This window comes from Pecten maximus, chromosome 6, assembly GCF_902652985.1.
Source record: "Pecten maximus chromosome 6, xPecMax1.1, whole genome shotgun sequence".
Lineage (NCBI taxonomy): Eukaryota > Metazoa > Mollusca > Bivalvia > Pectinida > Pectinidae > Pecten > Pecten maximus.
Window position 1 is genome coordinate 37,355,470 of NC_047020.1, and position 72,089 is coordinate 37,427,558.

General features: G+C 36.5%; 3 protein-coding genes and 1 long non-coding RNA gene across 4 annotated transcripts in view; 3 read left to right on the top strand and 1 right to left on the bottom strand.

Annotated features, from left to right (window-relative positions):
- Positions 1-8,900: 8,900 nt before the first annotated feature.
- LOC117329692 (carbohydrate sulfotransferase 6-like) lies at positions 8,901-36,940 on the bottom strand. The gene is made up of 3 exons (XM_033887769.1): positions 36,540-36,940; positions 22,571-22,783; positions 8,901-10,793 (listed from the first exon to the last, which is right to left on the bottom strand). Exons 1-3 carry the CDS (start codon positions 36,665-36,667, stop codon positions 10,052-10,054), a joined length of 1,083 nt encoding a protein of 360 aa, XP_033743660.1. The 5' UTR covers positions 36,668-36,940; the 3' UTR covers positions 8,901-10,051.
- Positions 36,941-36,951: 11 nt separating this feature from the next.
- LOC117329693 lies at positions 36,952-42,428 on the top strand. The gene is made up of 3 exons (XR_004533252.1): positions 36,952-37,231; positions 38,105-38,192; positions 41,972-42,428. It is a non-coding gene; the product is annotated as an uncharacterized LOC117329693 (long non-coding RNA).
- Positions 42,429-62,605: 20,177 nt separating this feature from the next.
- Positions 62,606-63,805, top strand: LOC117330168. Its single transcript, XM_033888389.1, has 2 exons — positions 62,606-62,661; positions 62,719-63,805. Exons 1-2 carry the CDS (start codon positions 62,606-62,608, stop codon positions 63,803-63,805), a joined length of 1,143 nt encoding a protein of 380 aa, XP_033744280.1.
- Positions 63,806-69,416: 5,611 nt separating this feature from the next.
- Positions 69,417-72,089, top strand: part of LOC117330169 — a 3,502-nt gene continuing 829 nt past the window's right edge. Inside the window, exons 1-3 of the mRNA XM_033888390.1 lie at positions 69,417-69,675; positions 70,022-70,168; positions 70,937-72,089. The exon at positions 70,937-72,089 is cut by the window's right edge and continues 829 nt beyond it. Of these exons, the coding sequence (XP_033744281.1) occupies positions 69,417-69,675; positions 70,022-70,168; positions 70,937-72,089 (1,559 nt within the window). The remainder of the gene's footprint in view (positions 69,676-70,021; positions 70,169-70,936) is intronic.

The window sequence follows — 72,089 nt, forward strand, 5'->3', positions numbered from 1 at the left end:
AACGATTCATAAATAAGTAACATATATACTTAGTAGTATCAGAAAGTTTTTTATCATAAATTTCCGGAAATATATATCATTTGGTGGAGGCGAGACACAGCTACTTTCCTGGATGCTTAAAAAAGACCTGCTAAGGAACGTGCACCAGTTACTGGTCAACTTCCATGGAATTTCTGCCGACAGCAATGAAACTGTTTATATAGAGCATATGCAGGTCCTGCAAGCCCTTTATAAAGGAAGTTTCAGAGTTTCAGAACGTTCCACTTCGCCAGAAATATTCAATGTCTCTTCAAACAAAGCCGGAGAAAAACTGGTTGTTATTCTCTTTACATGGTATCTATTTATTTGTTTCCATCTGTTATCGTATATTATTATCTAACAATATCTAAAGCTTATAACAAAAATAAGATGTCATTGTGTTACATTGTACGGCAGCGTATTAGGGCCAATATAAAAAAAAAAAAAATCGTACGTACGGATTACTAATTCGTACGTACGATTTACTAATTCGTACGTAAGGATTTCTAATACGTACGTACGATTTACTTATTCGTACGTACGGATTACTAATTCGTACGTACGATTTACTAATTCGTACGTACGGATTTCTAATTCGTACGTACGATTTACTAATTCGTACGTACGGATTACTAATTCGCACGTACGATTTACTAATTCGTACGTACGGATTACTAATTCGTACGTACGATTTACTAGTTCGTACGGACGGATTACTAATTCGTACGTACGATTTACTAATTCGTACCGACGGATGACTAATTCGTACGTACGATTTACTAATTCGTACGTACGATTTTCTAATTCGTACGTACGGATTACTAATTCGTACGTACGATTTACTAATTCGTACGTACGGATTATTAATTCGTACGTTCGATTTACTAATTCGTACGTACGATTTACTAGTTCGTACGGACGGATTACTAATTCGTACGTACGATTTACTAATTCGTACGGACGGATTACTAATTCGTACGTACGATTTACTAATTCGTACGTACGGATTACTAATTCGTACGTACGATTTACTTATTCGTACGTACGGATTACTAATTCGTACGTACGATTTACTTATTCGTACGTACGGATTTCTAATTCGTACGTACGATTTACTAATTCGTACGTACGATTTACTAATTCGTACGTACGAATTAGCAGAGACATATATAGAGAGATTGGCAGCTCTCTATTTGCCCTTAAGTCTACGTGGTGGCCCCTGACCTTCCCACAATCCATTGCGGTCACTCTGTTCAGTCTTCTCCTAATGCCATAATGGAGAAAACTTGAAAACCAGACACATACTTATCGATAATTTCTATTTGAAATCATAACCAAGATCCAATGATGTGCTTTAATTTCATTAATAGCAAAGTGCAGAAGTGTCATCAATATGAAATATATTACTTTTGCTGTCAAAGTGTTCGTATTTTCAGTATGAAAGTCAAGCACACCACAGGGAAGATCGGCGGGAATCTCCAATTAACCTATGGGGTTTTCGAAAATACGGATTAATGACAACAGTGTACATAATCATCAAGACTATATCATATAAGTATTATAGTTTTTGGATTATGTAGTAACTTTTATAGTGGCCTAAATAAAACCATGTGTTTTTTTTGTTTATTGAAAATTGACGATGTTTTGGTTTGACGTAATGGCGGATTAACCAGAACATGTCGAATAAGTTCCAGTACATCAATACACACATGCGCAAAGCCCGATTTACCTGTGCTCGCGTGTGTTTGATAGGGGACAAGACGCTCTCGATAAGGGATATCCTTGATTGGTCACGAATAAATAGGGATGCTACTTATCTCTCTTGTATATGTCTCTGGAACTATTAAATCGTACGAACTAATTAGTAAATCGTACGAACGGATTAGTAATCCATACGTACGAATTAGTAAATCGTACGTACGAATTAGTAATCCGTACGTACGGATTAGTAAATCGTACGAACGAATTAGTAATCCGTACGTACGAATTAGTAAATCGTACGTACGAATTAGTAATCCGTACGTACGAATTGGTAAATCGTACGTACGAATTAGTAAATCGTAGTAGTCCCCAGAACAAGTTAGATGGATACCTATGAATATATGTACAGTTTCTCTCAAACAGTCTCAATTTTTTTTAACGATTCATAAATAAGTAACATATATACTTAGTAGTATCAGAAAGTTTTTTATCATAAATTTCCAGAAATATATATCATTTGGTGGAGGCGAGACACAGCTACTTTCCTGGATGCTTAAAAAAGACCTGCTAAGGAACGTGCACCAGTTACTGGTCAACTTCCATGGAATTTCTGCCGACAGCAATGAAACTGTTTATATAGAGCATATGCAGGTCCTGCAAGCCCTTTATAAAGGAAGTTTCAGAACGTTCCACTTCGCCAGAAATGTTCAATGTCTCTTCAAACAAAGCCGGAGAAAACTGGTTGTTATTCTCTTTACATCGTATTTATTTATTTGTTTCCATCTGTTATCGTATATTATTATCTAACAATATCTAAAGCTTATAACAAAAATAAGATGTCATTGTGTTACATTGTACGGCAGCGTATTAGGGCCAATATAAAAAAAAACTTAATTCGTACGTACGGATTTCTAATTCGTACGTACGATTTACTAATTCGTAGGTACGATTTACTAATTCGTATGTACGGATTACTAATTCGTACGTACGATTTACTAATTGGTACGTACAGATTACTAATTCGTACGTACGAATTAGCAGAGACTTATGTAGAGAGATTGGCAGCTCTCTATTTGCCCTTAAGTCTACGTGGTGGCCCCTGACCTTCCCACAATCCATTGCGGTCACTCTGTTCAGTCTTCTCCTGATGCCATAATGGAAAAAACTTGAAAACCAGACACATACTTATCGATAATTTCTATTTGAAATCATAACCAAGATCCAATGATGTGCTTTAATTTCATTAATAGCAAAGTGCAGAAGTGTCATCAATATGAAATATATCACATTTGCTGTCAAAGTGTTCGTATTTTCAGTATGAAAGTCAAGTACACCACAGGGAAGATCGGCGGGAACCTCCAATTAACCTATGGGGTTTTCGAAAATACGGATTAATGACAACAGTGTACATAATCATAAAGAAAATATCATATAAGTATTATAGTTTTTGGATTATGTAGTAACTTTTGTAGTGGCCTAAATAAAACCATGTGTTTTTTTTGTGTATTGAAAATTGACGATGTTTTGGTTTGACGTAATGGCGGATTAACCAGAACATGTCGAATAAGTTCCAGTACATCAATACACACATGCGCAAAGCCCGATTTACCTGTGCTCGCGTGTGTTTGATAGGGGACAAGACGCTCTCGATAAGGGATATCCTTGATTGGTCACGAATAAATAGGGATGTTAAATATCTCTCTTGTATATGTCTCTGGAACTATTAAATCGTACGAACTAATTAGTAAATCGTACGTACGAATTAGTAATCCATACGTACGAATTAGTAAATCGTACGTACGAATTAGTAATCCGTACGTACGGATTAGTAAATCGTACGAACGAATTAGTAATCCGTACGTACGAATTAGTAAATCGTACGAACGAATTAGTAATCCGTACGTACGAATTGGTAAATCGTACGTACGAATTAGTAAATCGTACGTACGAATTAGTAAATCGTACGTACGATTGAGTAAATCGTAGTAGTCCCCAGAACAAGTTAGATGGATACCTATGAATATATGTACAGTTTCTCTCAAACAGTCTCAATTTTTTTTAACGATTCATAAATAAGTAACATATATACTTAGTAGTATCAGAAAGTTTTTTATCATAAATTTCCAGAAATATATATCATTTGGTGGAGGCGAGACACAGCTACTTTCCTGGATGCTTAAAAAAGACCTGCTAAGGAACGTGCACCAGTTACTGGTCAACTTCCATGGAATTTCTGCCGACAGCAATGAAACTGTTTATATAGAGCATATGCAGGTCCTGCAAGCCCTTTATAAAGGAAGTTTCAGAACGTTCCACTTCGCCAGAAATATTCAATGTCTCTTCAAACAAAGCCGGAGAAAAACTGGTTGTTATTCTCTTTACATGGTATTTATCTATTTGTTTCCATCTGTTATCGTATATTATTATCTAACAATATCTAAAGCTTATAACAAAAATAAGATGTCATTGTGTTACATTGTACGGCAGCGTATTAGGGCCAATATAAAAAAAATTTAATTCGTACGTACGGATTACTAATTCGTACGTACGATTTACTAATTCGTACGTACGGATTACTAATTCGTACGTACGATTTACTAATTCGTACGTACGGATTTCTAATTCGTACGTACGATTTACTAATTCGTACGTACGATTTACTAATTCGTACGTACGGATTACTAATTCGTACGTACGATTTACTAATTCGTACGTACAGATTACTAATTCGTACGTACGAATTAGCAGAGACTTATGTAGAGAGATTGGCAGCTCTCTATTTGCCCTTAAGTCTACGTGGTGGCCCCTGACCTTCCCACAATCCATTGCGGTCACTCTGTTCAGTCTTCTCCTGATGCCATAATGGAGAAAACTTGAAAACCAGACACATACTTATCGATAATTTCTATTTGAAATCATAACCAAGATCCAATGATGTGCTTTAATTTCATTAGTAGCAAAGTGCAGAAGTGTCATCAATATGAAATATATCACATTTGCTGTCAAAGTGTTCGTATTTTCAGTATGAAAGTCAAGCACACCACAGGGAAGATCGGCGGGAACCTCCAATTAACCTATGGGGTTTTCGAAAATACGGATTAATGACAACAGTGTACATAATCATAAAGACTATATCATATAAGTATTATAGTTTTTGGATTATGTAGTAACTTTTGTAGTGGCCTAAATAAAACCATGTGTTTTTTTTGTGTATTGTAAATTGACGATGTTTTGGTTTGACGTAATGGCGGATTAACCAGAACATGTCGAATAAGTTCCAGTACATCAATACACACATGCGCAAAGCCCGATTTACCTGTGCTCGCGTGTGTTTGATAGGGGACAAGACGCTCTCGATAAGGGATATCCTTGATTGGTCACGAATAAATAGGGATGTTACTTATCTCTCTTGTATATGTCTCTGGAACTATTAAATCGTACGAACTAATTAGTAAATCGTACGTACGGATTAGTAATCCATACGTACGAATTGGTAAATCGTACGTACGAATTAGTTAATCGTACGTACGAATTAGTAATCCGTCCGTACGAATTAGTAAATCGTAGTAGTCCCCAGAACAAGTTAGATGGATACCTATGAATATATGTACAGTTTCTCTCAAACAGTCTCAATTTTTTTTAACGATTCATAAATAAGTAACATAATTATATACTTAGTAGTATAAGAAAGTTTTTTATCATAAATTTCCGGAAATATATTATCATTTGGTGGAGGCGAGACACAGCTACTTTCCTGGATGCTTAAAAAAGGCCTGCTAAGGAACGTGCACCAGTTACTGGTCAACTTCCATGGAATTTCTGCCGACAGCAATGAAACTGTTTATATAGAGCATATGCAGGTCCTGCAAGCCCTTTATAAAGGAAGTTTCAGAACGTTCCACTTCGCCAGAAATGTTCAATGTCTCTTAAAAAACAAAGCCGGAGAAAAACTGGTTGTTATTCTCTTTACATGGTATTAATCTATTTGTTTCCATCTGTTATCGTATATTATTATCTAACAATATCTAAAGCTTATAACAAAAATAAGATGTCATTGTGTTACATTGTACGGCAGCGTATTAGGGCCAATAAAAAAAAAAATTAATTCGTACGTACGGATTACTAATTCGTACGTACGATTTACTAATTCGTACGTAGGATTTACCAATTCGTACGTACGGATTACTAATTCGTACGTACGATTTACTAATTCGTACGTACGGATTACTATATCGTACGTACGATTTTCTAATTCGTACGTACGGATTACTAATTCGTACGTACGATTTACTAATTCGTACGTACGGATTACTAATTCGTACGTACGGTTTACTAATTCGTACGTACGGATTTCTAATTCGTACGTACGATTTTCTAATTCGTACGTACGATTTACCAATTCGTACGTACGGATTACTAATTCGTTCGTGCGATTTACTAATCCGTACGTACGGATTACTAAAGAAGAAGAGGACGTATTAAATCACTTCTGACAGCATTAGAGGATACTTAAACGTAAATATGACCTAGCGATTGTTGTTATAACAAAATTTAGATACTATCCTAGATATAATACATAGGAATAGCGTAACTACTTAATAAATAATTAGTAAAACAACAATTCAGATAGCGAGCTACAATCAGCTGATCTAACAGTAGGCTAACAATACACATATTTTCGTAACACTGCCCTCCTCCTAGACAACATTTGGTCACCAAATTAAAAATGATACAATAAGATAACGACGAAAATATCGACCTATAAAACGATATTGGATGTACATACGATAGGTATGCCCTATAAAAACTCGCCACTCACATCTCAGTTAATAGCATGTAATGTCTTCGAGACAGAAAAATACACGAATATTTAAAAACTGACATAAATCTTCTTACAGTAACAACATTGCCATGAATGTCACGCAGTGATGGACATATGGAAATTGAAGCATTTAACTTTGTTAGAAAATAACTTTGATCACTTCAATTTCAACTGTAATAATAATATCATTGATTATAATTAAATTCAATAATGTAATGAGCATTAATATTGATAAAATGTTAATACTGAATGTTTCAGTAGCCGAGAATAATATCACTTAACCAATAACAATAACATTCTAGTACCAAACAATAACATTTCAATACTACTATAGATACTATCCAAAATTTGCATATTGGAACATTAACAATAAATGATATTTAATATTTTCAACTGTTTAAGAGAAAATAACAATGGAACTCTCCGGGGAAAATACTCAGGATTGCTCCACAAGCATCGCTGTTACCCCTGGAAACTCGAGGACGAGTTCTTTCCTGGAGAGGGAGTATGTAACCCTGGTAAATACAACCCGCAATATACCGCTCGGCTAGAGAGATCTCTTTAGCTCGATCGGTTGAGCGTAAGACCTGTAAGCCAGAGGTCCCGGGTTCGATCCCTAGCGGAGGCAGTGATTTAATTAATCTCTGTTACACAAGAACAGATTTATTCATAATACATGTTCTGCACATTCCTGATAATAAGTTAATTAACAATAACACAACTTCAAGATATATATAGCTATTATGACAATCATAAGAATTGAAAACAATTAAATTTCTAATAACAGGTACTGTAAGTTAACAAAACAACAGAGTAGCTTACAATGTCGTTTAAACCTGTTATATGTATTATAATATCCCCCGGCTATCCCAGATGTTACAACTGATTAATACCTAAATCTAAAATTCCCAAAAATATATACATGTACAACATGTATCTACACATGTAACTGTTTAGCCTAGATCTAACACAAAATATCTAATTTCTCCCTGATTTTGACCCCCAAGTTGTACAACCTTTAGAAATCTGCCTCCATCTCTAATTCTACAAGATCCCTAATGTTATCAGGGAGGAGAACAGTTTTGATTTTTCCACCATATCTTAGAAAGTTTAAGATAGTCCTGAAGTGAGTTGAATCTCTATCAACAAAATAGTTTGAAATATTCGGTAAAAGCATATCTGTGAAAAATGAACCACTGACCACAGTAAGGGTTTCTCTACAGGTGTCAAACTTGGTTCCTCTGACCAAAGTGACACGGGACCTTCAGTAACAGTATATGGTCCATGCCATAAGTTTTGTAATTTCTGGCATTTACCTACATGTCTTGCAGGATTGTATAACCAGACTAAGTCACCTCTATTATGTGTAGATTGTTTACTTTTACTGTCATACTGTTTCTTCATTCTAGTGTGTGACAAATTGTCAATGTCGTCACACACACAGGGGCTCGTTGCCAAATTTTCAGAAATGCTAGATGCTAGACACATTACGTACAGTCGAGCATTTATTAAAACAAAATCGGCACTATCGACATGGTTACCTGTTGTGTATGCACCTATCGTCAAGGCGACTTTTATTTAGAATTTAAGAGCTGATATTGCTCTGAAAATAACGTAAATCCAGTCGATAGAAACATAAATGTTTCCGAGGAATCGAGTCTGTTCTGTGCAATAATCGTTCAAATATATAAATGTCGCGTCACTTCTAAATGTTAACCGTATATAATTGCGGCGAAAAACGGCTTTGATTTTAAACAATAAGCATTTATGCAATTGTGCACAATTTGATGATATTTACAAACGTATATGAAATATAATACCAAGCCAAATTTGTGCAAAAAACATTTAACGTGATTCCTATTAATAACGACATGAGGGACTATATTATTCCTTCTGGAAAGTTCGGCTATTCCGGTATTTGAACTTGATGACGTCAGTGATAGGGGAAGCGACAAATTTAAACGCGTCATAAGCTACATTAAATAAAAGAAAATATGAACGTAAATATAAGCATTGAACTGTTATCAAATGGTAGTATACAGTCGATATGAATACAATTTGGGTGGCAGATAAATGTTTCATGTCGCCGGGCGACATTCTATTTATCTGTCACCCAAATTTTATTCAAAAGAACATTAAGTAGAATCTATATACGTGTACCTGAACCGTGACATAATTCGAATTAAATGAAAATTGATAAGCGTTTATGTTACCACGGACATATATTTGAACGATTCGTAACACCGCTAAAATTTCGCGTGTGCTTTTTCCACATCTCCTGATTGTGCAGCGAACCGTGACAGCATCCGGCTCTGTTTGCGCTGACACATTGTTTACAAAAACAATATACAAGTTAGAAAACAATTTATGTGATATATTGTTATCCTCACCAAAAGAAGTACATGTAGCATTTGATAAAGGAAATCTAACATTGTGGGTCAACGATTTGAAGGAAAACTTGAAATTGTTTTATTAATTCAATTTTTATTAAATGTTATGTATCTTTAATAGTGTTCTTTATAATGAATGTCTTTTTCCTGTAACTATGATGTCGTCACCTTTACATTAACCATTGAATGTATGATAGAACAAAAAAAAAAAAAAAACAAAAAACAAAAAATCAGTCACAAAAATGCAAAATTTTTCACAATAAATCAGACTAAAAATATGCAATATCAACCCATCATATGCCCAGGAACCGATATGTTAGTAACTAACTACATTATAGCAGTAAACAAACAACAAAAAAAAACACACACACACACACAAAAAAAAGATTTTTTAACTATTTGATTTGTTTTAAATACCTTGCCTCCTGTTTTGGAAGTCAGTCATTACAGGATAAGAATGAAATTGACATCGAATTCCAAAGTCGCCTAGCTAAGAAGGTATTTCCAATTACATCGGGTGTATATATGCCACCGAAATCGCGTGACTTAATCCATCATACTTTTAAAGTATGAATAACTATATCCATTTCACAATTTCTTCGAATAGTGTTTAAGCTTTCATTAGTAGTAAAGACAGAATTATAGTCCGTTTCACACCTTGTCCGATAAAAGTCATCTTTATTGCTTACATTGGTAGGAAATACTTTTGACACAATAACAATCCGTTTCAAAATTTGTGCGAAAATTGTAACCGTTGAAGTAGTAGAATTGACATTAAATCTATGCATTTCCATCAACTATTTTATGCTTTTATCCAGAAAACAATTGTTGATTTATGCTTAATTGTTCAACTAAAGCACAAGTGTTTTTTTGATGTTGTAACATTTAATACTTAATACATAACGCGAACACGACCAATAACAAAATTTTTGCAAAATGTTTTGAGCTTACTTTTGACACAAATCATAGTGACAATGATATACAATTATACAAATATCTCTAAATACTAAATCATCTACATGTTAAAATATATTGGGTATAGAATAATCAACGCGAACACAACCAATAACCAATCAACTGTACATAGATATATTTTACAGCACTCCGTATATCTAATATATCATGGGATTTGTTCGTACTCTGTTTTAATTCTGAGTGGAAAGCTAGTATTCTTATTCCATGGATCCGTTAATTGTGGGTATCCGAACAGCCGATAAACATGAGTGCAGGCTTTGTTTGTTTCTCTCAGTACAACTTTGTTAATCACCTTTCTCCAATTGGTTGCGATTCTGGCGGAGTTTTTTGTCATCTTATCTAGCCGAAGTTGTTCAGCAGCATCAAATTCATACCCTGCGAAGTTATATATCGTCTTTAATGTTTCCAGTGGTTGTGTCACAATATCCTCATAAAACACAATCTGCAATCTCCCAGGGTAGGCTATTTGAGCTTTCTGTGACGCCAGGTAATCATCAGTCATTTTGTTACACAAGGATATGGCACCTCCTGGTACAGGGGTCCATCTAAGACGTTTTCTTGAGTTCATGATAGCTCTTGGATCTCTTAAAAGATATATTATTTTTAAGTTCGGTAACCTCTCTAAAAGTTTAACCGCCAGGCTGACACTGAGTCTAGGAATTTTGCTAACAACTGAACCATAAGTCGAGCATAACTTTAGATACTTCATTAAACATGCTTCAGTACTACTCCCAGATTTCTTATCACAATTTTTATCATTGACCTTTTCAGCAGCCCCTGAAAATCGGATTTGCCACCATCGTAATGTCTGATTGTAGCTGTCGGAATCACAGTCGAATACCGCCTTTACTATCGTAAGTATTTTCTCCTCTCCTTGTTTCCTTTCCCTGTTAAGACATAAATCAGCATCATCACATCAGAATACAGTCTTTATACTGTGGTGATATGTTTATTACGATATTTAAATAGTTTCGATGGATAGGTGCCGTTTTTATAGAGTTTGAAAACATTTGTTACAATTGTGTTCGATAGTTTACCATTTGCGAATGTTACAGCCGAACGTGGCATTTCGTATTTTGGACGTTATATGTTGCCAGTTGCTTCATAAATTACTCTTTTACTTACCATATTGAATGATAAACCGTTGTAAGAACATAACAAACGTGTCATTAATAAAAAAAGTCGTAGCATGACAATTTTACCATGAACGTGAAATGGCTTATCGTTTCAAATGAGATATGTCGATACCGAATGTTTCTTTCTGTTGTTAATCGTAAAAATCTTTGGTCGGCTCTTTTCTCTAGTAATTTGTATTTTCAGCTCGTTATCGACTAGCTAGGATGGAAATGACACGCCCGGATTTCCAACAGCAAAACATATATATTGTACATAACAGAGAAAAACAACGAACTGCTTATATCGTCATATATAATATAATTTCATATCAAATCATTTTGCCACCAAGATAGTTTAAGCAATCAAAGAATTTCGGTTAATTCGTGAATTGATAAGGTTGTTACTATTTGCACTTTCGATTGTCATTATTACTAGCACGCTGTTTTCATAGTAACCTAAGTGACAGCTTTTGACGAGGTCAATATGGTGTTTTACCAACCCGGTATAATGAAATATTGACCAAGGCGAAGCCATATTGATCGAGTCTACGGTTGTTATTTTTTGTATTGGTTTTAAAAACGTTTTTGTTAACGCCATATTGACTCGGTTAACATATCAAATTATTAACCACCACGTTGCCATATTTTAGCTAAGGCGAAATGAGGAAAATAGGACCATATTTGTTATTATACAATTATTGACTTTGGTTATGTTAATACAAGGAATTGCTAACCTTATTCGAAAGGTGATACATGCATATCCCTCGGCATGCTAACTGTTAACCAATAGGAAACGATTTCTATCAAACCACTTTTTGCTATAAAATTATGAAATTTACAGTCTTGAAGTAATTCAAATATAAAAAATCCCATACCTATTTGAAAATTAACACATCTGATAAAACAAAAATAACACAAATATTGTTGAGTTAAGCATGTACTGGTATTGAAGTGAAATAAAAAAAAAAAATGAAAAAAAAATCGTTAATACTCAAATGACTATACTGTTCATACAGAAGTAAATCGTTATTGTCAGTTGCACTGAAAGGGCATCAATATTTGGATTTTCAAAGCTAACGTCATCTTTTCCCGATAAGCAGTCCTGGAGTATTGTTTACCTATGTCACCTTGGCAGGTTTCATAGTATTCTATGTCTATGTGTACCATGCAATTTACCAATGCAAGGTCGGTGTCCGATATACAACCACTATATATATATACATTTTCATGAAGCTTATGATCAGTATCTGCCTATGATGCTACATTGTACATAAGTATTTATCTCTACTGACTGTTAATTATTGTCGCAAGATTGCATTAAGTTATTATACATATCGTTCCTATGGTTTATTTTTTCTTAGTATATGTATATGTATTGTCTAAAGTAAATAACACTATTCATAAGTTCAGTAAAACCCTATTATACTATTTCATTAATTTCCAATGAACAAAAATGATACGTTATACATTGCTTGTTTAAATGCTAATGGTCTGAGAGACAATAGAAAAAGAGACAAATTCCTACATTGGCTAAACAGTCAAAAATACCACATGATATGTCTACAAGAAACACACTGCACGAAGGATGACACAAAAAAATGGCACAACCAATGGAAAGATATAGCTAAGGGTGGCAGTACTTGGAATAATGGCTCCAGTGATTCAAGGGGGTAGCTATACTATGGAAAAATAATCTACGAATTGATATCTCAGTAAACAAATATGACAACACAGGTAGGTTACTAACATGCATAATAAAATCTGACAACACAAAATATAACCTGGTAAATATTCATTCTCCTAACAAAGGTTAATTAGCATGACACTAGAAACATCATTATGGGCGATTTCAATTGTGTAATGGATGGTATTAAAGATCGAATCCCGATACAAAAGAAATATAATACTGGATATACAGAACTTTGCTCATTTTTGACAAAATATGAAATTGAAGATATATGGCGAAAACGTAACTTTGACTCAAAACAATACTCGTTTGAACGTGGACTATCTAAATCGAGGATAGATTATGTATTTACACCAATAAGTATGAACTCTTCGGTAAACGAAATCAAAATAAGAAACTGCCCAAACAGCGACCACAATAGTTTAACATTAAGATTGAGATTAAAAGAAATAGAAAGGGGACCTGGTACATGGAAAATGAACAATAAAGTTATTGAGGATGACATATTCAAAAACACACTTCAAGCATGCTGGGCACAATGGATTATGGAAAAAGATCAATATAGTATCTGTGACTGGTGGGAATTAACCAAAATAAAAATAAAAAGTTTAGCAATGGAAATATGAAGGAAATTTAAATTAACAGATAATAAACTCAAATTGATGGAAAAGGAACTTGAAAAGCTCTCTGAACAGAATGACAATAGTACCATAACCAACGATAAAATAAATTCCCTAAAAAATGGAATTAAACAGGTGTATGATAATCGAACAAGTGCAACTAGGGTCAGATCTAGAACACAAATCTTTGAAGAAGATGAAAAATCTACAAAAAACGGTGTCCACAGAAGAAATAATACAAGCAATATTGATGTTAAAAAACAATAAATCTCCAGGAGAAGATGGAATCAGTGCAGAATTTTATAAAAAATATTGGTGGCTAATTAACAATGAAGTAATAGAACTTATAAATACAATTTTAAACAATAACAAACTTACTGACTCTCAAACTAGGGGTACAATCAAACTATTATTCAAAAAAGGGGAAAGGGAAGATATAAAAAAATTGGAGGCCGCTGACATTACTCAATACAGACTACAAAATAGCCAAAATATTAGCTAATAGACTCAAAACAAAACTTGATAAATTAATCCATACTGACCAGAAAGGATTTGTACCTGGAAGGAACATTATGGATGCCAACCGCCAAATTCAAGATATCATTGATTATTGTGAATCAGAAAACCAAGAAGGGAGTATTATCTTCCTTGACCAACAAAAAGCATTCGATAGAATTGAATGGGGGTGGATATTAAAAACTATGAAAGAATTCAACTTTGGTAAAGTTTTCTGCGATTGGATAGAAATGCTTCTAAAAGATTCAAAAACATACATACAAACAAATGGATTTACATCATCGTATTTCAATATTTCAAGATCTGCGCGTCAAGGTTGCTCAATAGCCCCGATGCTGTATGTAATTCAGGCAGAACCTCTAGCTTGTACTATAAGAGCAAATCAAAATATAAAAGGAATTAAATTGCCAGGTATCAATCAAATTGAGACTAAACTTAACATGTTTGCTGATGACACTCAATTATTCAATAGAACAGAACAGTCCATAATAAAAGCCTTCGAAATACTCTCTATTTATGAAAAAGCATCAGGATCAAAAATTAACTATGATAAGACAGAAGCAATATACCTTGGTGCATGGAAAAATAAAATACCTTCTTTCAAAAAAATGAAATGGTCAAAAACTGCAGTCAAAACTTTAGGCGTTTACCATGGAAGAATAATTGATGATGATAAAATATGGCGCGAAAAAAATAGTTAAAATAAAAAATAGCTTGCAAGTTTGGAAAACCAGAAACCTCACTATAACTGGGAAAACACTGATAATTAAATCGTTAATCCTTTCAGTAATTAGATTTTAAATTGAATCCAGATGAATACCATCAAAATATGCTAAAGAGATAAATACAATTATATGGGAATATATTTGGGATGGGAAAAATAACCAACTGGATAGAAGAGTATGTTGTAATGTTATTGTGAACGGTGGAATGGGAATGATTAATATAGAAACTGTTATAGAAAGTATATACATCAAAACAATATATAGAATTATCCATTCCAAACCACAAAGAGTTGGAACCAGATAGGTAGATTCTATCTACAACAGCTTGGCAATAAATATAATACTAAATACTTCATATGCAAATGCTCAGACATTAAAGAAATAAACTTGAATACATTTTCAAAGTTCTACAAAACTGCCATACTAGCCTTGGCAAAAATGCAAGCAAAGATGCCAGTACAGACCAAATCTGATGTGCTCGACCAAAATTTATGGGGCAACATACATCTACCGGTAAATAATAGGCCTCTTATGATACAATCCTTCGCACAGAGTGGTATTAACAAAATAAAGGATATATGGAACAAAGTCAACACAAAATTTATAGACTCCAACTCGTTACTAGCTATACTAACTAACAAACAAAACTGGATTGCTGAATACTCAAAAGTGAAAAAGGCAATAATAGGAACTTTCATCGAAAAACTAAAGCGAGATACATTATCACAGTCACGTAATACAGAACATATACTAGATGATAACTTGTGCTTTGGTAAGTATAAAAATGATGTGTTCCAACCAGTTAAAAAACTAAAGGAATATGCAATACAAAAAATCATGCAACCATATACTAAACCAAAAGCAGAAGAGAAATGGGAAAATTACTTACAACAAGAAATTTCTTGGGATCAAGTTTGGAAACAACTAAAGCAATTACCAATATCACTAAAAATGAAAGAATTTCAATGAAAGTGCTTGCACAGGATTATATATACAGAATATAAACTACAATTAATGAACCGTTCGGATGGAAAATGTCACCTATGCAACAATGAAATAGAAACACTTACCCACCTTTTTTATCACTGCACGTTCACTAAACAACTAATCCAACTCGTTAAGTGCAATATTATCGACAAAATTCACGATATCAGAATATTACTAAATGAAGAAAAGATGATAAGCGGTGAATTGAACGAAAAAAGAAAGTGAGATTCACAGAATAACAAACTTAATAATTATCTGTGTCAAATGGACAATATGGAAAGTACGAAATATAATAAAATACCAACACAAACAAATGTCTGCTAATTCTGCTTTTCATATTCTAAACAAGAAAATGCAGCAAAGCTGCTGGATAGATTCATTAAAAAACATCTTCAAAGACATGTAAATCATGTAGTTGTTTTATGTATCACTAATGACTAATCTCAAGAGATATTTACCATTCAAAATGTTAGTGTCCTACGTATACTCGGACGTCTTTAAAGCCACATACTCCCAAACAACCTAAAATTCTAGTTGCACACATGCATTAATGGCAATCCAAGATGCTCATTCACGCTCTCCTAACATTAAAAGGACTACTGGCCTGGACGCTTGACCGAGGGAGTCCTTGAGACATCAGTGTATAAAATAGCCTAATAATGCTTTCATTTAAACATATTAACAGAATATTCGCGTAATACACAGGTAACTGAACAAAATAAACAAACATAGTTAACATTTAAATCATTTATTCTATAATGTAGCAAAATTCATACAACACATTGATAAAATCTTGGATCGGTAAAGTTGACAATGCTAACCAGCAATCAAATAGGCGTTCAGAAAAATCGGAATTCGAGTCTATTCCGTTTTCTTCTCTCATTAAGTTCCAATGAATCATTTCCTTTCCTAAGCAAATACTTGGGTTTTGCCGATTCCAGACACTTTCGTGTCTTTTTTTGGCAGAATCTGTCTGCGTATTTGCAGTTCCACGCTTGCGGCGTTCCGCCATTTTGTATGGACTGTAAAACCCGCCGTTGCATTGTGGGGCTAATTTTCAGAGAAACTTGGTCCAGCAGCCACAGTTATTATTTTTGGGAATTCCTCGTATACTTTCATAAATACACATTTTCTTTCAGTTTCTGATTCACATCAATCTGTTAGGTATGCATCAAGTCCGAAAACTGTAAAAAGCTCAAAATGTAAACATTGATATATATGTTTCTTTGTGGGTATGTGGCTTTAAGTGTATGTCCATCCTGTAATTACAGTTACTTTTCCTTTTTTGTTGAATCTGCAAAATACAAGTATTAAAATTTTTAACTTTGCAAGCATATAAGTGTGTTATAGTTTAAAGAAAAAAATATTAATTTCAAATGATACAAAATTTCTCTTTGGATTCATTATCCTTTTTAAATGACTAATCAATATAGTGAAAGTAGTCAATCATCAAATTATCTCTCTTTAGAAGTATTTAAGTTCTAAACAGTGTATTACTTTCATTTACTAATTATCAAGGATTCTTGCATGGTGTGGTTCATGGAAAGCAATTCTCACAAGTAGATATAAATTATTCCTCCTTTCCTCACAAACTAATTTCATCAGCACAACCATTAAGCCATTGAATCAATCCATTTAATTAAAACTATCCAGTAATTTAGAGGTAATTCGAGAGCGAGCCGAGTGTTTTTGGCCAGGGGTCTGGAGGCTAAAATTTCGGAAAATGAAATGATTATAGCAAATTTTTCAATCTTTCGGGGATAAGATTTCTCGTCCGAAAGAGAAGTTATTTGCTCTAGAATATACCCAATTTAGATATATCCATTTTCCAATACACCAAAATGCAACAAAAACAGTCAATAACTTCTGGAACAACGAAACTGTCGTCTGTTGACTCCAGTAGTAATATTCTGTGATGCACATATGACAATTTTCAATGTAAAAAGAATTGTCAGTTTTAGAAATTTTAAGCAATAATTGTGTCTAACAAAGAATAACAAAGAGTCTGGATGAACATTTTTCTCTGCACTTTCTTGCTAGACTTCCAGTTATTATTTCAATTAATATTCTATATTCAAATTACCGCAACTGAGCCTTCCGAACAGTGTATGTAAACATAAATATGATCGGTTCAGTATCACTTCATTCAATAAACTTTATTAATGAACGTTTAAGGCAGCACAAATAGTCTTCTATCTTACCTGAATACTCCATTATATCATTATTTAAAGATGTAAGTTGCATATGAAGACCAAAATTAGCTAATATAAACACTTATAAACGAACTTACCTGTCAAATTGTTGCAAAACAAACTCTCTTCTCTCTATCGCCGAGCGTCTGCTTCCACTTGGCAACCATCACACCTTGTCGATTTCCGGCCTAATCTCGAACCAACTCCAACTGTCCGACAGATATTTCTACTAAAATACTATAGAACTTCAACTATGCATTTACTTTTATAACAAAATATCTATTGTATGAGAATTCGCTCGATTTTAGCACTTGAAATCAGTTTATTTAATTTGTTTATTCATCAAACCCGCGAGATCTCGAAACCGCGATTTTCGGTTTACAGTTACTTCCGTTTTAGCGGGGCAAAAACACATTAAAAGCCTCTCGGCAAAGACCGGCCTCCGGCCGATCTTTGCCGAGCGCGCTTCGCGCGCTGAGCCTTTTAAAACAAACAAGAGGCCCATGGGCCTTAACGGTCACCTGATTTTTGAAATATTTCAGTAAATTTGAATGAAAGAATGAATTTCAAAACAAATAAAACAAATGATAGTCAAAAATTTGATTTCCCTATATCTATAGTAAAGTTTATCCCCTCCCATGGGGCAAACGCGAGACTCCAGGGCTAGGAAATTCACAATTATGGTAAAGCACCTTAAGACCCTTTGATCTGTGAAGGGTATTTAATTCTACCTTATTTGGGTTGTAAGAAGAAGATTTTTGAAATTTCAGTTAATTTGACCCTTTTTGGCCCCGCCCACCAGCCCCTGGGGGTCAACCAGGGCCAACATGTACATACCATCAAACTGTCATCCTATGCTGATAATTTGAACAAAGTTAGAATAAATTCCAATAGAAATCCAACAAATAATAGTCAAAAATGTGATTTCCCTATATAAACTATAGTAAAGTTTACCCCCTACCCAGGGGCAAACGTGAGACCCCAGGATCATGAAATTCACAATTTTGGTAAAGCATCATTTGGTAAAGCTTCATCTATGAAGAGTATTTGATTCTAACCTATCTGAGAGTAGAGAAGAAGATTTTTGAAATTTTAGTCAATTTGACCCTTTTTGGCCCCGCCCACCAGCCCCTGGGGGTCAACCAGGGCCAACATGTACATACCATCAAACTGTCATCCTATGCTGATAATTTGAACAAAGTTAGAATAAATTCCAATAGAAATCCAACAAATAATAGTCAAAAATATGATTTCCCTATATAAACTATAGTAAAGTTTATCCCCTACCCAGGGGCAAACGTGAGACCCCAGGGTCATGAAATTCACAATTTTGGTAAAGCACCATAAGACCCCTTCATCTATGAAGAGTATTTGATTCTAACCTATCTGAGAGTAGAGAAGAAGATTTTTGAAATTTCAGTCAATTTGACCCTTTTTGGCCCCGCTCCTTCAGCCCCTGGGGGTCAACCAGGGCCAACATGTACATAACATCAAACTGTAATCCCATGCTGATAATTTGAACCAAGTTAGAATAACTTCCAATAGAAATCCAACAAATAATAGTCAAAAATGTGATTTCCCTATATAAACTATAGTAAAGTTTACCCCCTACCCAGGGGCAAACGTGAGACCCCAGGGTCATGAAATTCACAATTTTGGTAACTTACCTTAAGACCCTTCCATCTATGAAGAGTATTTGATTCTAACATATCTGAGAGTAGAGAAGAAGATTTTTGAAATTTTAGTCAATTTGACCCTTTTTGGCCTCGCCCACCAGCCCCTGGGGGTCAACCAGGGCCAACATGTACATACCATCAAACTGTTATCCTATGCTGATAATTTGAACCAAGTTAGAATAAATTCCAATAATCCAACAAATAATAGTCAAAAATGTGATTTCCCTATATAAACTATAGTAAAGTTTACCCCCTACCCAGGGGCAAACGTGAGACCCCAGGGTCATGAAATTCACAATTTTGGTAAAGTACCTTAAGAGCCTTCCATCTATGAAGAGTATTTGATTCTAATATATCTGAGAGTAGAGAAGAAGATTTTTGAAATTTCAGTCAATTTGACCCTTTTTGGCCCCGCCCACCAGCCCCTTGGGGTCAACCAGGGCCAACATGTACATACCATCAAACTGTCATCCCATGCTGATAATTTGAACCAAGTTAGAATGAATTCCAATAGAAATCCAACAAATAATAGTCAAAAATGTGATTTCCCTATATAAACTATAGTAAAGTTTACCCCCTCCCCAGGGGCAAACGTGAGACCCCAGGGTCATGAAATTCACAATTTTGGTAAAGCACCTTAAGACCCTTCCATCTATGAAAAGTATTTGATTCTGCCATATCTGAGAGTAGAGAAGAAGATTTTTGAAATTTTAGTCAATTTGACCCTTTTTGGCCCTGCCCCTCAGGCCCCTGGGGGGTGGGGACCATATAATTCATAATTTTGGTTCACCCTCAGCCATGGAAGCTTCCTGTAAAATTTCATTGAATTTAGTTCAGCAGATTTTAAGAAGAAGTTGAAAATGTAAATTGTTTACGACGCACGACGCACGACGCCGGACAAAAGGCGATTGCAATAGGTCAACTGAGACATAATCCACAGCGAATTACAGACCCATGGTAGAAACCTGAAACCTATTTTTAGATTACTCGCGAACAATATTTAACATACTTTATAGACCTCCAGGAAATATACAAGTCTAGATTTGATAAGTTAGAGCAAGTTTATATTACATAGTATCGGTACAATGACGATAATTAACTCAAAACTTACTTCATGTCCAATTTAATACACAGCCACATGTCGGTAAGCGCAACCGGAAGTTACTTTACAAATATATTGGGTACTACTAATTACTCCGGCGAGACTATCTACTCCGACAACACGATAAAAAAACCAAAACACACATACACACTCTCACCGATCAATCTAACGTAGCTAAACAAACAGTAATGCCATTAATGATAATAATAATAATAAAAGACTAACGTAATAACGCCATTTAAATATATATTTATTTATATACTGTGTATTTATATATTATTATGTATTAAAGAGGCTTGCCCGCAGAGAGATCAGAAAAATTGGCTGACAGAAATGACAGATTGTTGGAATTGTTGAGTTTTTCATTTTATTTTCCTTATAAAACGCTGAAAAGTGATATGAAAACCTCATTTTTAAATATTATTTATTTAATCTCAACCCGCAATAAGTCTAATTTGATTGACACATCAAAGAAACAAGCACGTGCACAGTGCCGCACAGTGATAACTTCAAAGGCAGCGGCGATTTACAAAGAAGATTTGCCGTTATATTCCATACATTTCCCTCTCAGGTTGAGTTTTAAAACGTCTTTTAAATACATATTCTGTAATTGTTTTCAAGAAATAATGTCGGAAAGCCTCTAATTTTGTCACATAGAAACGTGTACTGAAGTTTATTTAGTGATCGGAGATGTGCCGTTTACCGGTCCGTCTGCGGGTAAGCCTCTTTAAGTAATACGTTATGTAATGTTGTGAATACCTCCAAGTGGTAAGTGTGGATTCACAAGTGATTATAATTGGTGTGAAAATTAAAGCGGTGTCGAAAGTAAAGGAGATTGAAAGTTGTGATATATTTGGTGAATATACTCAACACGTATGTTTATTGTATACTTGTGTAGGTACATTTGTATGATGTATGTATGTATGCATGTATTGTGTATGTATGTGTGATATGGGTCAATCAAGTGCGATTACAGGTTGTGGGTCAGTAATGGTAAGTGTGGATTTCCACGCTAGACCATAACAAGACTGACTCACAGCTGGTGATCATGATTGAAGTATCGAAATATCATACGATGTATGTATGTATGTATGTATGTATGTATGTATGTATGTATGTATGTATGTATGTATATGCGAAATCAATGTGCGAGATGCAATCAAGTGAGTAACGTAATAATTAAATATGTATATATGGTGAGTGAAATTATTTAGGAAGTAATGAATCCAGTGTATGAATGTGTGTGATACATTGAAAGAAAATAAAGGAATGAAATATGTAAATGAATGTAAGGTGATGAATGAGAGCCCTCTTGTATGAGGATATATTTGTTAGGATACTGAATCCAGGGCCTCAACCCTGTCAGCAGTCCAAATTGTTAAATGTTCTGGGGCATTAAAATTTCTTGTACCTTAAAAAAAAAAAAAAAGCTTATGATCAGATGATCGACTAATCTCTTTTGTGATTGGTCATGAATCCTTAATCTTCGTGAAATTCCCTGTTTTTGTTTATATCTAAGATAACCAAATTGCGATATTCACCTCTCGTGCGGGAATTCACTAGTTTCAATATTATTTTGCATTTTGTAAATGCGGCAGTTGATCATCAGCTGGCAGATACAATATCTAACATAAAATACGTTCACGGTAAATCTACTTCATAGAAATATTCGTTAAAATAAAAAATAAATAAAGATTTTTTTTTTAAACAACAAGCCTGAATTAATGAAGCTTTTACATCTGTTTATTTGCTACGAAATACGAACGACTCCATTGTGCTTACTCTTGTTTTAAAAAGCAAAGTCTCGTGGGTTTCTGACAGTGCCAATTGTATTTAACATTCTGATTAGGAAATTATCGTAAGCGAATGTAAATTACGCTTGGTGCGCGTAAGGTACGTACGTAAACCAGGATATCAGTTAAACTCATAGAAACGTCGCTCTAGCTCTTCGCTGATTTCAATCATATTTTTTATGATTCATTGCCTTACTGTAGAAATCAATCCGGGAGTGTCATGACTGAAACAAAAAGGTACGTTTACTAACCTGCAACTTTCATGCTTCAAGCTGCACTCATACCCTGGTTTAAAGTAACCAAATGTGCTCAAGTTGTGAAGCGGTTCATACAAATAAAAGCTGTTTTTTCTGGATCCAAGGATACCTCCCGTAAAAGTTGTTCCGCCTCTTAAATAGCCGACTAATAATATGTCATATGACTTCTTCTTGGGACTTGACTGTTCACCAGGATCAGCAAGCATTCTGAAATGTATATTATCATGTTACAATAAGATGGAAGTGGGGCGATTGTCCAGTGGTCGTCAGATGGTATTCATTGTGACTATGAATGCAGTCATTTGAATCGTCGACATATGTTATCAATTGTATAATGTATATGTAGGTGTTATTTTCTAAAACTGATGACATTTAAATTGATTCATAGTGTTGATTTTGATTATAGTGGCGACTACTCATCATATTGCATTCATAGTGTTGATTTTGATAATAGTGGCGACTACTCATCATATTGCATTCATAGTGTTGATTTTGATTATAGTGGCGACTACTCATCATATTGCATTCATAGTGTTGATTTTGATAATAGTGGCGACTACTCATCATATTGCATTCATAGTGTTGATTTTGATAATAGTGGCGACTACTCATCATATTGCATTCATAGTGTTGATTTTGATTATAGTGGCGACTACTCATCATATTGCATTCATAGTGTTGATTTTGATAATAGTGACGACCACTCAACATATTGCATTCATAGTGTTGATTTCGATAATAGTTACGGCCGACCAACATATTGCTATTTAACGGATGCCATCTGCATCACTGGAATTACGTTCAAAGTGACATAAACAATCAAAGAGCTTCCTGGATATTAACATCACCCTTACCCTAAAACATGGTCCAAAGACGTCATAAATACCCCGGTTCAGATAATTCGGACTAATACCGAATTAATGGAGAGCGCAATATAAAGTTAAAAAGATATATGAACCAGGCAATAATATAATTCTTAAGCTTAAATATTTCAGGCATAAATAAAAAAAGCCTGAGTTGTAAGGTCAAAATATATAGACCCCCCCCCCCCCCCCCCCCCCCCCCGCAAAAAAAAATAGTAATGATAATAATAATGATTAGATATTTTTTGCATATTGAGGGCCATTCTAGTGGGCGCTGTGTTTGGCGTGCTTTGGTAGCAGAGTACAGTAACACGATTAATTAACCCTTTTTGGCCCAACCGATCAGCCAAGAGGGTTAGTCGGGGCCAACATGTGAATACCACCAAGCTGCCATCCCATGCTTAACAAAGTTATCAAAGAATTCAAATATAAATCAAACAAATGATAGTTAAAATTATGACTTATATATATAAACTACAGTAAAGTTTATCCCCTCCCCATAAGACCCCAGGGTAAAGCACCTTAAGACCCTTCCATATATGAAGAGTATTTAATTATACCTTATTTGGGTTTTGAGAAGAAGTTTCTTAAAATTTCAGTTAATTTGACCCGTTTTGGCCCCGCCCATGAGCCCCTGGGGGTCAGTTAGTGCCAATACGTGCATACCATCAAGCTGTCTTCCAATGCTGATAATGTTAACAAAGTTGGAATTAATTACAATAGAAATCAAACAAATGTTGGTCAAAAATGTGATTTCCCTATGTAAACTTCAGTAAAAACTACCCCCGCCCAAGGGGCAAACATTTGAACCCAGGGTCATTAATAGCACCTTAAAACCTTTCCATCTATGAAGAGTATTTGATTAAACCTTATTCAGGTCTTGAGAAGTTTCATAAAATTTCAGTTAGTTTGACATTTTTTGGCCCCGCCCATAAACCCCTGGGGTCAGTCAGTGCCATTATTCATGTTGTTTACAACAGGCATCTTAAACTGATAATTCTTACCAAGTTTGTATCATTTCCAACGGCAATTGGAATAAATAATGATCAAAACTGTGATTTCCCTATATAAACTATAGTAAACTCTACCTCCTCCCCAGGGGCAAACTTGATACCCCAGGGTAATGAAATTTACAATTTTGGTTAAGGACTTTAATACCTTTCTATCTGTGAAGAGTATTTGATTCTACCATATCTGCGAGTTGTGGAGACACTTTAAGGCCCCGCCCCTCAGGCTTCTGGGGATTGGGACCATATAGTTCACACTTTTGATTGACCTTTGGCCATGGACATTTCCTGTCAAATTTCATGAATTTGGTTCAGTGGTTTTAGAGAAGAAATCGAAAATGTAAATTGTTTACGAAGGGACGACGCACGACCACGGACAAAAGACGGTTAGAATAGGTCATTTGAGACTTCGTCTCAGGTGACCTAAAAATACCAAATTCTGAGAAATAAGGCACGTGTTTTAAATATGTAAACATTGCCAGTTAACCCTACATATTACCTTTAATAAAGTATATATATTTGTATAATCTATACAACATTTGCAATTTCAATACAAATATGAAAGATCAGTAAACGGATTTTTTCTATGTTTTTCAGACCTGTGAATGCCATGGTAACCATTTCGTAAAAAAAAAAAAAAAAAGGAAAAAGAATAAAAAAAACCAAAAAACAAAAAACGAAAAACAACAAAAAACAAACTAAGATATGTTAATGTACTGTACAAACAAGCATTCTTCGACTCACTACCGTTGGCTGATAATTATGTTGAAAATAGGGGAAAGAGCAAGAAAACACTATAGAATATATATTAGGCAAATAATTATCTTACCTTGTTACGGACGATTTTATTTCAGATGAAGAGCTGATTAACAATTCCAAAAATATTAAACACAGAAAGGTAAAACTCTGTAACAGTTAATCGCTACGTGTTGTGTAATATAAAAGGTGGTGTTAATAAGTTACAGAAAATTGCGATTTCTACAACTTCAATCAAGAATCATGACGATGGTGTGGTGGCTGATTTTAGCCTTGTCGCATTGATACATTGGCGTCCTCGATTGGCGCCATCGCCAAGCAAAGAGCTACAGTGCGTCATGCGAAGAACAAAAATGCACCATGCACAAAGAACGAAAATGCGATATGCAACAAAAATATTCCACTAGTGGCGCGACAAAAGAATCTAGCAAATACGCCGGGTTGCATCATTTTAGGTATCACTGTCGTGTAATATTTGCGCGTGGTGTATTCATTTTGTCACATGGCGCAAGTGTCGCACTTCAGATAACGGGGGCGCCAATTCGTCGGTGCGATATGGCCGACTTCAGCCACCATACCCTACCGATGATCAGAAAAAAGTTCGGGTATTTTTAATCAAAATACGAACTATACATGTACACTGCAGTGACGACGGGCGAGCATGTTGCATTATGCAAATCATACATAATATTTAAGTCCCAATTTCGAGCGAATCCGTTGATATACATGTACGTTAAAGTATTTGAAGATCACCGAAAACGCATGTGTTGGTATCGATACAATCGTAGAAGCTAGAATTTCGTCAAATCTTAACACGCCTTTTTCGTTCGTTGACGATATGAAATAGGAAATATACGAGACGTCTCTGTTGAAAAAAATAATCTTTATTCCGTATGTTATAAACCTTCTCACATATTGATAGCTAACAGGTATATTTAGGTACAGACGTATATTACGTAATTTGTCAGACATTTGCAATTACCTGTCATTATTTATGATTTTTTCAGTTTTCAATAAAATTAATAAAGGTCCTCCTTCACGAACAATATAATTTTGTACACGAACCAATTTGAGCAAAACCAGTCAATTGAAGCCCCATTAGTGAATACTTGAAATAGGTTTGAAAAATTCAAAAGGTCCCAGGGGCCTGTGGTATGCCCAAAATAAAGTTGCCCACAAGAGGTAAGTTTTTTTTATACAAAACTGTATCAAAAGATTATCTTTTGTTGTCTAATGATTTTATTTTCTAAGAAGTATGATTAACTGCAAATTATGAACAAAAATGTGTAGAGAAAGTAAACGAAATGAAGAAGCAACATCAATTTCTAGTAATATTTTTAGCCGTGTCTGATTTCTACGGAAACGATATACCCACTTTCAGTTCTTGTGTACAAAAACTTATTATAGCAATAAAATTGGAAAAATCTGGGACCGCTAAATTTGTCCTTTAAAGGTCAAGTTGTCAAATGGTATATTTTAGTAATAATTGGATAGCATAACTGTAGTGTAGGAGAGCGACGATGTATCTCAGAATTAATAAGGAAGATGACCACTTAATAATACAGTCAAACCTCGTTAACTCGAAGTCGTCGGGATCGTGAAAAAGCTTCGAGTTATCCGAGTCTTCCAGTTAACCGAGTTTCAAGGTAGACGTGTTGGTATATATCTATAAAAATCATTTACATAAACCAGAGATATAGGTCTCTGCATAAACACGCATCCTTAACAGAAACACGCCTATTTGATTTCAAATACTAATTATAACAAAATCGTATTTATTATTTATGCTAGACACGACATTTCTAAAAAGTAAATTATATATGATACAATACTATCATATCGTTTTGAAATCAAGCAAGCCAGTATATTTGTGATTGGGAGGTGTGTCCGACATGCCATTTCAAAGAGAGTGAAAGATGAGAAGATTAACACTAAATTTCATCACTTTAAAATATATTTAAATAATTTCTAGTCGTGGTACAAAAATTATATTATCGTTAAAAATCATAAAAAAACCAATATACGAAGTCTAGCGGTAAATAATACATACACAAATGTATCGGCACAGATCACGTGTTGACAAGTGCAGTAGCAGTAGGAAATGCACAGTTTATCATAGTTCGATCATAGTTGTGATTTAAGGTGTGTCGGATAGTTCCGCCTGAACGCACATGGTGACCTAGACAGCTGTACAGAGGCGCCAGCTTGGGTGTAACTTGGGTATAATTATCGCACTGCTTTAATCATCAAAGGGATTATGTAAGTTCTGTTTGTCAACATTAATACTGTTGGATCTTAATAAAGACGGATTTTACAGTAAACATAGTCAGATATGTTTAAGGTAATTTAATAACAAAACGAAACAAAAACTGGATATTTCCCGTGCACGAAATTGTAAACAATTTAACCAAGACGTACGATGAGTATTTTGCTGACACATTTTGTTTAAAAATGAAAATGATGTTTCATACATGCCATACTTTCAGGAGACCAATAAGGGATATTGATGGTTATTTTAAGGGAGTTTTGCCTAAAATAAGGGAGATTTGTGCGCGACATGAATATCGACATTTTTACTCAATTTCAAAGCAATAAACTAATTTTAAAAGTGATAAAGAATATTTATATTTATTTTGGATATTAATAATATTTTATAGGCAAACAACAAAAAGTTGTATAAGGTAAAAAATGCAATAGTATACATTCAGATTCTGATGATATGAAATTTTTTTTATTTTTTTTTTATGTAGCACAAAAAGTTTCACAGCTTTATGCATATTACATAACAGCATTTGAAAAGGGTTTATATGTTTCTATTTTTAGGCCAACGCCGCCATAGGCAAATATTTACATAATAGGAAGCATGTTCTAAATTGGTTGCCAAAGACCACAGTAAGTTTCCCTCTTTGTTCTATTGAAGAAACATATTAAGAATTTTGAAACTTTACATAAAATCTGGCTTTATTTTCATACTGTAGAAAAATTCTCTCAATTTCAAAGTATTTTGATATTGGGATAACACAATTATCTTCAATATTCACATCTTTTACAATTGCAACTGTGACAAATAAGAAGAATTAGACAGTTTAGACAGTTATTGTAATTGCAGACCTCAGACTGCATGAAATTACCCTCCATGCTCTACTATTCTCTCAATTTCAAGCCATTTAGATATAATTTATTAAGAAACACATTTTCCCATAATTTTCACTTCTTTGGTACTAATGGGGCCACGGTGGCTGAATGGTTAAGGTGTCCCGACACTTTATAACTAGCCTCCACCTCTGGGTTGCGAGTTCGAAACCTACGTGGGGCAGTTGCCAGGTACTGATCGTACGCTGGTGGTTTTTCTCCGGGTACTCCGGCTTTCCTCCACCTCCAAAACCTGGCACGTCCTTAAATGACCCTGGCTGTTAATAGGACGTTAAACAAAAACAAACCAAACAAACCAAAATCTTTGGTACTATTGCCACTGTGAGATAGTTTAATAATTATTAATTATTGTGGTGGCCGAGTGGTTAAGGTGTCCCGATACTTTATCACTAGCCCTCCACCTCTGGGTTGCTAGTTCGAAACCTATGGTGGGCAGTTGCCTGATACTGAACATAGACTGATGGATTTTCTCTGGGTACTCGACTTTCCTCTACCTCCAAAACCAGGCACATCCTTAAATGACCCGTCTGTTAATGGAACTTTAAACCAAATACACCGAACAGTTTGAACAGTTATCCTGCAAAAGAGAAGGGAAGCTGACAATCAGGCCTATATGTGCTGTCATGGTTGTGTCTTTGGGCAAGATCACTTTACCCTTATTGCCCTGGATGCCATGCAATGGGCCTCTTGTATGTTCAGTCAGGTATTCACCAACTACTACAAGGAGACCCAGCCACAGACGAAGAGATGCTACTGGTTTTTCAGAAACCAGGCAAACTGGCCTACACTGCTACCTTATAAGAAGTTTTAAACATTTATTTGAAAAGAAAACATGATTTTTTTGCTTGGTGAACTTCATTTTCATAAATTATTGTTCCATTTCTTGGATGGCATTTGGACAGACAGGCTTCCTGGATGTTGTTCAGAGGTAGTCACTAACTACTACAAGGAGACCCAGCCTCAAACTGACTCTGGCTATTCACAGGGTGATAACCCAAGCTAACAAAGGAAATATATGTAATAGTAAGAGATAATTGCCACTTAATTTTCAGAAACTGGGCAAACTGGTGTACACTGCTACCTGATAAAAGGTATTATGATTTATTAAGCATGGTTAAGCTTACAACAATTATTGTTCAAATTCACATAAAACATTTAAAACTTGCTAATGACCTTATTTTCATCTGTGATAGAAAAAGGGAGATAACTCGCTCACCTGTTCTTGATATTTGATTCATTATAATGTACCATATATATTAATTAAATGCTTTTCCAGATATTTCCCCTAAGTTCTATTCATGATTGACCAATTATCGATATGATGATGATCGATCATGAACTCAAAAATGATTCCCAACACTACTGAAGAAGTTGCAAAATTTTCAAATAAAAAAAAAATGTTATAAACAATTTCAGAATCTGCTCAACATGGACCACTGACATTGTCTGACAAAGACACTGATACTGACTTTGAAATATAGGGAAATATATATATATGAGGTAATACTTTTTAATTCATGATATTGACAATAAAAAAAGAACTCTAGAAGCACATGGATTCTTTCAATTTATATTTATATTCTGTGTCGTTGAAACATTTTTAATATTGCTGGTGTAACATGTTTCTCTGTTTTTAAAACGATTGAAAATAAAGGGCAGATAACTCTTAAGTTTTCATGAATTAAAAAGTATTACCTCGATATTCACTGCGGACCTGCAAAACAATGGCCACCATTTTCACGACATGGTTGGCGTGACAGACCATCTCAGAAAGTTTTTAGCTGAAATAGAACTTATTAAACGCAGTGAGTAATGGTTTATGTTTGTCGAGTGTTAAATAATGTTAGCGGCATCTGTGTATACCAATAATCACATTGTAAATCGTATATTTTTCCCGTTTGCAGAGATTTAAGTGATTGTTGTCATCGGAGGCGTTGCATACCTGTTCTTTTTTTATAGTAGATACTCTTATTTTTTATATGGTATTATATCTCAGTTTACTGTCAGAACTTCAGACGCCTGTGGACAGACAGGCGAAAGCACACGTCAAAACTTCTTCGTCAATATGTAAACAAACGACAAGTTCTGTCTAATAATTTGAAGCTGGAATGATTTCAGAATATCCGGACTGGCCACGGAATGTATACAATTCATTTAATTAACTACATGCGTTATATAATTTTTATTTGTGCGTGCAAATTGGTATGTATGATTGTGAAAACAATATTTTAAATAATTTTATGTCTGACATGCAGCCAAATAATTATATATTATTTTCTGTTTTATAGTCCGGATTTCTCGTAAACCGACCATGCTATTATAATTACCCCGAGTACCGATCGCATCGTATTTTTGACACAAAAAGTGAAAAAAGATTTGGCCGCAGGCGTGCCCTTCTACCAAACTGATACCATAAATTAATTACAGCATGATAATTTTTTTTCTCAAAGTTTGATAAAAGGGCACACCTGCGGCCAACAATAAAACAGCAGTTAAAGGTCTGCAAAACAGCAGATTTTCAGAAAAAACGCTGGTTCCTATGGAAACTAATGACGCGGAATTCCTCTTTCGGCGAATAATAATCAAAAAAGAATTAATTACGAAAAATATTACATACTTTAGAAGGTAAAATCAACAACACATGGTTAAGATACTAGATTTTATTTTTTATCAAATCTGGGGCCGATTTCACCCCAAAACGGACTTTATCCTTTGGTATGTATGTATATTAGGGGACTGCAAATTCGACTGTATGGGTTTCGTTGCCATGTGAACAACACGATCTTTTATTGGTCGAAATGTATATATTAAGCGGTTTTGATGAAAACCTTGCTGAAAAGGAGTTATCACCCCTCACTACACTTCATTCTTTCTGTGACACTCCTTTAGGTGTCACCCCACTAGTAGAAAGTTTTAGTCATTCAGGTGTGACCAACAGAAATGCGTTTGGTTTATTTTTGTTTTACGTCCATTAAAAGCCAGGGACAGTTAAGGACGTGCCAGGTTTTAAAAAGAAACAGAAATACGTAATTAACATGTAAACAAGTTACGCCTGAGTGACGCGCACCTGTACCTAGCCTAGCCCTAATAGATCTAAATCCCCTCAAATTAGAAAAGTATGGTCATAAAGGTTTGTATAGAGCGTATAGATGGTAGTAAAGGATACTTTCCTGTTATTTGCTGGTCTTATTAAGTAACACACGTCTTTTCGGTATGGCGGTCAGTGACTGTGTGTCAATACTCTAACCTGTACAACGGTTAGTATAATGTCCGAAAAATTTGTACAAATAAATATCAGAACGAAATAACACACTTGGTACTATAATAAACTATAATACATACTTACTTCGCAAATATACTTCGTGTCAAGTACTATGAAGTCAAAATTGTATTTGATGTGGTCAAATGAACTTATTTTCTAAAGAGTATGATTTACTGCAAACTATGAATCCAAATAAAGAGATATAAAACTATGCAATAAATATGTAACACAAATTCAAAGACGAAAAATGTCGAAATTTAGAGACATGTTTTAAGCTGTTTCAGATTTCTAAGGAAGTGATTAACCAACTTCCGGTTCTTTTGCACCAAAAAATATTTTGCAATTTTTTGGCGCATTATATTTGCTTAATGCATTGAAAATTACAAGCAGTCAGTATCTCGAAATCAAATACAATGGTATCGATATACCAGTTTTTGGTATTTATCTTCAGTTTCTTGTTTTTCAAAAGATATTATAACTCACTCAGAAGCAGTTGTGGGATGCATCAAATCTCACTGCGCATGTGCTTTTTAGCGCCGGAATGAACGGAAATAAAAACAGATTATGAAATTTGGATGGATTTGCGCGGTGCACCCCACAAGTCGATAAACAAAACACTACACCACCGCCAATCCGTCTGTCAGTCCGTCCATTCAGTTTTGTGCACTTTTCTCAGTCGTGTTCCAAGATATGCTGGTGAAAATAAATTGGTATGTACATATGTAACTTCATTATGGGTAGCTACAGATCAAATGAATGAATGGATATCGAATCAAATCCCGGTTCAAAGGAATTATGTATTTTCCATTTCGATATAAGAAGTGTTAAAAATATATCTTGAAGATTTTTGCTGGGGAATATGATATTATTTGCCTAACGTAAACACACAAAGACGAGCATGTTTCAGCAGAAAATTTAGATTTAGAAGAATATCATAGCTTTCTTCGTTTAGATCGGAATTTTGCAGGTGGTTGTATTCTTGTTTTTGTAAATGAACAATTAAAGTTTAAACGACGAAATAACCTTGAATGTCTAGGGGTGGAGAAATATGGACTCAGATCGTAGTTCAACATTCCGTTTTTCTTTTAAGTACAATGTATAGACCGGAAATTGATGTGAACCCATTTTGGCCACACGTACTTTTTTCGATTGAAAGAGCACTTTACACTCCACCAAGTTTAGTCATTGAATGTTGATATGTTTACTATAACTCCTCGGCATTCTCTGTCTGATATAGTCTCAACAATTGCTTTTATTAATGTCCTTGATGAACCTACGAGTCTTCTTGGCCAGTATTCCAGCAGAGTCTAGTAATTACATCAGCTATTTCTGTAGACAGATCATACAGTCAACAATATTGTCGTGAAGTTTCTATTAAGGGGCATCTAAACAGCAAATCCAGTAAAAACATCGATATTTTACAGGCCTTTGAATTCCTACTATGGAGCAATTTCACAGAAGTAACATGATTAATTTTAGTATGTTTCATGGCAAACCGTGGGACTTGATGTTGACATGTAATTTGTTAAGCTGTTTGTAAATTTCAACAAAACGTAAGAAAAATACATGTTTCAGGGGGACATAATTAACTCACTTGTATCCCATATATTACACAAATTTGCCCTGTCGTTTTGCTCATAAGTGTCTAAAGCAGAAAATAGGAGCATTGGTTCGACCACCTTTGACGTCATTATATGTATAAACCCTGTTTTTTTTGTTTTGACCTTGAAATGCAAATGGCGGTCGTGAATGATATCACAAAAATATGGCATATAAGGAAATATTTAAAACATCAAAAATGCTCTTATTAGACAATATAAAGAATTCCTGAAGTGGCAAGAAGACTGCTTTTAGGAAAAAATGTTCAATCGTTGAGTTTGGGGTAAAATATGCCTATTTCTGAAAAAGGCCGCAAATTCATCAGTTTAACAATTTGACTTTAAAAGTTCCTTCTTACTATGATCAGATGTCTTAAATAACGATATAGGAGCATCTTTATTAACTGAAATGACTCCTTTTAAGCCATATTTGCGTAATATTATTCACTGCCGCCATTTGCATTTCAAGGTCAAAACAAAATAAGTGTTTATACGAACATACAGTAAAATCCGGTCAAACAAATGCTCCTACCCTGTGCTATATACACTTGTGGACATAACAGCTTGGCTATTTTTCAGGTTTGGTCATTTGCGTGACTAAGAATTATTCCATGCTACATCTTACCACAAAGTTACTCTATAGAAGAAACTGGTAGCATCTACAGCAAAGTATTGGTGATTGTAAGAAGCTACATGTCCAAACAAACATTTTGGTATATTACATGACTATTTTTGTGCAAATCTTGATATATTTATTCGTATTTGAAATTCAACATTTTTCTGCTATATAGATGACCCTTAAAATTCTGTCTATAATTACACCTATTTGTAAACGCAAAAAATGCATATACAATGTATATGCGGGAAGATATGGATATAAAGTTTAATGATTGAATTTCTAATTTTGATTGGGAAAATATGATAATGATGTGCGGGTCTGTTGATATTTTGTTTGAAAAGTTCAGTAAAACTTATTTAGATTTTATTCATACTTTTATTATTACTAACGAAGTTGATTTTTAGACCTAAGGATAAATCATGGATGTCGTGAAAATTAAGAAAAAATATAAGGATTCGTACATTACTTAAGGAAGCACGTTCTTCTTCTCTTCAGTATGATAAGATAACTTAAAGGATCAGTGGAATAAAGTTAACAATAACAAGAAACATGCTCGTTTTTATGAGAATGCTCACAGACTTGTTGATCAGTATTCTTTTTCTGATCCTAAATCATATTGGAGATTAATCATGAAACACATGAAATCAGCAGGAATTCCACAATCTATCCCTACGCTTACTAACCCAATAACCGATGTCTATGATAGTATTCTAGAGCATAAAACCCCCCAAAAAACTAAATAAAACACAAACAAAATAATAGCTCTTAAAGTGTAAAATCATCAGGAATTATGGTATACTTAAAATTTGAAATAAAGTAAATCCTCTGGTAATGATGGAATAAGTCATCATATTGTCAACTATTTTGCTCAATCAATTGCAAAGCCGCTTGATTTGTTTTATTTGTCACGTTCTTCTTGTATCTATCCAAACATGTTGAATATGGCCACAGTAATGCAATTGTTCAAACAATAGCTGCTGCATAGCTCGTCTTACAAAAGTTTGTCAATAAATAATCAAAATATATTAATTGGTATGGTTTCGCAAATTGCATTAATGATAATTATATTGTAAATTACTAGTTACTGAAGCAAATATAATCGTGTAGAAGGTAACATTGCAAAAATATCGTTTAGTGAAAGAGATTAAAAAAGAAAGAATCCAATATTTGTTTAGTTTCACTAGAATCTGTATGTTTTAATTTATAACAAATTACGGGGTGTGTTACCTTTCCACACTTGCACCAAAAACTTAACGCAAAAAAAAATCCAAAAAAAAAAAAAAAAAATATCCCCCAAAAATCTTTTAGTTTGACTGGAAGGCGATAGTTTAACCCCACAGGGACCGTATTACCATATCTTACTATGCTTTTCAACACTCGCACCAAAAACTCAAGCGTGTTATTTTACACATATTCACAATTTCTGTATAAAAATGCTATATTCTACAAGTACCAATCGGGGTTGATGCCAGATCATTTAACTGTAAGTACATAATGTAGTTGTATTGCCGAAGTTCTGCAATCAATTTCCCAGTGTTTTTTTTTTTTTTTTGCTCATGATACGTCAAGTAAGTACATATTCCTCTTTTAATGAAAATGAAACCAACATCAACCAAGAATTAGAACTTTTAAGTAATTGGTCAAAGAGATGGTTAGCAAATTTTAACCCTAGTAAGACAGAAGTGATTTTTTATTTCGAATTCTGAAAATTTAGATGGGAATATTAAATTACAATTGATAACGAGTTCCTAAACATTAGTACTTTCAATACGAAAGGTAAATGGGATGACCATATTGCTTAATTCTCTTAGGAAATTGAAATATATGCTTAAACGTGGTACATTATCAAAATATACCAGTTTTGGAATATGCTGATGAATTATGTGATGGGTATAATGTGTTTGAATCCAATGGATAAGAAAACGCCCAACATGAAGCAGCATGTATTAAAACTGGTTTACCTTCATTCTACATATTTTGAATCTGATCTAGAGTAACTTTCGGAGAGACGCAAAAGAAGAATACTACAACTACTGTACAATTCTATATTGCCCTAAATGACCCAACAAAAAAAAACCTTATGTATTTGGAAATAAAAATGTTTTTTTACTCCTAACTAAAGTTTTCTCGAACGAATTTTTCCTTTTTACCTTCAATTCTTTGTCTATAGAATGAACTAGATCATACTACTAGATCTTCAGCTTCTTTGAGCATATTCAAAAATGCTATTACTCCAGATTTAAATACATGACAACCTTTTAGTTATTTTCGTTTTGGCGAAAGATGCAGTGAAAATGAACATCTGCCCTTAGACACAAACATAATTTTATTCAGAAATGTGCTTACAATGTATGATGATAAAAAATGATAATGTATTTTAAAAAAATGTATCAAATTACTGTACTTCTTTTGATTTTGAATCTTTGGAGAACAATGTTACAAAAATAGTTAATTGATGACCTTTACATTTTTGCCAAATGTTGATTTTTTTGTAATTATTTGAGAAAGGGCTTTGATAATATTGTTATAACTTGTGTCCCACCCCGTTTGCTTCGATTTATAACAATAAAAATATGTTTCAATAAGACATAAATCAATGCCTTTTTTGTTCAAGGAATTTTAAGGCATCTTTCGTGTTTAAGAAAGGACATGTAACCCAAAAAATTGCCTTTAAGAAATCGGGATAATTCATATACAATACCTACCTAATAACGCCCAATCCAAGGGTCCGTAGTTTCTCTGTAGACTCCATGTTATTTAAAAGATACACAACAAAAATGATCAACGATGTTGTGACAGCTATAAAACGACAAAGACGTTTGCGACTTGACATTCTGTTGAACGTAATAATCACGTCTATGGTGAAAGTTAAGAGAGAACGTCTAAAACACCTCACACATTACGTAATCGGTCCTGTAGGTATTCTATCTGCGAGTTCAGGTATGTATATGGAGCGCTGTAGCGGTTGATCAATTAAGTGTAAATGACTACACAAAAAGGCCAATGCCTCACTTCTTCGTAAATATATATTTGAACAAAATATTCAGGAATTTTTGTACGAAATTAAAGTAACAAGTCTCAATATTCTTCCCACTGAAACCGGTTTCTATTTATTTTCAGGACCGTGTGCTATATCCGTCTCAAGAGGTCCCGCCCGATGTCTGTTTATATTCATGTGTTTTGTCAGTCACAAGATTCCCACCAGATGTCTGTCTATATATTAATTCATAACTCTACATCAATATCACCTGAGGAGCATGTTGGGTCGCAAACCCGATGTAAACGTTTTGAGGGCAAGGAAACTTGAAATTTCCTCAACCAAAATATTCCGTCCAAACCCATCGAACCCGAACTGTTTCAATCCACATCAGGATGAGAACTCCCCACATCAACACGAGTGAGTAAAATTACATGGACGATGCCGAGACGAACCGTGCTGATAGGGCAAACGCCTTTTCTGTTTTCATGAAGGCCAATGCTGAATTCCTTTTTATTTTGTTATAAAGTAAGAAAGCCTCCCATATACGTAAGCCACAACGCTGCATCAGCTACTTACAAAGAGTGTTTGGTTCGCAAGCCTGATGTAGATAAAACGGTGTGCCATAATTATTCATAATTACCATATCCCATGAACAGACAATACAGTCAAACCTTTAAAACGTGGCCTTCTAAGGAAGGCAATCAAAATGGTCACATATGGCAGGTAGTATCTGAATCCAGGTTAAATGAAGCCTGCACGAAAAGGAAAGTTCATAATTATTCTGCGCCATATGTAAACATCAAACTGCTTTCTTTCGTGCGTTATGATAAATTTATCTGCAATCCTGTGAGAAGACCACACCTTTCCACAGATTGATGTTTAATATATATACTTCCGTTTTAAAAAGTTATTCTTATATCAAACCCGTAACAGTCAATGAGACTTAATTCCTGTGATGTCACGGCTTTAGGCAAGCGTTCCCAACAATACATCTCGTGGAAATAAAAAGCAAAAATATCAAAATACAAATATTTTAATATTAAGTATAATTTATTTGTATAATCGTATCTTCATACACTGGTCTATCATCTTTTAAATACGTAAAGTTTGGAACATAACCATTTAAGAAATGATAGGATGGTTTGATTAGTGATTTTCGTTTACAAAAATGTTTTAAACACGTGTCAATCATTTTCATGTATATTTGTTTGTATTTCATTTGCGTCGTGACACGTTGTAAACCGGATACAGTTTTGAAGTTTTAGAACACATAATTTTTTCGTTATTCAGAGTTTGTTGTTGGAAGGTGTATTAGTTAAACAGATTCCTGGGAAATATATACAGACTCTGATGATAATCGTACTTGAAAGGCTGAAAGGTAAGAATGCTTTCATTTTAATGTAGCAAACAAAGTTCTCACATAAAACTGTTACCGCTTGAATGATCAATAAACATATTTTAAAATCTGTTCGGGAGTAACGCTATTCCGCGCACACTATGTGTATCTGTGAGTATTAGGATATGAATCTACCACATCGAGAGATACGCCCCGCTTTGAATGAAAATGTCATTAGTGATGCATATATCTACAATTTACTTCAAACACTGGGCGTTATTGTAGATTTTGTCTGGATCTCTAAGTGTAGACTGGCAATGACTCCTTTAAACGGATTAACAACTAGCCCGAGTTTCCTCTGGCCCTGACAACATACCTACACCAGGCATGATGACAGGGCCAGAGAAAACTCGGGCTAATTAACACCCAGTGTCATTTGAAACCAGAATATTTTAATATTGACATCCTGTGAGACCTCCAGCGTATGCTGTTCTGTGTCATATTTACATTGACATCATAGTTTATAGCGCGCGTTTAGACTCGTGAAACCAGAAGTGTGAACGAAAAATAGTTTTTGCTCTGTGTCCCTTGGCAAGGAAAAACTTACTCCACTCCTTTTCCATACAATGTATAAATAATACCTTAAATGCTGCGAGCTTTGTTTGCTTTATATACGTATAGATGACAATGACACAGAATCCTGGCAAAATATTTGGTCTCACCTCTGTGGATGGCCTTCAATATTATTTTATTAAAATGAACTTAAAAACACATAAATATACATATAAAAAGCAAAGGTGAGCGACAAAATTATGCCAAACACAAATAAAAGCAAAGATGAGCAACATACGCCCATGCAAGTGTTAAAGTATATATATATATATGAAGATATATCATTTGCTCAGATGGGAGGGAGGGAGGTTTTGCGACAGTGAAATTTTTTTCTGATGAAGATGTGGGCACTAATGACCAATCAGGTTTGATCTTTAACCACTGACCCGTATGTAATACCAAATAAGGTAATGTGGGCGGAGCCCAAGCTATGTATCCGACAGATTGGTGACGTGAGCAAAAATGTGTTGTAAACAAACTTTTATTTTTGCTCTGTGTCCCATGGCAAGGAAAAACTTACTCCACTCCTTTTCCATATAATGTATAAATACCTTAGATGCTGCGAGCTTTGTTTGCTTTATATGTACAGATGACAATGACACAGAATCATGGAAAAATATTTGGGCTCACCTCTGTGGGTGGTCTTCAATATTATTTTATTAAAATCAACTTAAAAACACATAAATATACATATACAAGAGATCCCAGAGGGATCTTGGCGCACACCATTGAATGATCTACATAGGTTCTATGTCAGATTGATTTGCTCTCTATTTTCCCCTTCCTTTTACTAATCTGTGCAAATTGAGAAACATCCCACTAAAAGTTAATCATGTTACTTCTGTGAAATTGCTCCATAGTAGGAATTCATAGGCCTGTAAAATATCAATGTTTTTACTGGATTTGCTGTTTAGATGCCCCTTAATAGAAACTTCACGACAATATTGTTGACTGTATGATCTGTCTACAGAAATAGCTGATGAGTCAATGTAATTACTAGACTCTGCTGGAATACTGGCCAAGAAGACTCGTAGGTTCATCAAGGACATTAATAAAAGCAATTGTTGAGACTATATCAGACAGAGAATGCCGAGGAGTTATAGTAAACATATCAACATTCAATGACTAAACTTGGTGGAGTGCAAAGTGCTCTTTCAATCGAAAAAAGTACGTGTGGCCAAAATGGGTTCACATCGATTTCCGGTCTATACATTGTATTAAAAGAAAAATGAAATGTTGAACTACGATCTGAGTCCATATTTCTCCACCCCTAGACATTCAAGATTATTTCGTCGTTTAAACTTTAATTGTTCATTTACAAAAACAAGAATACAACCACCTGCAAAATTCCGATCTAAACGAAGAGGGCTATGATATTCTTCTAAATCTAAATTTTCTGCTGAAACATGCTCGTCTTGGTGTGTTTACATTATCCTCTAGATATATTTTTAACACTTCTTATATCTAAATGGAAAATACATAATTCCTTTGAACCGGGATTTGATTCGATATCCATTCATTCATTTGATCTGTAGCTACCCATAATGAAGTTACATATGTACATACCAATTTATTTTCACCAGCATATCTTGGAACACGACTGAGAAAAGTGCACAACACTGAATGGACGGACTGACAGACGGATTGGCGGTGGTGTAGTGTTTTGTTTATCGACTTGTGGGGTGCACCGCGCAAATCCATCCAAATTTCATAATCTGTTTTTATTTCCGTTCATTCTGGCGCTAAAAAGCACATGCGCAGTGAGATTTGATGCATCCCACAACTGCTTCTGAGTGAGTTAAAATAAATATCTTTTGAAAAACAAGAAACTGAAGATAAATACCAAACACTGATATATCGATACCATTGTATTTGATTTCGAGATACTGACTGCTTGTAATTTTCAATACATTAAGCAAATATAATGCGCCAAAAATTTGCAAAAATTTTTTTGGTGCAAAAGAACCGGAAGTTGGTTAACCACTTCCTTAGAAATCTGAAACAGCTTAAAACATGTCTCTAAATTTCGACATTTTTCGTCTTTGAATTTGTGTTACATATTTATTGCATAGTTTTATATCTCTTTATTTGGATTCATAGTTTGCAGTAAATCATACTCCTTAGAAAATAAGTTCATTTGACCACATCAAATACAATTTTGACTTCATAGTACTTGACACGAAGTATATTTGCGAAGTAAGTACATATTATAGTTTATTATAGTACCAAGTGTGTTATTTCGTTCTGATATTTATTTGGACAAATTTTTTGGACATTATACTGACCGTTGTATAGGTAAGAGTATTGACACACAGTCACTGACCGCCATACCGAAAAGACGTGTGTTACTTACTAAGACCAGCAAATAACAGGAATGTATCTTTTACTACCATACTACCATCTATACGCTCTATACAAACCTTACTGACCATACTTTTCTAATTTGAGAGGATTTAGATCTATTGGGCTAGGCTAGGTACAGGTGCGCGTCACTCATGGCGTAACCTGTTTACATGTTCATTATGCATTTCTGTTTCTTTTTAAAACCTGGCACGTCCTTAAATGTCCCTGGCTGTTAAGGACGTTAAACAAAAATAAACCGAACGCATTTCTGTTGGTCACACCTGGATGACTAATTTTTTCTATTATAAGGGGTTGTAGATCAATTACAGTGTACATGCAGTAAACAAATTGGAGCTGCGGTGGCCGAGTGTTTAAGGTGTCACTCGACACTGACCGTAGGCCGGTAGTTTTTCTCCGGGTACTTCGGCTTTCCTCCACCTCCAAAACCTGGCACGTTCTTAAATGACCCTGGCTGTTAATAGGATGTTAAACAAAACAAACCAAACCAAAGATCTCTAGCACACGTTATAGTAATTTTAGAGCATACTACTATCGTCTAACTGTATGTAATACTATAAATGTTGTATAAATCATCATAATATATTCTACTGCGCAGAATTTGTCATACGTATAAAGTTAGTAACTATTTGATCTATGCTGATTCATTTATCTATGTTATTTTGTCCATTATATATATACTATATGTAATCGGCATGCACACTAGGTCATCAGAATATGTATTGTTGTGTTGTTTAATGGTAGCTTAATGTTGTAAGGAGTTGTAAGTATTATCATACCAATATGAATGGTTTATGTATGGTGTGTAAAAGTTCGTTTCTATGATTTTATACGTCTGTACGTTACAGATATCTTGTTTTCACTTTGGGACATGGACCCAAACATACATGACCTGAGGTGGATGGATTTGTGGAAAAGACAGCTGATGATAATATGTTGGTTCTGCAGAGCGGCGCATTCGCCGTAACTTCTACAGTATAGGTGCAGCGGCTTTAGCACATAGAGGTCGGAGTGGCTCGCTGGATACAGGCTGCGGCTCCAGCAGCAAAGTTCATATGTCATCATCAGATGATACAGGGATTTGAACGCCCTTTTGGTTTAGCGAAACCATGGACTGAGGAACGACCACGTTCAATCATTGTGTCTTCGAGGAGATATCACATGATGACCTTATGGAATAGACATTATTCGTGCCGGCCAGGAATAACCATCAACGTTCTTGGGTCATATATATGTTCAGTGTAAATACCATCCGAGTGAGTGAAAATAGTAGTAAAGTAGTAAATAAATTGTATATATTATCAAGTGGTCATCTTCCTTATTAATTCTGAGATATATCGCCGCTCTCCTACACTACAGTTATGCTATCCAATTATTACTAAAATATACCATCTGACAACTTGACCTTTAAAGGACAAATTTAGCGGTCCCAGATTTTTCCAAATTGTTTACTATAATAAGTTTTGGTACACAAGAACTGGAAGTAGGTATATCGTTTCCGTAGAAATCAGACATGGCTAAAAATATTACTAAAAAATGATGTTGCTTCTTCATTTCGTTTACTTTCTCTACATATTTTTGCTCATAATTTGCAGTTACTCATACTTCTTAGAAAATCAAATCATTAGACAACAAAAGATAATCTTTTGATACAGTTTTGTATAAAAAAACACGTACGTCTTGTGGGGCAACTTTATTTTGGGCATACCACAGGCCCCTGGGACCTTTTGAATCTTTCAAACCTATTTCAAGTATTCACTGATGGTGCTTCAATTGACTGGTTTTGCTCAAATTGGTTCGTGTGCAAAATTATATTGTACGTGAAAGAGGACCTTTAATCATTTAATTGAAAACTGAAAAAATCATAAATAACGACAGGTACTTGCAAATGTCTGACAAATTACGTAATATACGTCTGCACCTAAATATACCTGTTAGCTATCAATATGCGAGAAGGTTTACAACATACGGAATAAAGATTTTTTTTTTTTCAACAGAGACGTCTCGTATATTTCCTATTTCATATCGTCAACGAACGAAAAAGGCGTGTTAAGATTTGATGAAATTCTAGCTTCTATGATTGTATCGATACCAACACATGCGTTTTCGGTGATCTTCAAATAGTTTAACGTACATGTATATCAACGGATTCGCTCGAAATTGGAACTTGAACATTATGTATGATTTGCATAATGCAACATGCTCGCCCGTCGTCACTGCAGTGTACATGTATAGTTCGTATTTTGATTGAAAATGCCCGAACTTTTTTCTGATTATCGGTAGGGTATGGTGGCTGAAGTTGGCCATATCGTACCGACGAATTGGCGCCCCCGTTATCTGAAGTGCGACACTTGCGCAATGTGACAAAATGAATACTTTTCGGCGGATGTCATCGACACAGCAGAAGACGTTTACCCTTCCGGAACACCTGGTCAGTTCCTCATTGTAACATAACACCGATTTGATATAGATGTTTTACGGAGGGTAATAAATCGATATAAAAATTGATAAGCTGAGGACAAAGGGTTAGCAAAATAATATATAAACATTTAACAGAGACCCTTTAAAGATTTCAAGGATAATAAGACAAGGTGTTCCGGAGAAGTAAGCGTCTTCTGATTTTGGCACGACACCCGTAATACAAATCTAGGTAAAATCCTAGTTACGTGATATTCTCTAAATGATAACTAGGGTGGTGACAACGGAACTACTAGGTAAACTAACAATCATCGAACACGTCTGACTTCATATCGCATAAGGAAAAAGACCAATTCTAGATGAGATCACGATGTAGATCATAAAACTTCCAAACGGTCTCCATCAACCTGCTTCTCTTAAAACCTTTTGTTGTTATTTACTTAGTCAGTATTTGACATCTGTCATGGAAATAGTGATAACATGAACATGCCCTTGAATATCAAATCAACTAGTACATGTAAAGACAAGTAGGTATGGGATGCAGGAGTGTTACTTTCTAGAAATGGAAAATTAGCTGTTGGGTAATGGAAACCTCAAGCTTACCACACATATTATTTTGAATCCGCATGCATTTTCATTAGGTCACCTGAGACGAAGTCTCAGTTGACCTATTGCAAACGCCCTTTGTCCGGCGTCGTCCGTCGTGCGTCATAAACAATTTACATTTTCATCTTCTTCTCAATTACAAACAGGCTCAAAGAAATGGTTATTGAGTATTTAACATGCTGGGCTGAAGGGCTATAAATTTTGTACAAATGGATGACATTGACCTCAATGATTCAATGTCACAGGGGTCGCATATGCTAAAAATATTTAAATGACTTCTACTTGATAATCAAAAGGCCCAGAGACCAAATATTAGGTCCGTAGCATACTATGATGAAGGGTTACCAAGTTTGTTCAAAAGGATGATTTTGACCTCCATTTAAAGTCACAGGGGTCAAATATGCTAAAATCTTTTAACGACTTCTTCTTCATAACCGAAAGGCAACAAAATGGTCCAGAGACTCAATATCAGGTATGTAGCATGCTGGGATAAAGGGCTTCCAGCTTTGTTCAAATGGATGACCTTGACTTTCATTCAAGGTCACAGTGGTAAAATATGCAGACAAATTAAATAACTTCTTCTTGATAACAAAAAGGCCTAGAGAATCAATACTACGTCCGTAGCATGCTGGGATGGAGGGCTTCCAAGTTTGTTTAGATAGATGACCTTGATTTTCATTCAAGGTCACAGTAAATAAATATGCTAAAATCTTTCAACGACTTCTTCATAACCAAAAGCCAACAAAATGCCCAGAGACCCAATATTAGGTATTTAGCATGCTGGGATAAAGGGCTACAAAGTTTGTTCGAATAGATGACCATGACATTCATTCAAGGTAACAAGGGTCATATATTCTAAAATCTTTAAATGACTAATTGATAATCAAAAGGCCCAGAGACCCAATATTACGTCTGTAGCATGCTGGTATGAAGGGCTACCAAGTTTGTTCAAATGGATGACCCGGACCTTTATTTAAGGTCACAGGAGTCAAATATGATAAAATCTTTAAACGACTTCTTCTTCATAACAAAAAGGCCTAGAGAACCAATACTAGGTCCGTAGCATGCTGGGATGGAGAGCTTCCAAGTTTGTTCAAATAGATGACCTTGACTTTCATTTAAGGTCACAGGGTCACATATGCTAAAATCTTTAAACGACTTCTTGATAACAAAAAGGCCTAGAGAACCAATACTAGGTCTGTAGCATGCTGGGATGGAGTTCCAAGTTTGTTCAAATAGATGACATTGACTTTCATTTAAGGTCACAGGGGTTACATATGCTAATTTCTTTAAACGACTTCTTGATAACCAAAAGGCCCTGAGACCCAATATTAGGTCCTTAGCATGCTATGATGAAGGGCTACCAAGTTAGTTCATATGGATGACCTTGACCTTCATTCAATGTCACAGGGGCCAGTGGTGTTTAATATATCAAAACTCAGGTGACCGTTTAGGCCCATGTGCCTTTTGTATTAAATATATATATCATGTATCAGACAATATCAGATCACGTCTTCATCGGTTGTGTTTTCTTCCCTCACCCTGGGAATCCATTCTGGCGGACGATGTTGGTCTCATTTTCTCTCTGAGTTTGACCAAAAATATGTTATTGCCTTTGCCCGCTGTGAAAACCTGGCATGTCCTTAAATGACCATGGCTGTTAATAGGACGTTAAACAAAATACCAAACCAATATCGTCATCGGGTATGCGAAACTGTGCATAACAACCGCGTAAAATAGTCTGTAGTAACTTCGCAACACTTAACAGATTCACAAAATGTGGGTACAAATCGCTAGTAATTGAAAAGCTATGTAAATTTCCATACTTCTTCCACCCGAGGTCTGCTGTAAAATATCTCGGTTTCTTTATTCACCGTCGACCCCCGAAGCTCTGTTCTATGGCTTTCTTAAATAACACGTTCATCGTACTAAACACATTTGACCCCTGTTGGGATACAGACCAGTAAAAAGACTGGACTTGGCTTGATTAGACTTGCATCAATTCAGATATTTTTATGAAAGGCATGCAGGTTGACTGTGGATGTGTCCAAAATATAAACGAAACAATGTTTCATTTGATACGCGATACTCTGTCTACATGGGGCTGAAGCATGTTAGATCTCTCGGGTGGCGGATGACCGATATGCGAACATATCGGTCATTATGGCATAATTCTGCCGCTCACCTTTGCTTTTTATATGTATATTTATGTGATTTTAAGTTCATTTTAATAAAATGATATTGAAGGCCACCCACAGAGGTGAGCCCAAATATTTTTCCATGATTCTGTGTCATTGTCATCTGTACATATAAAGCAAAGCTTGCAGCATTTAAGGTATTTATAAATTATATGGAAAAGGAGTGGAGTAAGTTTTTCCTTGCCATGGGACACAGAGCAAAAATAAAAGTTTGTTTACAAACACATTTTTGCTCACGTCACCAATCTTTCGGATACATAGCTTGGGCTCCGCCCACATTACCTTATTTGGTATTACATACGGAGGGCTGGTCATTGTTTGAAAATGACACTTGTCTAGGAGTATTTGCATTTACCCAATACTCTGTATGGAACTCCTCCCACTGAATGGACCTCACCTCAATATCCCTTCTTACTTGTTGGTCATATTCCAACCAAGCCATACCCGTTCTCCAGCTCGCTAAATCTCTAACCAACTCACCGTGTTTGATGACATGTGGGATTTCCTTAGGAAATCATTCTGAATAAATGGCAACAAATCTCAAAAATGCTATTGTCCACTGCTCAATATTATTGAGCACTATTTTTTGTTTAGCTTTTGTCACTTTGAATTGTGACCGACCCGTACTCTGAAAACTTATCGAGTCAGAGGTGAACGGCTTAGTTTGTGGAAGCAGTTTGGCCAAATCAATATACTTATTTTGCCATATTTTGTTTTTCAGTTTACCATCGATGGGGCAATATAGACGAGCAGAAGAAGGGGTATCTAACTCATTATCTGAACTAGTATCAGAGTCACTATCACTACTGCTGCTGCTGCTGCTGCTGCTACTGCTGTCATCAGAGTCAGTACCTGATACAACTGGTGTTGGTGATACGCGTCGCCTTTTTTTTTAAAACTTTTTCTCCGGCCTTTTGGCTTGTCTCTAGCCTCTAAAGTGGACAGAACTTGTGCCGTGATGGCCTGCACCATTGCAGCCTGACGTTGGTCATCAGCCCCTGCTAGATCGGGCTGTTCCACCTCATCGCTTCCATCAGACAAATTGACATTTTGTTGGGCTGATCCAGCTGCTGCTGAAGGTCGTTTCCGTTTAGCCACAACATTAATGTTTCTCCTTGCATCTTGAGCTGTCCCAGCTGCTGCTGGGTTTCTTTTCTCTGTTTCCTTGTTGTTAAGGGTTAGGCTCATCTCCTGACCCCCCCCCCCCCTTTGTCACTACATGGCTTCTTCCTGACCATGCTAATTACTGTAATGACAATAACAAACATTTCAGAGAAATTTAATACCAATTAGTGGTCAAATCATATCGTTTAACTGACCACACTCATGTCCAAAGTGACACATTGCACTAATGGTCATATTCTTTTCAATTACCTTAAATTATGTTCAATGACTATTTGGACTAGCTGGTTATAATTGAAATACTGTAACAGTGTGATATTGCATAATATAATAATACCTGCACTTATCATAATATGGTATGGCCTGAAAATGCATATCTGGTGAACTATTAGATGTATCATCATAACCCATTATTAACCTGTACAGGTTGACACCTGTTTTATATCCAACCAGAGCATTTTACAGAATGTAACATTGTTACTATTGCTCGACCATACAACTGACCATTCGGTCATCAAAACAAAACGAACTTAAGTATATATGTGACATGCAAGTACAATATGCATAATATGGCCTGAAAACACTGTGGGAAATACTGTAACACTGTTAACATTGAGCAACCCTGAACAGGCTGACACATCGGTGATATCTCCCACAGTATTTTACAGAATGGAACAAGAGAGAAGTGAGATGTCAAGGTCGACTCTGAAGAGGCTAGTAATAATCCTATCCGAGTTAAACCGTACCCAATACCGTATGCCAAAAGGAACGAAGTGCAGGAGGAAGTTAAGAAAATGATGGATATGGGAATAGTAGAACCCTCCAAGTCTGCATATAATGCTCCGATTGTCATGGTGAAGAAAAAGGACCAAACCAACAGGGTGTGTATTGACTTTCGCAAGCTAAACGCAGTGACTCATTTTGATCCTGGACCAATGGGAGACATTGAGGATATTATGACAAAGCTCCACGAGGATAAATATTTCTCAATGTTCGACCTTAGCAAAGGCTACTGGCAAATACCTGTGGAAGAGAAATCGCGACACATGACTGCCTTTTCAACGCCAGAAGGTTGCTACCAGTTTCGGAAGCTTCCATTTGGTCTAGTTAACTCAGGAGCCACATTCAACAGAATGATGAGGAAAATGCTGGATGGTAGTAGGAGTACGGACCATTATTCTTAATCATAACGAGACATGGGAGGAATATGTTAAAGATCTTAGAGAGCTATTTTCGAGAATTAGAGATGCAAACCTAACGGTAAGGCCATCAAAGTGTATGATAGGCTACAGGACGCTAGGATTTGTAGGCCATATTGTGGGCGAAGGTACAATTACCATGGAGAATGATAAGCTGGAGAAGATTCGAGACGCACCACAACCGAAGACGAAAAGGCAGGTCAGAGCATTCCTTGGACTAGCGGGGTACTACCAGAAGTTCGTCCCAAACTTTGCGGATATCGCAAAACCACTCTCGGACCTCACCAAGAAGGGAAAACCAAATCAGGTGGATTGGCGACCAGGAGAGGACAACGCATTCAGATGTCTAAAGGACCTCTTGATCACAGCCCCTGTTATACGGCTGCCTGACCTTTCAAAAATGTTTATTGTATAGTATGATGCCTCAGATACTGGTTTAGGTTGTGTTTTACTACAAGAACATGTTGATGGTATATTTCTAGTCGCCTATGCAAGTAAAAAGCTACTTGACAGAGAAACGAATTATTCCGTTATCGAAAGAGAATGTTTAGCTATTATCTTTGCCTGTCAAGAAATTCCAAATGTACTTATATGGGCGAGAGTTTGAACTCTACACAGATCATAGGCCATTGGTGTACATCCAAAAGAGCAAGATTGAGAGCAGTCGGATAATGCGATGGGCATTGTTTTTGCAGAATTACAAATTCCGCATCAAAATGATTAAGGGATCAGAAAATGTAGCTGCAGATGTATGGTAAGCTTGAGGTTTCCATTACCCAACAGCTAATTTTCCATTTCTAGAAAGTAACACTCCTGCATCCCATACCTACTTGTCTTTACATGTACTAGTTGATTTGATATTCAAGGGCATGTTCATGCTATCACGATTTCCGTGACAGATGTCAAATACTGACTAAGTAAATAACAACAAAAGGTTTTAAGAGAAGCAGGTTGATGGATACCGTTTGGAAGTTTTATGATCTACATCGTGATCTCATTTAGAATTGGTCTTTTTCCTTATGCGATATGAAGTCAGACGTGTTCGATGATTGTTAGTTTACCTAGTAGTTCCGTTGTCATCACCCTAGTTATAATTTAGAGAATATCACGTAACTAGGATTTGACCTAGATTTGTATTACGGGTGTCGTGCCAAAATCAGAAGACGCTTACTTCTCCGGAACACCTTGTCTTATTATCCTTGCAATCTTTAAAGGGTCTCTGTTAAATGTTTATATATTATTTTGCTCACCCATTGTCCTCAGCTTATCAATTTTTATATCGATTTATTACCCTCCGTAAAACATCTATATCAAATCGGTGTTATGTTACAATGAGGAACTGACCAGGTGTTCCGGAAGGGTAAACGTCTTCTGCTGTGTCGATGACATCCGCTGAATAGTCTCTTTCAAATCCAGGTTAGGTTACATACTCAAAATAAAAATTAGAGTGTTGACAAATGAATTACCAGACATTCATCAACAATCGAACACATGGGACTTCAAATCGTAGAAGGAGATACCATAGAATATTTTCCCAATGAGATCGACATGTCGAATTCATTAAAACTAGTCCTACTATAGTATTGACGATACCATACAATGGAAGTCGGGAACGCCTGTAGAAAGAGATAAAAGTGATCTGCTGCTTTCCAATTAACCATTTGAACATTCCTCATGTCTCGTATACAAAGATGTTTTAGCTATGTATCAAATATATAAGGATGTTCTCTGTTTGTATAAGACGTTAAAATATAACAGACACCAAGATTGAAAGTGAAACAAGGTCATTTATTTAAAATATAAATGACGACATAAAGTTCCTCTTTACTTTTTTGTACAAAGATATATGTTACATCAGATGAAAACCAATATTTAGAACCCCTTTATACAAAGATGGAGAACAAATTGCGCCTACTAATACAAATTGCATCATTTTAAAGCATATACATTAGTAATACAAATTGCATTATGAAATAAGCCATGTCATCTATTATAAATAGAAAAGACGAAGTAAGGAGGAAGGGGTGGGTGGTGGCTTTTGATGAAAAATATGGAAAAAACAGCTACCAATTACGCACGCATGCACTGCAGATTTTCACTGTAAACAAACTGCCTGCGCATGCGTGTCTCAACAAAATTATAGGTAATCGGCAAATACGAGTTACCTCCCTTCTCCTGAAAATGCACTTAATTAACATTGATCATCGCTAAAAACATTTATGTTAAGTAACATAAATTAGCCTTTAGCTATGCATCAAGTTATAAGTATGTGCTCTGTTTGTATAGAGGTTAAAATATAACAGACACCAAGATTGAAAGTGAAACAATGTCATTATCTAAAAATATAAATGACGACATAAAGTTCCTCTTTACTTTTTTGTACTAACTTGTACAAAGATATATGTTACATCAGATGAAAACCAATATTTAGAACCCCTTTATACAAAGATGGGGAACAAATTGCGCCACCATATAACCAGACAGACAGTTGGGTATCAACTCAATATCCCCCATCTTGCCCTAGCCACTTACGTGGCGCAAAAAGAAATACCATGAACAGGGATCTATAGCAGTAATTTAAATTGCTATCAAATTATCAATAAGGGCCGTCTAATAGTGATCCCTGACATATTCAATATATATATAAAATTGAGCCTTGTTGACAAATATAGCTGTTACCCCCGCATACGTGTAACAAACTCGAAGAATATTGGCTCTATTATGAATTATTGTCAGTGATATTTATATAGACATAAGTTATAGTCGCTACATGTCTGCTTGCCATTGAAAACAATAACATATTACAGACCTAGTGAGCAAGACTGAGACTGACAAATCAGTCATAAGCGGGGATCAAAAATTATAAAATGGGATTCAAAGTCCTATCCAAACCGTACAGTGCATGTGTTATTAAATTGCAATTGTTTGAAAATGGGATAAATCTAATAATTAGTACAATTCCAAGTCATACTGTAAAATACTTATTGCTAACTATACAGACAAACAACACTATTGGGTAAAACCCGTACTGACCACGAGATTATATTTTGCTGGTGAAAAAACTCAAATTATGTTCAATTTTCACTTAAAATGAACTTGAGTGTAATGACAGTGTACTATAATTGCAAATTTAAAGCAAAATTCACGATAGTACGAAAACAATTTCACCATTGGCATAATAACCGCAAAATATCTGTATTTCCTAATATGGAATTACTAATACATGTACAGTACTAGTGTATATGGCATATCTATATACCATGTATATGTCTGTATAATAACGGAGTGAACAAAATGACTGAAAATAGCCCATTTCACCTTTATAAACACTAACACAGCCGGTTTACAGGACCCCGGCCTAATATTAAAAAAGTCACATGTACAGTTACCCAGAACTAGTAATTTATCTTGTCCTGACATATCATTGTATAGGTACATATATCCTAGCTTGAACTATATATCTGATTCAAGATAGACGCTCTAATGTTTTTATAATACTTCCATTGGCCATGGTCTGAAAAATTGACGCCATATGCACACAATGTGTCCTGTCCCTCTTTCATTCCCCCTAAGTTTCCAGTACTGAAAATGGGGCAACTCTGATATGTGTTCTTTCAGAGACTGGTTTGCTGCTCTCACTTTACTATTGTAATCTGGGACTGGAATACTTCTGGTAGTTAAACCACAGGTGTCTGACGACTCGTTTTATAAAATTATAACATATAAGAGTACATATTAATGAGAAAGGTTCTGAACTCCCCCAGGCTTGAAATATGATGTATTTATTTCTAAGTACCGTAACTTCGGTTGTATTGGGTGGAATTTTTTAAAGTAGGCCTTAAATTGAAGAGAAATGGCCAATCTTTAAAATAAGCCATAACATGTTGTCGATTTCTCGATATTAATTTACGAAATCGGGCGTGAAACTTCAAAATTCTCTCGATTTTTTTTACTCGGACAAGTTGACGTATTGGGGTCACCACACTTTGACTCTATTGGACATAGCTTTCAATACGAAGTCCACGGGTTAATCAAGTACGCTTCATCAGATCACCGAATACAACTATTACATACATGTACACTTACTTTATGTATTCGAGCACCCTATCGACGGCCCCGGGACTTTTTACGCATACCGATAGCAGATTTTCCACTTGAGTAGCCATGTTGTGCCAGCCGCGGTAAATTTAAACAAGCATTCTGATTGGTTAAACACATTTCTATAACCAATCAGAATTTTGAAGTTTCACGCCCGATTTCGTGAACTAATATCGAGAAATCGACAACATGTTATGGCTTATTTTAAAGATTGGTCATTTCTCTTCAATTTAGGGCCTACTTCGAAACAATCCACTCAATACAACCGAAGCTACGGTACTTAGAAATAAATACATCATATTTCAAGCCTGGGGGAGTTCAGAACCTTTCTCATTAATATGTACTCTTATATGTTATTATTTATAAAACGAGTCAGGCACCTGTGGTTAAACGCGGTAACAATTGTAACACAGTAATTTTCTCCATCGCAAAGTTATTCTGGCACATTGTCAAAAAAGTAATAAAACGAAGAACTGTTTCTTCTACAGAGGCAGGCGAATCCATGTCGTTACCTCCGATATGGCAGATAACGTGAATGGGTCGAAGTTGATCCATCTCGTACCAAAATCGAAATAAATGTTGTTGCTCTGAAACACGACCTCGACTTATTCCTAGGAAGCTCACAGATGGACCTCTCTCTATTTGAAAATCGGAGAGTCTGTTACGAAGCACAACACCTGCAAATCAATTAGCATGCGAGCTGCCCACCACCAAACAGGCATATTCTCAGATTGTTTACGTGTTCTATTTATAGACCCGCACTTGAAAACAAAGGAGTTGTAGGCTTGAACCACCCCAGATAGTTCAAGAGTCGTACGCCGTACAGACACCAAACAGTTTATGCACCGATCATATTAAAACGTTAATAATAAATACGAAGTGTGTAACGACAACCGTTACCTGGATCTGGATGTTTCTGCTGTGACTTGCTGTGGCGCCAAGCTGGACAATGCCTAGAACGAATATTCATACCCTGCCTACACTGCTCCCCGGCAGGGTATGAAGTCCCTCCCATTGCCGATAGTGTAACAAGCCCCGATGCGATTCACATCGGGCAGTATTTAGCTGTGGTTAAGATTTTCTCGGATAAAAAAAACATATGTAAATTGATGATTCTGGTATCTATTATCAATATTCAAGCCACAAACCTGCACATTACGTCAATTGTTTGACAATAAATAGTAAAATCCAAAACGAGCAAGATACACGGAGATATCAGTTCAAACATACCGCCATCTTTGATACAAGTGTAAAGGTCAAGTTCCTTATAAGGAAATCAAAATAAATTGATGCTAATGAGATTTACCGCCAGATTTCAACAGAAAAACAGATTCGGAGCTATATACCTCGGTGAGGAAGGCCAATTCATTCTGAAATTATTTAATTACGGAAAGTAAGATTCGCTTTCTTCACAAGAGTTACAAAACAGTGGTTAAATATCTCTGATTATGTATTTATTTATCGTAGTAGCTTCATCCATATATGGATCACGGGTTACATATTTGGGTTAGCATCCTCGCGAGAGTTCTTCGAGAAGTATCATGGCGGATCACGGAGACAACTCTGAGCAGTATGATATCAGAATATGCGAATTAAAGATTTCCAGATTAGACGGTAAAAAAAATACATTGCAAAATTGTATTAGAAATGCTTAATTATACGAACTATAACTCCAAAGTTAAACGATATCCGCTATTTGTAGCATTTTCGAGGTTCAGAAATTGTCCGTCCGTCGTCCAGAGCTACGTTATCGCAGGTAGACAATGCCCAGTGGACGGAGCTGACTTTTCCTTTTCTGTTTCACAATATTCCCACGTTGGTCGGTTACAACTAGGTTCCGATAGTAAAAACTTTACCAACACCAAATAACGGATCAACAATAAAGTTCTCGTAACGTGGCCTATTGATGAAAAATATGGGAAAAACAGCTACCAATTACGCACGCATGCACTGTCGATTTTCACTCTAAACAAACTGCCTGCGCATGCGTGTCTCAACAAAATTATTGGTAATCGGCAAATACGAGTTACCTCCCTTCTCCTGAAAATTCACTTAATTAACATTGATCATCATGTGAAGTAACATAAATTAACCTATATGTGTACATTTCAACCGTGTGTCATTTTTTACGGACGTATCACACAAACGACCTTTTTTTTTTTTACTTATGAAATATTAACAACACTCAACTGATAGTGCAAAGTATAAAACTATTTTTTCCTGTTAATAAATAATAACCCTGCCGTCGTCAACACAGTAAATGTATATCAGATAATTCTGTTTTGTCGTGTAGGGAATGCCATTGACGTTTATGACGTGTTTTTTTTTTTTTTTTTTGTGTTGCTGTATGAACAGCCATGGTCAATCTTCTAGTAGTGGGTGACTACCCTACTTAACAACATACGGGAAGCCCGTTGTATGCCATCCAGAGCAATGAGGGTAAAGTGTCTTGCCCAAGGACACTATAATATTTAATAGTTTGTTCCGTGATGTTCTTGGTGATGTTGTAGATGTTGGTGAAGTCATAATCGCAGACTCATTGGTTGGCCAACCTTTTATTATAGTTAACATGCAAACATAGTTTCAACAGTAGTGAAATGACTTATCCTGGGCTGCCGCCCAGGACATTGTCTTGGAGTGGCCGGTTGACCGCCTCCCGACTACTGCTCCGAACTGCTTAATATGGGGCCTTAAATACCAAAGATACACATGTCCAGTAGTCCACGAGGCATGGTGATATAAACGTTTACATAATATTGTTAGATAATACATGCTAGCACCAGGTATTTAATCTTATGCCCATGGCACTTAACAGAGTCAACAGAATTGTGGTCAATATAAATTAGATAACCTAGCTTACAATGTTTGACTGTCTGACTTTACATATACACGTGTATAATGACCAATATTTTTGTCTAAAACATGTTTCGGTACAACACAACCACGACAACACAGACCGACCCGTTTCTCAGCTTCACGAGAAACACCTACCGACACGGACATTGAAAGTCGAACGACGAACGTGTAAACAATAACTGTGTAACTGCTTAATTATTACTATTCAGCTAAAAAAAATCAAAATCGTTCGTGTCTTCTCCCAAAATAACATATATGCTTAATGCTAATCATGTATCTTTATTTGTCTTAATAAATAAATACAATGTTTGGAATAGACGATACGATGTCTCTCCCTTAACATTTATACCCGAGTTAATTTCTTTCAACTATTGTCACGTTAGAAACTCTGTAAAATCTCAACGATGCCCACAAGAAAACTATACTTTTACTTCTTCTGGAGTCACGTGGTCTCAGACAAAGAAGTCTTTACCACGACAGACCCACACAGTATTACCAACGCAAACTTGCTATGCTTGATATCGCTTCCATTTAAAAATGGTCTTGCTTACTATTTCCTGACCAATATGACATTTTCCTGTGCAGTTAGAACATAAAAATGCTAATATTCCCATTGCCTTTAAGGCAAAAAAACCAAAAAACAAAAAAACATAGGCCGATACTGTTGACAATTCCACCGCCCCTATTAATTTCGTTATAGAAGGCTATATGACTTTTAAAGATTTATGATTTTGATGAGAAACAGTTGTTTGTTTTAATAAATAGCATGTTTTGGCTGTTCAGCTACACATACTCGAAATATCGAGTTAATATCCAAACATACCGTACGTCAAGTTGTGCCATAATATACGAATCGATGTCGCTCAATGAAAACATACCTCTTTATGCTTCAAATTGACTTACGGCCCTTCCACCCAATCGTCGCGAAGACTCCGTGTAAGTTGTCTCCCATACGCTAACAAAGATAATGAAAAGCTTAGAAAACGATCTAATTAATCTATGCTTTCTTTGCTTAAATCTGATTGGCTGAAATCTGACTGGTCTATGCTCTCTTTGCTTGAATGTGATTGGTTAAAACCTGAATGGTCTATACTTTCTTTGCTTGAAATATCTCAGTTTCTGTACTCACCGTTGACCCCCGAAGCTCCGTTCTGTCGCTGTATTTGTTATCATACTAAATTACACGCTCATCGTTCCAAACACATTTAACCCCCGTTGGGGCACAGACCGGGACAAAGATTGGACAGACTGGACTTGACTTGATTAGACTAATAGCAGATGAGGTGTAACTGAGGACCTGGAAGGCCATATGGCAGATAACAGACACCCAGGCTTTGGAGGGGACACTTGGCACTATAGAAAGAAACTCTTGACAGTCTTAAGACGTGAATGATCGACACGTAGGCTAAGGTTAGATCTTAAGCAAACTTATAAGAATGTTATTATATACGATCAAGAACAGTAGGTGAAGGCCAGGTCAGAGAGGGAGAGAACAGGCTTTTTGTGTACCTTCATATGGTACCATTACAGATCGCAATATATGAAAAAATCTTCGTCTGATACTTTCGTCATTTATCGACACCAACCCGTGGGGCCACACGTGTAAGAGTTTATTGCATGAGAATAAATTAATTGGAAAAAGAAAAAAAAAGAAAACAGATTTCAAATCAACTTTTATGCAATTGAGCTTGCAATTCAAACTCTATGGTATCTAAGTTGACTGTGGATGTGCCCAAAATATAAACGAAACAATGTTTATTTGATATATACAGATACTACATCATACTCCCACCTCATTCGGCTAACCTCGGCCGATTCCGGTACCCTTCATCTGAGTTACGGAATCGGCCGAGATGTGACGAGTGACTCCCACCTCTGACAGACAATCTTTAACACGCGGTATAAACTATGTTGACACTGTAGATATGACGACACTGTTAGAAAAAAATCGGCTTGAAATGAACCTGGGTATTAATCTGTTTAAATGAGTCATTGTAAGTCTACACTAATAGGTCCAGACAAAATATATACTGACACCCGATTCTTGTAGCAATTATCGAGACATGCATCATAAATGACATTTTCATTTAAAGCGGGGCTTATCGCTCAATGTAATATATCTATGTAAATGTATATCCATGATTGCGCAGATACAAATATTTGTATTGTGCAGGGATAGCATTTATTCCGAAATTTTGCATTAACATACGACTTCAGTAAACATTAACATGGGTTGCTACATTAAAAAATAACATTTTTTTTTTTAGTTTTCAGTCTATCCAGTCGATTAAACCGGGGAATATAGTAAAGATTGTTATGCTGTCTGCATGGTAAGTGGCAGTTTAATTGTGCAGTGACTCCACGTCTTGACGATGTATGCTAGAGTTATCGCCCTTACCTGAACACACTTTCCGCCCAAGTTGGAGTAGACCAACGTACACATGTTTTACAGTTCGGCATTTCTGGCCCATATGGTGTAAGTTTCTTCATATTTCTTGCAAGTTTACCTTTATTAGTGATGTTTATATGTTCTATGACGTAAACTAAATTGTTTACGAGTCAAGTTCTTAGAAGTTCATTACAAACTACGTAAAAATAGCGTTAGCTCGTTTGTTGAAATTACTCGCACTTTTTATAGTTCGGCCCAGTGTACCTTACCGTCAAATATTAGATGTACGGTTACTTATAACAGTCGTATGCCCTGTTTGTGTTGATTGTAGTAATTTTTAAGTAATTCTACTTGTCATTCTTATTCTAGTCGTTTACTAATTAGGTTCGTTTAGTGGTTTATTATAGAAAGTTTATGATTTAAAACTCATTATATCAGTTACATAAAAACAACATGTGTACATTCGTAGGGGTAACTTTGATAGCGTTATCTATCAATGATACGTACTTATTGAGTGTATTTCTTTTGTTTCAGCTTTTACTATATTATATACATATATGAATCCTGTGTATGTATTTCCGAATAAAGTCTCCGGCGGAACAGTAAAAGACAATACAATCACCAGATGAGATGGCGGAACTCGGGGACCTCGGCAGTCCTGTAGGCAGACGTGTGAGAACTTTAACTGCCCATGCATTAGAAGTGTATGAAGATAAAGTCATGCAACTTTCCATATTGTGTGCTGAAATAAACAGAGAGATTGATAGAATAATCAACGAGGACTCTGATCTTCAAGTAGCTAAACAACAACTAGAAGACCTATTAAAGCAGTATGTTGCTCGTTCAGACCAATTCCTAGAATTCCTTCATAGGGAAAGATGTCAACAAAGTGTGAGGGAAACCGAAGCTTATGTCTTCGTTAGAAACTCGATTATTTAAAAGGTGAACTGTTTGATAGGTCACTGTGAGGACAGTTATAGTGTATTCAAAGCGAATATAAAAGAAAGAAGCAGTAAGGAGGAATGTTCTGTCAGTGTTAAGTCATCAAGTTCCTCCGTCATTAATAGACGTATAAAGGCCGCTATTAAGAAAGCAAGCCTGGAGTTCGAGCTAAAGAAGGCCGTGCTCAGAAAGGAACAGGCCCGTCTCAGTGAGGAGGAAGCAAAGGCTGGCATTGAAAGGAAAAGATGTGAGATAAAAGCAGACTTAAACCTTTTGAACTGTGAACGTGAAGCAGTAGTTGCTGAAACAGAACTACAGGTAGTGGAGGAGGCCATGAACAACAACTCTATTGGGAGCTCTCATGGGAGTGTTGTGTCGGAAAGAGTAAAATCCTTTGTTGAGGAACAGAATAACATTCCCTTGGAGAAGACATAAACCAGTACAAGAGACATTTGTGGTTATAGGACCAATTCAGGAGGGAAAAGTCACAAGTAGACTATGATAAATATGTAAACAATGACATGCATGCAAATGATAATTTAAAATGTATCAAAGATATGGGTTAGTCTAACACATATCAACACAAACAGGAGCACTTGGTAAACCAAGTTACTGGTTCTCATGTAGTTTCCCGACTCGATCCTGTTGCCCCGACCTCTACACCAAATATTGTTCAACACCAGTTAAATTACCCATCAAGAGATACTCCTGTTACCAGCCATACCCTTCCCCAAGCTAATATCCAGGGGCCATTTCCTGTCATGAACACGCCTGTTAGGGGCCAATTTAAACCCAGTACCCCTTACCCGTTGCCAATGGCAATAAGCCTACATGCATTGCTAGTCAAGTCCAAATCCAGTGTCCATATCCTGTCGCTAACACAACCACAACGAGTCAAGTTCAGGGTTTGAGCCCCCACCCTATATCTCATACACCCAAGACTAGTCAAGTTCAGGACTTGAGCCCCCATCCTGTCTCTAGTACTCCCACGACTAGTCTAGTTCAAGGTCGGTGCCCCTATCCTGTTTGTAATCCACCTATTGATGCGAAATCCTACCCCAGGGTCCCAATATCGCGGCACCCATTTTCAACCAAGTCCTAGGTCAGCCCTGAAGTCGTTGAAACTTCCCTGAAGAAGAAAATAGACAATTTTCCAAGGCAATCGGCCAAAAATTCTGAGAAATTATATGATCTTACAAATATAGCCTCGGAGATACTTACTGTGAAGAAAAATGCCAGGTTCAGTGGAGTCTTGTCTAACTACGATTCCTCACTAGGAATTAAGCAGATAGTTGCCAAACTACCTCCAAGACTCCAAGTCAAGTGGACGGACAGAGCGGCAAGTTATAAAAGGTCTAACGACAATGCTCACCCTCCATTTGAGTCCTTCATCACCTTTCTCGGGGAGATGACATCGGTGATGAATGATCCTAGTCTTATGCTCTATAGTGAGAGCCAACAGCAAAACACTCCTCGACAAATGAACAGCCAAGGTCGCGGTTGTTCTGATGTGAAGGTCAAGAAGAATGAAGTAAAGGCTGAAGTTGGCAAGTATAGCAGGAATAGGTCAGACATCGCTGTGCAGTGTTTTATTCACAATTCTCACCAGCACTCCCTTAACCAATGTCATAGGTTCAGGGGTAAGTCTCTCGCAGAGCGTAAAAGACTCTTAAGAGAGAACCATGTTTGTTATAGGTGTTGTGATTCTAAGTCCCATATCAGGAAGGATTGCAAGGTAGCTCTTCGATGTGACATATGTCAAAGCGACAATCTTTCGTCAGCTCTCCACCCATTGGAACACAACATCGAGGTCAGTAAGAGTGAGACCAAGTCTGTCCATGGCGAGGAGAAGAGCGGTTCGGCTTGCCAGAAGAAGACTTGTGCAGAGGGACTTAACATTTCAAATTTATGCACCGAAATCTGTGGTAAGGGTTTTAGCGGTCGTTCGTGTGCAAGGACGCTACTAGTAAAGATTCACCCGGTAAATGAGCCACACAAGTCGAAGGAGGTCTACGCCATACTCGACGACCAAAGCAACAGAAGTCTGGGTCGGTCGGAGATCTTTAGCTATTGGAGCATGCAAGAGCATAGCATGGAACCGTTTACATTAGTTTCTTGTGCAGGAAGACAGTTTATGTCAGGTCGTCGCCTTCAGAACCTCGCCATAACATCTATGGATGGAAAACATACCATGGAGCTACCTACAATTATAGAATGTGACTACATCCCAGGCAGCAGAGAGGAAATCCCACCGCCGGAAGTGACGACGAGATATCCTCATTTCAGGGATGTCCACCTGCCAAACATACGTGACGATGTCGAGATTCAATTACTTATTGGTAGAGATCTTCCGGAGGCGTTCCGCGTCACCGAACAACGCATCGGAAGCAGTGGAGATCCATTTGCCCAAATATTGAAGTTAGGATGGGTTATTAACGTGTCTTGGCAGGATCCACAAACCTGATCAGGTTGATGTAAGGAAGACCAACATCCTCAGAGGTGGGAGAACGACCTTCTTTGAGGAATGCGAGAACAACATTCAGGTGAAGGAATCAACAGATCTGTACCAAAATGTATTCCTGCGCACCCAGGATGATGAGAAATTAGGACACTCGATTGAAGACACTTCCTCCTGGAGACTATGAAAAAGGAATTTTCGAGAAACCCAGATGGGTCCTGGTCAGCTCCTCTTCCCTTCCGGTATCCTAGACCCCGTCTCCCCAACAATCAACCTCTGGCCTTGAAGAGAGCTCGCATGCTCGATGCTAGTCTGAAGAAGAACGAGATGAAAAGGAAACACATGGTAGATTTCATGAAGAACGTCATGGACAGAGGCCATGCCGAGGAAGCTCCTCCTATAACTGATGACAGAGAGCGATGGTACCTTCCGTTATTCGGAGTTTATCATCCGAAGAAGCCGGGGAAGATACGTGGCGTGTTCGATTCCTCGGCAACCTTTCAAGACATGTCTTTGAACCAAATTCTAATGAAGGGCCCGGACTTGACAAACAACCTTCTTGGCGTCCTGCTGCGGTTCAGAAAAGGTAGGGTAGCAGTAACAGCAGACATCCAGCAGATGTTCTATTGTTTCTCAGTCCGACCTGACCACCGAGATTTACTGGTATGAAGAGAACGACTCATCTCGCCCACTTAGGGAATATCGGATGACCAAGCATGTTTCTGGAAATTCCCCCTCGCCAGCAGTGGCTAGTTATGGTCTCCGGCTGACAGCGAGCGAGGCAGAAGTGGAGTATGGGACAGATGTTGGTGAGTTTGTCAAGAACAACTTCTATGTGGACGACGGACTTGCTTCTCTACCTACACCGGAGGAAGCCATTGACCTTATTCACCGCACACAGGGAGCATTGTCCACAGCATAAGATATGTTCAAATTCGCAGGAAGTTTTGAAGGTTTTCCCTCCAGAGGATCTGGCACAGGATCTCAAGGATTTGGACCTCGGGTGCGAGAACCTACCTTTTCAGCGGAGTCTTGGTCTATGTTGGAATTTGAGCTCAGATACCTTCTCTTTCAAAACCTCAGATGAGTCCAAACCGTACACTCGTCGTGGTGTGCTTTCAACAATTAACAGTCTTTTTGACCATATCGGTTTTTTGGGTCCTGTGACTATCTTAGGTAAACTGTTACTACGAAAAATGGTCGAGGAGACTCTTGACTGGGACGAGCCCCTCTCGGAAGCTCAGCGAGAAGAGTGACAATCCTGGAAAGGATCCTTACATGAGCTAGACGGCTTGCACATCTTGTGAAGGACGCCACTCGCAGAAGACGACCTCTCTACCAAGGTCCATATCTTTGCCGACGCCTCAGAAAAAGCAATAGCTGCTGTAGCGTATCTGCAGACAGTGGACGCAACTGGATCCACGCACATCAGTTTCTTGATGGGAAAGACCAAAGTCGCTCCAAAACATGGCCATTCTATCCCGCGATTGGAACTGTGTACCGCCCTGATGGCAGTCGAAATTGGAGAGTGCCTTTTCCATGAGCTATCTTTGGAACCTGGGTCCATGACCTTTTACTCGGACAGCAAGGTAGTTTCTGGTTATCTTAAAAACACAACCAGGCGTTTCTATGTCTATGTCAGCAACAGAGTCGAACGGATCTTACGATTTAGTAAGAGAGAACAGTGGCTTTATGTCGAGTCTCAGCAGAATCCGGCAGATCAGGGAACTCGAGGAGTACCCACATCTACTCTGAAAGCCAGTTTGTGGATTCACGGACCTGGTCAACTTCAGCAAAATCAATCCAACGATTTAGTAGAAGAGACGTTTCCCTTGGTAGAACCATTAGAGGACAACGAAATTCGCCCAGACGTTCATGTGATGAAGACTGAAGTCAGTTCAAAACCACTCAGTGATCTATTTGAGAAGTTTTCGAGCTGGACCAAATTAACCAAAGTTGTGTATTGCGTGATGCGTGCCGCAAAACGCTTCAAAGACGGGATAGGCACGAAGTCTGAAAATAATGTGGATCTGAGCCCATTTGAATGGAAGAGAAGGGCAGAGGAATTCATTATCAAAGAAGTTCAGGATGGGTCTTACGGAAGGGAAGTTAGTAATCTCCTCAATAAAGAGGCAATTCCCAAGAACAGCTCAATAGAAGCTCTGGCCCCTACGATCGATGATGACGGCATCCTGCGGGTTGGTGGAAGACTTAGAAAGTCTAACTTGTCTGCCTTGGAAAAGAACCCCATTCTAATTCCCGGGAAGCAACATGTAGCAACCTTGCTCACTCGACATTTCCATGCGTCGGTGAACACCAGGGTAGACACTTCACGGAAGGCGAGATTCGAGCAAACGGTTTTTGGATCACAGGAGGTAAACGCCTCGTTTCTCTGATCATACACCGCTGTGTCACCTGTCGCAAATTGCGTGGGAATCCTTGCTTCCAGAAGATGGCGGACTTACCTTCTGATCGTCTTGTTCCCAGTCCTCCCTTTACATGTGTCGGAGTAGACGTCTTTGGCCCATGGGCAGTAACCTCTAGGAGGTGGCGCAGCAAGCAGCAAATGATGGGCTGCACTCTTCACCTGCATGACCACTAGAGCGATCCATATAGAAGTGTTAGAAGACATGACGTCAGCATCCTTCATCAATGCGGTGAGGCGTTTCTATGCAATTCGTGGGAAAGTTCGCGAGTTCCGATCCGATCGCGGGACAAATTTCATCGGGCCACCGATGATCTGCAGATTGATACTATTAATGTAGAGGACGATGTCCTCAAACCGTTCCTATTCCAATCGGGTACAGTGTGGAAGTTCAATCCCCCCATGCATCCCACTTCGGCGGAACCTGGGAACGCATGATTGGGATTGCTCGTCGGATATTGGAGTCAATGCTGCAGGAAAACCAAAACAGACAATGGGTGGACCTAGAACAGATGCCTGGATGCACGTGGTAACGGTTGATCATTTATGATTCCTCAAACGATTTCTTTTCAGGGAATTTTGTCATAGCTTGTACTATTCTTACCTACAACTACGATGTTTCTTTACTAATATATCATATTTTCTTGTTTCACATTTCTTAGTCTTATCATGTTGTCATGACATTGAGAGTAACCCTGGTCCCATAGCAAATCTAAACTTGGTTAGAGGTATTGTTAAATAATCATAAATTTCTTCTCGGATGTATTTATAGACCAGAGAGCAACATTGAATATTGGACTAAACTAGACGATACACTAACCAGAGCCACTGATACATCATTAGATGTGGTACTAACAGGTGATATTAATATTGATATGTTAACTATACCACTTAATGAACATTTATCAAGACTCCTAATAAAGCATAATTTAACTAGTCTTATTAAAGAACCTACTAGAATAACACCTGAAAGTGCCACTTCTATTGATATTATATTCACTAATAATAATAACTTAATTAAAAGCACATATGTATCACCACCCTTCTGTAGTGACCATTCATCAGTTAATGCTCAAATTTCCTTTTCTGTGCACAAACAAGCAAGCTATAAGAAAACTATTTTAAAATATAATGAAGCTGATTTTGATAATATGAATAATGTTCTCTGTAATATTGATTGGTTAGACTTGTCCTTAACTTTAGACTCTGATTCATTCAACTCTTTCATAATTAATTCAATCACCGAACAAGTCAATAGTTTCATTCCCACCAAAACTTTTACATTACATCCAATTGATAAACCATGGATGAATAGCACTATACGACTAAAAATGAGACAACGTAATAAATTCATAGAAAGGCAAAAGCAACTAATAATCCCCACTACTGGGAAAGATTTAGGACACTTAGGAATGAAGCTATTGACTTGATTCGTGAATCAAAGGCAAACTATATTTTGAAACTTGAAAATAGTCTAAATGAAAATCTGGTCCCCCCTGATAAATGGTGGAAAATTGCAAAATCTATCACTAACCTCACTAATAAACCATCCTCTATTCCTCCTCTTGAACACCGAGACCAACTTATTCACCATCCTCTTGACAAGGCAGAAATCCTTAACAATCACTTTGCTAGTATCTCTACCTCCACACCTGATCTTGAATTACCCCAAACAGCACAACCCTACATTCCCTACTCACTAACTAACATTCATATTACAGAACAAGATGTGTCTGACCAACTCAACACTCTTAATGTAAATAAACCCTCTGGTCCTGATGGTGGAAACAATCAAACATAAATGCTATATATAAAAGGGAATGGTTCAACAAATGATATTTCTAACTATAGACCAATCTCAATAACCTGCTGTTTCAGTAAAATAATGGAAAAAAATTGTATTTAAATATCTCTATAACTACTTAACTGAAAACTCTGTTATAACTAAGCATCAATCTGGATTCATACCTGGTGATTCTACTGTCAATCAACTACTTTTTATCTATAATGAAATTGTTAGTAATATGGACAAGGGAAAAGAGCTTAGATTCATCTTTTGCGACATAAGTAAAGCTTTCGATAGAGTCTGGCATAAAGGTCTCCTGCATAAATTGAAAACATATGGAATTAATGGGAATCTGCTTTTATGGCTTGAAAACTATCTTTCTGATAGATTACAAAGAGTAGTCACTGAAGGCTATCATTCACAGTTTAAGGTAATAAATGCAGGAGTACCTCAGGGATCAGTTCTTGGACCATTCCTTTTCCTTCTTTATATAAATGATGTAACTGACAACATTACTACTAATATCAAATTATTTGCAGATGACGCATCATTATATGTTATAATAGATGAAAATCCAGTACAAGCAGCACAAAGTCTAACCTAATGATCTCTCTAACATTGGGGAATGGGCAGCCACGTGGGACATAAAATTTAACCCCAATAAAACCAAATCTGTAATTTTCTCTAGAAAACATAACAAAAATCACCCCCCAATAACATTCCAAGACAGCCCAATCATTGACACACCAGACCATAAACACTTAGGATTGACTTTTAAATATGACGCATCCTGGAAACAACACATTTTAAATATTTATGAAAAAGCTTATAGTAGATTAAACATTCTCCGATATATTAAAACTAAAGTAAGCCGTAAAACACTAATCAAAATTTATATAGCATTTATTAGGCCAATTTTGGAATATGCAGACATAGTATGGGATAACTGCACTCAACAATCTGAGGAACTTCTAGAATCCGTCCAGTTAGAAGCAGCCAGAATCATAACAGGGCTAAGATCAGGGACTTCACACAATACACTCTATAATGAACTTGGTTGGGAAACTCTATCATCAAGAAGAAATAAACATAAACACATAATGATGTACAAAATAATGAATGGGCTGTCACCTGACTACTTACAGAATGTCCTAATTCCTTTTATTAACAATCAAAATAACAATCCTCACAATCTCAGACAAACAAGGCTCTTTAATCCACCAATCTGCAGGACTAACAACTATTTTGATAGTTTCTTTCCTCTAATGTGTCGCACTGCAAACACTGAAAATGATCTATTTAACTCCCCCTCTATTACAACCTTCAAACACACACTAAAGAACAATACTGTTACTGATAGTGAATCAGCTTTAATTTTTAAGTCTGATGGTGATAGAAGAGCAAATATTATCTTATGCCAACTTAGAAATTTTTGCAGTAATTTAAATTTTGATCTGTTTAAAGACCACTTAACTAACAACCCTTATTGTACTTGTTCCTTTGAATATGAATCAGTTCATCATTATTTTCTTGAGTGTCCAAAATATATCGATCTTAGACGTACACTTTTAAATTCTATCAATACTTATGGAAATCATAATCATACTGATGTAAATATCTTTCTCAGGGGTTGTCCTGGTTGTGATGGAGTTATAAACAAGCAGATACTTAAAGATGTATATTTATTTATTGGTAAATCCAGGCGTTTTAATCTTTACATGATCTAACTACATAAATATAGTCTTGACTTATATTGCATTTTGCATTTTGCACCTGTTCTCCCTGTTTCTTATATGACTAAGACATTGAATGTCTGTGGCTGAGCATGTTTGGTTTTGTCTAGATGTCTTTTGTCTGTCTTTGTTTTCTGTGTTTGTTTTGTTTACCAGTCTGTCTTGTCTTGTTCTCACAGTGTAAATACATATATGCAAACTATCATATTTATATATTGGTACCAGCTATTGGTAACACTACCCTGTGCATAAAAGCACATGGACTCTTGGGTCAGTGTTTACTTTATGGCTTACAGTACATAATAAACTTCCTTGTATATTTATGTATATATGAAATATGAATATCATTATCTTAATGTGTCCTGAATGTGTGTGAAGTGTGGATGAATATTTATGTTATTCCTTTTAATTAAACACTGAGTTGCCTCCCTTTATTCATATAATAATTTATATATGTTATGTTCTTTCTTTTTTCTTTCCTTGTAATTTTTCATTTCAAATATACCGGTAAATATAAAATAATTAACATATATAATTGATATCTTTAAATTTCACATAATTACATTGTCCATTTATCCTGCCATCTACATTATGGAGAGAATTTACATAGGCATAGCCTGTTATTCAATCCAATTGACTATATTCCATCATTTTTGTCAATAAAATTTGTTGAAATGAAAACCAAAACAGGAAGCTTAATCACGAGATTCTGGTAACCCTTATGGCTGAAGTGAGCGCTATAGTCAACGCGAGGCCTCTAGTACCTGTGTCAACAGATGTCGAAAACCCATTCATACTATCACCTGCCACTCTACTTACTCAAAAGTCAGGAAATCCACCAAGTGGATATGATTTCTTGGATGTCAAAGACATGTACAAGTCATCATGGAGACACATCCAAGTACTCGCAGATCAGTTTTGGAATCGTTGGAGCAAAGAGTATCTCTCAACACTACAAAAGCGTCGAAAATGGCACGATGTAAAGGAAAATGTCAAGCCAGGGGATGTTATCCTTTTGAGGGATGCTACTAACGCACCACGCAACGCGTGGCCCCTTGGAATTGTTCTTCGGACGTTCCCCAGCGATGACGGTCTAGTCACGAAAGTCGAGGTCAAAGTCACAAGGGAAGGTCACACGTCGACATTCATCCGCCCAGTCAAGGATGTTGTAGAGTTGTTGCCAGGCGACAATCATACTATGTGATGTGAAGGACATTTTGGAATTAACCTTTTCTATCCAGGTGAGTAGAAATTTCTTTATTTCGGTAAGGTTAAAGGTCGATTGGGGATTTCTTCAGGTAAGAATGCATGCTAATCTGTTTGTTAAGAAGTGTTGATATATTCATGGCAGGCGAGGAGTGTGCTGTCTGCATGGTAAGTGGCAGTTTAATTGTGTAGTGACTCCACGTCTTGACGATATATGTTAGAGTTATCGCCCTTACCTTAACACACTTTCCGCTCAAGTTGGAGTAGACCAACATACACATGTTTTACAGTTCGGCATTTCTGGCCCATATGGTGTAAGTTTCTTCATATTTCTTGCAAGTTTACCTTTATTAGTGATGTTTATATGTTCTATGACGTAAACTAAATTGTTTACGAGTCAAGTTCTTAGAAGTTCATTACAAACTACGTAAAAATAGCGTTAGCTCGTTTGTTGAAATTACTCGCACTTTTTATAGTTCGGCCCAGTGTACCTTACCGTCAAATATTAGATGTACGGTTACTTATAACAGTCGTATGCCCTGTTTGTGTTGATTGTAGTAATTTTTAAGTAATTCTACTTGTCATTCTTATTCTAGTCGTTTACTAATTAGGTTCGTTTAGTGATTTATTATAGAAAGTTTATGATTTAAAACTCATTATATCAGTTACATAAAAACAACATGTGTACATTCGTAGGGGTAACTTTGATAGCGTTATCTATCAATGATACGTACTTATTGAGTGTATTTCTTTTGTTTCAGCTTTTACTATATTATATACATATATGAATCCTGTGTATGTATTTCCGAATAAAGTCTCCGGCGGAACAGTAAAAGACAATACAATCACCAGATGAGATGGCGGAACTCGGGGACCTCGGCAGTCCTGTAGGCAGACGTGTGAGAACTTTAACTGCCCATGCATTAGAAGCGTATGAAGATAAAGTCATGCAACATTCCATATTGTGTGCTGAAATAAACAGAGAGATTGATAGAATAATTAACGAGGACTCTGATCTTCAAGTAGCTAAACAACAACTAGAAGACCTATTAAAGCAGTATGTTGCTCGTTCAGACCAATTCCTAGAATTCCTTAATAGGGAAAGATGTCAACAAAGTGTGAGGGAAACCGAAGCTCATGTCTTCGTTAGAAACTCGATTATTTCAAAAGTGAACTGTTTGATAGGTCACTGTGAGGACAGTTATAGTGTATTCAAAGCGAATATGAAATAAAGAAGCAGTAAGGAGGAATGTTCTGTCAGTGTTAAGTCATCAAGTTCCTCCGTCATTAATAGACGTATAAAGGCCGCTATTAAGAAAGCAAGCCTGGAGTTCGAGCTAAAGAAGGCCGTGCTCAGAAAGGAACAGGCCCGTCTCAGTGAGGAAGGAAGCAAAGGCTGGCATTGAAAGGAAAAGATGTGAGATAAAAGCAGACTTAAACCTTTTGAACTGTGAACGTGAAGCAGTAGTTGCTGAAACAGAACTACAGGTAGTGGAGGAGGCCATGAACAACAACTCTATTGGGAGCTCTCATGGGAGTGTTGTGTCGGAAAGAGTAAAATCCTTTGTTGAGGAACAGAATAACATTCCCTTGGAGAAGACACAAACCAGTACAAGAGACATTTGTGGTTATAGGACCAATTCAGGAGGGAAAAGTCACAAGTAGACTATGATAAATATGTAAACAATGACATGCATGCAAATGATAATTTAAAATGTATCAAAGATATGGGTAAGTCTAACACATATCAACACAAACAGGAGCACTTGGTAAACCAAGTTACTGGTTCTCATGTAGTTTCCCGACTCGATCCTGTTGCCCCGACCTGTACACCAAATATTGTTCAACCACAGTTAAATTACCCATCAAGAGATACTCCTGTTACCAGCCATACCCTTCCCCAAGCTAATATCCAGGGGCCATTTCCTGTCATGAACACGCCTGTTAGGGGCCAATTTTAAACCCAGTACCCCTTACCCGTTGCCAATGGCAATAAGCCTACATGCATTGCTAGTCAAGTCCAAATCCAGTGTCCATATCCTGTCGCTTACACAACCACAACGAGTCAAGTTCAGGGTTTGAGACCCCAACCCTATATCTCATACACCCAAGACTAGTCAAGTTCAGGACTTGAGCCCCATCCTGTTTCTAGTACTCCCATGACTAGTCTAGTTCAAGGTCGGTGCCCCTATCCTGTTTGTAATCCACCTATTGATGACCAAATCCTACCCCAGGGTCCCAATATCGCGGCACCCATTTTCAACCAAGTCCTAGGTCAGCCCTGAAGTCGTTGAAACTTCCCTGAAGAAGAAAATAGATAATTTTCCAAGGCAATCGGCCAAAGATTCTGAGAAATTATATGATCTTACAAATATAGCCTCGGAGATACTTACTGTGAAGAAAAATGCCAGGTTCAGTGGAGTCTTGTCTGACTACGATTCCTCACTAGGAATTAAGCAGATAGTTGCCAAACTACCTCCAAGACTCCAAGTCAAGTGGACGGACAGAGCGGCAAGTTATAAAAGGTCTAACGACAATGCTCACCCTCCATTTGAGTCCTTCATCACCTTTCTCGGGGAGATGACATCGGTGATGAATGATCCTAGTCTTATGCTCTATAGTGAGAGCCAACAGCAAAACACTCCTCGACAAATGAACAGCCAAGGTCGCGGTTGTTCTGATGTGAAGGTCAAGAAGACTGAAGTAAAGGCTGAAGTTGGCAAGTATAGCAGGAATAGCTCAGACATCGCTGTGCAGTGTTTTATTCACAATTCTCACCAGCACTCCCTTAATCAATGTCATAGGTTCAGGGGTAAGTCTCTCGCAGAGCGTAAAAGACTCTTAAGAGAGAACCATGTTTGTTATAGGTGTTGTGATTCTAAGTCCCATATCAGGAAGGATTGCAAGGTAGCTCTTCGATGTGACATATGTCAAAGCGACAATGTTTCGTCAGCTCTCCACCCATTGGAACACAACATCGAGGTCAGTAAGAGTGAGACCAAGTCTGTCCATGGCGAGGAGAAGAGCGGTTCGGCTTGCCAGAAGAAGACTTGTGCAGAGGGACTTAACATTTCAAATTTATGCACCGAAATCTGTGGTAAGGGTTTTAGCGGTCGTTCTTGTGCAAGGACGCTACTAGTAAAGATTCACCCGGTAAATGAGCCACACAAGTCGAAGGAGGTCTACGCCATACTCGACGACCAAAGCAACAGAAGTCTGGGTCGGTCGGAGATCTTTAGCTATTGGAGCATGCAAGAGCATAGCATGGAACCGTTTACATTAGTTTCTTGTGCAGGAAGACAATTTATGTCAGGTCGTCGCCTTCAGAACCTCGCCATAACATCTATGGATGGAAAACATACCATGGAGCTACCTACAATTATAGAATGTGACTACATCCCAGGCAGCAGAGAGGAAATCCCACCGCCGGAAGTGACGACGAGATATCCTCATTTCAGGGATGTCCACCTGCCAAACATACGTGACGATATCGAGATTCAATTACTTATTGGTAGAGATCTTCCGGAGGC

Excerpts from the sequence above, each read along its gene's own strand:
- LOC117329692 (XM_033887769.1), bottom strand. The coding sequence starts at position 36,667 with ATGTCAAGTCGCAAACGTCTTTGTCGTTTTATAGCTGTCACAACATCG. Across the intron at positions 22,784-36,539 it reads CTTGGATTGGGCGTTATTAG|AATGCTTGCTGATCCTGGTG; the intron begins GTAGGTATTGTA and ends TATACATTTCAG. Across the intron at positions 10,794-22,570 it reads TTGAAGCATGAAAGTTGCAG|GGAAAGGAAACAAGGAGAGG; the intron begins GTTAGTAAACGT and ends ATGTCTTAACAG.
- LOC117330168 (XM_033888389.1), top strand. The coding sequence starts at position 62,606 with ATGGTCGAGGAGACTCTTGACTGGGACGAGCCCCTCTCGGAAGCTCAG. Across the intron at positions 62,662-62,718 it reads TCGGAAGCTCAGCGAGAAGA|GACGCCACTCGCAGAAGACG; the intron begins GTGACAATCCTG and ends CATCTTGTGAAG.